Source organism: Alosa pseudoharengus, unplaced genomic scaffold, assembly GCF_046254945.1.
Source record: "Alosa pseudoharengus isolate Yale_2024_CS ecotype anadromous, Long Island Sound unplaced genomic scaffold, YU_APseudo_1.1 YU_APseudo_1.1_scf_12, whole genome shotgun sequence".
NCBI lineage: Eukaryota > Metazoa > Chordata > Actinopteri > Clupeiformes > Clupeidae > Alosa > Alosa pseudoharengus.
In genome coordinates this window covers 15,262,157-15,334,245 of record NW_027468587.1, presented here as the reverse complement: position 1 = coordinate 15,334,245, position 72,089 = coordinate 15,262,157, and the positions used below count along the sequence as shown (strand labels likewise).

General features: G+C 41.8%; 3 protein-coding genes across 3 annotated transcripts in view; 1 reads left to right on the top strand and 2 right to left on the bottom strand.

The window, feature by feature from the left end:
• sh3bp5b (SH3-domain binding protein 5b (BTK-associated)) overlaps positions 1-8,659 on the top strand; it is a 19,364-nt gene extending 10,705 nt beyond the window's left edge. Inside the window, exons 4-9 of the mRNA XM_076280224.1 lie at positions 2,796-2,960; positions 3,276-3,406; positions 4,605-4,647; positions 5,225-5,450; positions 6,945-7,268; positions 8,410-8,659. Of these exons, the coding sequence (XP_076136339.1) occupies positions 2,796-2,960; positions 3,276-3,406; positions 4,605-4,647; positions 5,225-5,450; positions 6,945-7,268; positions 8,410-8,627 (1,107 nt within the window). The 3' untranslated portion in view covers positions 8,628-8,659. The remainder of the gene's footprint in view (positions 1-2,795; positions 2,961-3,275; positions 3,407-4,604; positions 4,648-5,224; positions 5,451-6,944; positions 7,269-8,409) is intronic.
• Positions 8,660-12,117: 3,458 nt separating this feature from the next.
• capn7 (calpain 7) lies at positions 12,118-28,043 on the bottom strand. Its single transcript, XM_076280223.1, has 21 exons — positions 27,525-28,043; positions 27,265-27,373; positions 24,792-24,949; positions 24,040-24,107; positions 23,257-23,463; positions 22,672-22,758; positions 22,204-22,330; positions 21,991-22,076; positions 21,770-21,863; positions 20,338-20,484; positions 20,018-20,124; positions 19,542-19,662; positions 18,915-19,059; positions 18,685-18,784; positions 18,287-18,422; positions 17,734-17,809; positions 16,906-17,051; positions 15,834-15,896; positions 15,587-15,717; positions 14,638-14,730; positions 12,118-13,327 (listed from the first exon to the last, which is right to left on the bottom strand). The coding sequence occupies exons 1-21, from the start codon at positions 27,624-27,626 to the stop codon at positions 13,183-13,185; spliced, it is 2,448 nt and encodes an 815-aa protein (XP_076136338.1). The 5' UTR covers positions 27,627-28,043; the 3' UTR covers positions 12,118-13,182.
• A 353-nt stretch (positions 28,044-28,396) lies between these two features.
• On the bottom strand, positions 28,397-64,409 carry LOC143119015 (collagen alpha-1(VI) chain-like). The gene is made up of 36 exons (XM_076280222.1): positions 64,225-64,409; positions 63,866-63,978; positions 59,869-59,998; positions 56,701-56,907; positions 54,581-54,737; positions 54,124-54,237; positions 53,895-53,915; positions 53,228-53,248; positions 52,833-52,877; positions 50,684-50,737; positions 50,276-50,320; positions 50,045-50,071; positions 49,359-49,385; positions 49,188-49,232; positions 47,094-47,147; positions 46,064-46,126; positions 45,642-45,704; positions 45,465-45,518; positions 44,224-44,259; positions 42,698-42,760; positions 41,382-41,444; positions 40,963-41,025; positions 39,471-39,533; positions 38,535-38,585; positions 36,878-36,913; positions 35,279-35,341; positions 34,620-34,685; positions 33,694-33,729; positions 33,300-33,336; positions 32,677-32,685; positions 32,161-32,291; positions 31,324-31,430; positions 30,591-30,774; positions 30,113-30,284; positions 29,481-29,510; positions 28,397-29,304 (listed from the first exon to the last, which is right to left on the bottom strand). The coding sequence occupies exons 2-36, from the start codon at positions 63,948-63,950 to the stop codon at positions 28,700-28,702; spliced, it is 3,027 nt and encodes a 1,008-aa protein (XP_076136337.1). The 5' UTR covers positions 63,951-63,978; positions 64,225-64,409; the 3' UTR covers positions 28,397-28,699.
• Positions 64,410-72,089: the final 7,680 nt, after the last annotated feature.

The window sequence follows — 72,089 nt, the reverse complement described above, 5'->3', positions numbered from 1 at the left end:
TGTAATAAGTTAAGTGTTTCTGAACCTAAACCAACTAAAAGAGTAAAATAAGGCTAATGAACTTAGCAGCAAAGCCTTCGTTGTATGGGAAAAAAACACTGAAGAAGTAAGTAAACATAGACCTCTGAAGTTCGCCTACAAAAAGGAACCACAGCTGCCATGTTTGCTCATATAAGGAGATCCGGGTGTTAATTGAAGCTAACTACCTATGGCAAGTTGCATTGTAAGTTAACTCTGGGGTAGCAGAGATCTGTGTCTTTGGAAGAACTGTGAGAGCAAAACGTCTACATTTCTGATTTCTTTGTTCCCGCGAGAGTTTAACAGGTGTGATAATTCTAAATCCCCATGTTATTTTCCAATAGAAAAAATATAAAAATACCAGATCTCCTTATTTGAGCAAAGATTGTAGCTTTTTTGTAGGCGAACTTCAGAGGTCTATTGGCATATCAGGCAGGGTAATTTTGGCTATTTCTCTAAACAGTTTGTGAGTACTGTTTTAAACATGACCTTTTCTATCCTGAGTGGAACGACTGGATGTTTTCTTGTTTTGATGAACAGATAAATGCCAGACTCAAGGGCTCAGTCCCCGGTTCTCCTTCTAGGAAATGTGGTGTACCACTGATAGTACTGATAATATTCAGAGTATTGCATAGAAGTAGCTTTGGGCGTGACCCATTAGTGTGATGCTTATTTGGTTCAACAAGTGAGCTGGACGTCAGTCCCCAAACAGACACTTGACCCATTCTCTCACAAACAGAGCCATTGTACACATGCTCTGCGAACACAAACATATAGCAACACTCTGTCTGAGGCTGTCTGGGCATGTGCAGGTTGGGTCCGTGCGTGGTCTGTGTGTGTGTGTGTCTAGGAACACGGTGGTCAGGGGATCAAAACACGAGACGAGGTGTCTGTTTGGAGCATGTGCTGCATGAGCAGTTTCTGAGCCAGGGGAAAATCGAATCTGTGAGGGGGCCACGCGATCGCCGCTCAGCTGGACTGGGGACGGGCGGGCGGGCGGGGGGGGGGGGGGGGGGGGGGGGGCGGGTGGGCGGGGGTCAGGAGGCAGAGGTCTGCTCTCCAGGCTGAACCTGACACAACAGCTTCTCAGCATGCACTGGCCTGTTTGTGAGGGGGAAGCTGGTGGACATGAATAGGCCATTTACTGATATTCAGGTCACTTTTATCTAGGGAAGTGCTGTACATCTCTATTGTTCTGCGTTCTGTCTTCCCTCTCTCTGTCTGTCTGTCTCTTGCTCGCTCACTCTCTCTCTCTCTCTCACTCACTCACTCAGTCACTCACTCACACACACACACACACACACACACACACACACACACTCTACATTCCCTGCATTAAAAGAGTGACAAAAGGGAAGTAATAAAATGGTCATAATCTCCTAGAATCATGAATGTAAATAGTGAATAGGGTCAGGAGAGGGTTAAACATCCTTTCAGATGTGTGTCCAACTTGTTAAAAATATCTGTCCTGTCCCTTGGCTAGTCAAAAACATCATTTAAAGTCTCATCAGCCAGGGTGGGGGGTGTGGGAGAGTCATGTTGCGGACACTTCAAATGGCCATCCTGAGTGCATTTGCTGGGTTTTGTGCAAAGCTGTGGGAGTGGACAGGCCCCTGTGGGGTAAAGCTGGCTTAGGGCATTAGAGGTTTAGAGCAGTGTATCCGGGCAGGGGGGTAATAACTGACAGATTAGACAGGAAAGAGGGGGAAAGGAAAGGATTATAGCACTGAAACTCTTTCATGTGCTACTGCACGGGAGCTGCTTTGCCAGCATTAGGAGCTTTACATGTATGTTCACCACTACAGACTTCCCTTTCACCATTTTGCCGCACACAAATTATTGTCTTCTGTGTCAAATCACTTTGAAGACACAAAGTGATGTAAAACCATTACAAATTATATGCTCTCTGTATATTACTGTATATGTACTATAAAATATAGTAATAATACTAAATTATTCTACAGTACTGTATTAGTATCCATTACCATATGCCTTTGTCCTTTGTTGTTAAATTGTTAAAATCTTCTTTCAAATATGTGACAAATGAACAGTACCCAGAGTCCAAATTCCACCACAGTCACCCATAACCACCAGGTGCGGTATAAAGATAAAAAAAGGCTCTGGGAGGCTGAGTGGTCTGTTTCTGCACTGCACTGCACTGCAGTAATGCCTGTGATAAACCTGCAGTGTTGACGTGTAGCAGTGGGCCTGACTGAGCTGTTACAGCCTTTGCTTGTGTAATGACTTGCTCTGCACTCTCTCTTATGTATACATCTGTCAACACTGAGGCCATTATGTAAAGCCGCTAACATATTTTATAGAGTATAAGTAAAAGTGCAGTAGAGTCTAAAGCATACTGTTGAAAAAGACAGAGAGGAACTCTACAATTAGAGAAAAGTACTCTAATATTATCGCCCCCAGTTCCACGTCACTTCCAAAACTGACAGACAACCGATTCTTAGCTGCTCAGAAAAGGGGTCATATTTCAGACTGAGGGGCAGCTGTCACCAAGCTGTCATATTATAGCAACACTCCCAAACAGTTCTCTGTCTGACAGACAGATGCTGACAGATCAGGTGCAGCCTGTGTTGTGAGAGGGCCCTGAACACCTGGTCTTGTAAGCAGATGGTCCTCTCGCCACCAGGTGTTGTAAATATTGATTTCTGACCAGAAAACCTGTTTTCTTTTGTTTGTTTGTTTATTTGTGGGTGTGTCTGTCTATTTTGTGGTTGGTGCCCATGCATAGCTGATGAGCCTGGTTTCTCTTCGTTCCCCAGGCTCAGCTAGAAGCCCAGCGGGCCACCCAGGACTTCCAGAGGGCCACAGAGGTGCTGCGGGCCGCCAAAGAGACCATCGCTCTGGCCGAGCAGCGGCTCCTGGAGGACGACAAGCGCCAGTTTGACTCGGCTTGGCAGGAGATGCTCAACCATGCCACTCAGAGGGTGAGCGAGGTTTCACACGCCTACCATTACATACCCCTATATGACCCCTATATACAGACAAAGCTTTAAAAAGTAGTCTCTTCTTTTGTATTGCAGTAAACATGACACATATCAATTAGTCCTGTTTCAGTGTTCTGTTACTGTTATGGTCTTCATTTGAAATTTAAATATCTTGGGTACAAGATCTGAGGGAACAATATTTCCTGTTATGATCATGTATACATGAAGGAATGCTCTCACAGTAAATGCAGGATTAGTTAGCACCTCTTGTAAATCCCCTGTGGCCATACAGATATCTTGATGTTTCCATCGCAGGTCATGGAGGCAGAGCAGACAAAAACACGCAGTGAACTGGTGCACAAGGAGACGGCAGCCAAGTACACCACTGCCATGGGTCGCATGAAGCAGCTGGAGAAGAAGCTTAAACGCACCATCAACAAGTCAAAGTGAGTCAGTAAGCCTCTGCCGCCCTAACCGAGTTTTACTGAACAAACAAAAAGCTGCCCTGTTTTTATAACATTGAATAGGAATGCTAATTCCTTCCCCACTACTATGCAACCTTTGTTTAGCAGGCTAATATATGATTTGTATATTTATATGACATTATGGAAGGATACACTGTTCATATAGTTCATATGTTCATAACTCAATGAAAAACCTAATTACTGCTAATCTCTTCCTACCACCATGTAGTCCTAGTTTAGCAGAATATGGACTGGTTTCCTGCACATTGTTTAATCCCTAGTCCTGTATTCTCAATGGAGAACACGGATCAGTGATATCACTGCCAATAGTTATTCATATGATTATGAAAGAGGTTGGAGTCAATTAGGAGGTCTCAGACTAGAACAGTCCTAATTCCCCAAAGTGTCTTGTTAATGAGGTGGAGGAACTTCTGAGGTGTCCTCGAGGCTTATTCACTTTAATCACAGTACTGCTGCATTAACTATATATAAGTCTATTTTAATTACACTTCTACATACTTTTTATGAATGCGAGGGGATGATATAGTAGAAGCATGCTCAATAGTGTGATGAAGTTTAATTGACCTCTTATTTGTTTGTGCTTAGCTCTGTTAGCTACTCAGAATTTAACCTTTACGAGATCGTTCGGCTTTGCATGGAGTCCGCCAATGATGTGACCTTTAGTTATTACATTAAAATGTTATCTGTGAAGAGCCAGTTTAGAGACACTATTTAACATATTGCCAATAAAAGGTTTTGATATGGAAAACAGCCTACATGGGATCTTTTAGAGATCTTGCAAAGAACCATTTAGGAGGAATTAAGGTGCAGTGCCAGCAAGGCTGACTACTGAGGAGCTTGTGGGCGTGTGTTTCCTCTGTACTGTGTGTGGACAGACTGGATGCAAACATAATGAAAGATGTAGCAGTGCAGTGTGGAGGTTGGGATCCTGTGAAGCTCATCTCTGTGTTCTCTCTCTCTCTCTCTCTCTCTCTGAACCCCTCTCTAATCCTCCGACTCTGCCGACAGAATGTGGCAGCACTTTGTGAACGGTTGCCATAGCAATATGCAGAGTGCTATTCATAGATGATTTGGCGCTTCTAATCTCTCTCTCTCTCTCTCACTGTCACATTCTTTCTGCCTTTCTATCTCTGTCTCTCTCTCTTCTTTTTCCCCCTAGGCCTTACTTTGAACTCAAGGCGAAGTACTACCTGCAGCTTGAGGTTGGTGCTCTGTAAAAATGTTTCTTTATTTTTCCTTCCAAAATGGACCTTTTTTAAACCCTTTTTTATACCTTTTTGATGGTCAAATGTTTGACACAGTCCATTTGTCTTGTCATTTTGTAACCTGGGAACTTCCTGAACTGATTTAATTCAGATAAACATCTTTTGAATTCTCTACCTTGTAGACTAAACAAAGACCTTTAGGCATAAATCACTTTGGCCAACAGTACTGCGAGCTGCAGATTTCCTATTGTTCGCTATGGTTCTGTAGTCTAAACATTTCATGTAACTAATGAACGGGATATAACTTCTTTTGAATTATTATGGTTTGAACATATGAATTTTGCAGTTTGCCATGAAAGCCACAGCATTTAGACATTCTGCAGAGATAATCTTCACATTTATTTTATGTGTGTGTTATTGCTATATTCTTTTATCATGGAAATGAAAATAACACACATGTACTAATATATCAAAAATACCAGTTAGGGGTCCCTGAGTCATGCTGAAAATGTCTTTGTTTGGATAAGTATGAATACAGAATGGCTTCATGGACCACTGCTTCATTCATTTCCAGCAACTGAAGAAGAATGTGGATGACCTTCAAACCAAGCTTAGCCAGGCAAAGGGGGAGTACAAGACTGCCCTGAGGAACTTGGAGATGATCTCGGATGAGATCCACGAGCGCCGGCGGTCTTCAGTCATCGGCCCCCGAGAACGAGGAGTGGGTGCCGAGGGCGACTTCATCAGTGTCACCGGAGATGATGTCACCAGTTTCAAGCTGGAGTCGGATGGCATTTCCAGTGAGTGGACATTAGGATAAAAAAAGACACACCAATATTCTCCATTACACAACCCAACAATTGCTCCTGGCATGCTTCAGGGGTACAAATCCACTTTTTTGGTTTATTTACTCTAAATTTCAGTTGGCTAGAAGTAGAGGGTAAAATTAATTGTCCAGATGTGGGGAGATCCTTGACAAACTGATGTTTGTAATCAAGTGCACTTCTTCCTTCTCTCTTCATCACTGTTGAGCGTCTAAATCTAAACGCCTCCCTGAGTGCATTATTAACAGTAATTTAATGTCATTATCCTCCATTGGATCCTGTACTTTAACAACTGCTCGGCCCAATTGCATTAGCCCATAAGTGGCTTTCAATTCAAGGGGCTTCACTTACAGTGCATACAGGCTTCTTGCTATAAATTCAATACTAGTGTGCTGTATCCATGATTGGTTTGGATTGTATCAGAATAAATGGAGTTGTTTGTGTTCAATGATTCTGTTTGGGGTGAACATACACAACCACATTTTGTTTATTGTCAGTGTTCTTGCAGTTTGTTGACTGCCTTTAGAGATGGAATTTTGATGTGGGGTGGAGTTTGAGTGTGCAACAATGAAGTACAGTAGCAAGACTTCCTGTAAAGTTCATGTACTTGGAATTCAAGAGGACAGAGCGACTGGGTGTTCTAAGAACTGTTTTGACAACTTGGAACACAATCTCTTTCTCTATTAGTAAACACACAGTTTTATTTTATTTAAAATGGCAAGTGAAATCTCCTTTGGGAGTGATTTGTGATTAAGGAAGGTTCTATTTGTGAGCTACTGATTGAACCTTTAAAGAGCATAAATCATTTTAAATTAACTGAACCAGTGAGATCCATTGCACAATTCGTCTCCCAGCTTTTAGTCCTGCCTGAGACATTGCTACTTTGCAGTGTCAAGTCATTCCATGTACTTTGGTAGGTGAGGATTGCAAACAATAATGAAGAGCAGCATAGATATTATAAAGATTATGATTTCTGACAGATCATTTGCAAGGACCACAGGGTCAATAGGTCAGCAAGATAAGAGCTTGTATTTTTGCAACTTTTATGGGCACTGTAGTTATACAAGTACTTACAGGACCAATGCGAAACCTCAGCGTTGGGTGACCTTTGAGGCATAAAATTTACAGCATATTTACCAAGGTCAAGGCTTTTGCACATATACAGCAATGACGTTCAAAGCACAGACATCAACAGATGGTCACAACAACACAGCACTCAGATGTTAATTTGACATTTCATTATTTACTCTAACTGGTCAGTAATGTAACAGTACCGTTTTTTCCTATAATGTTTGTAGTATGTACAGTATGCTGTATTTGTGTGTTAGCATTAAGCATGTTGTATTGCTGCTCTGCATGAGAAGCATTACATATGAACAAAGATTGATTCATTTACCCTGATTCAGCCTGCAGCCTGTGATGCCAGTTAAGCTGTAGTCTTACAATAATGTCCACCTTGTCTGTCCACAGTGACCTCAGAGACCTTTGAGGACGAGAATAGGAGCACCTGCACCATGTCCGAGGAGGACTCGGAGACCCAGTCCACCTGCAGTTTGAGCTCAGGGCCCCACAGTCCGCTGGAGCTGCCCTGTCCCTTCAGCTCAGCCTCCCCGTCACCGTCCTCTTCCTCCTCCACTTCCTCGTCCTCTTCCTCCCCCACCCCTTCCACCCGGCCCTGCAGTCTGGACCTGCCCAGCACCGTGTCCCTATCGGACTTTGGCCTCATCTCCCCCATCCTGGGTCCTCGCAGCGAGTGCAGCGGTGCCTCGTCTCCAGAGTGTGACCTTGAGAGAGGTGAGCCTGACCTTGAGGGGGGGGGGGGGGGGGGGGGCAAAGGGGAGGCAAAACAACATCCAAAATACCTCTTATCTTGAATGTATTTTTGGTGTTGCTGTGAATGACGAAAACAAAAATGGAAAAATAAAATAAGAGCTAGTACATCAGCATAGAAAGGGGGTCACCAAGCTCTCTGCAACCATGTGCATAGCACTTGGACCTTTGGCCTCATATGTCAAAATAGAATTCAGAGAGGAGAGAAATGCTTATGTAACGTGTGTGTGAATATGCAAAAGAAACAGAGAAGGCAGAAGTGTGATGATGTAGCAGGTTTGTGTGTGTGTGTGTGTGTGAGTGTGTGAGTGTGTGTGTGTGTGTGTGTGTGTGTGTGTCTACGCACCTGCGCCAGCTTGGAGGGCACCTCTGGCCGATTAGTCATTCTGTCAGGTGGCTGGCTGCTTGCGTCAACGGACACTGGCAAAAACAGCCAAGCAGAACTGGACAAGAATAAATGACTACTTTTTGTCTGCCTGTGCATTTGGACGGTTTTGCAACTAGGACTGTAGAGAAATTTTAAGCAGCCTCTACTCCTATAAAATTTTAAGTATCTGCTAAAAATATATTTTGTGGTACACTCACCTGACTCCATTTTTTATGTGCTTTGTTATTGCACAGTTAAGTACATAAATAATAGAGGATTTGCATGTTACAACGGCTTTTGTACAGGCCTCATTTCATCTCGTTTCTTGCAAAATGTTGCACCATCCTCTGGTGTAGTAGTATCTTGGCTGTTTTTTGTGTGTGATTCTTCCAGCCCTGAGCACAGTAGTCATAGCCATATTACTGCATCTCTGTGCATTATATTCCATTATAACGAACGGCCATTGTCCTGTACATCAGGGGTTTTCAAGTGATTGTATCCCTGGGACTACCATTCTGACTAAGAAGCGATCTATCTGTGGACCACTTTTGTGGGGTGTGAGGTAAAAATAGCAGTTGCCATAGACGATTACGGTATAGCAATTACCATACCGTGAAACTACATTGTTGAGGTTGTGGGGGGATCACTGGCAGTCACCTCACGGTCCGGCAGTGGGCTGCAGACAAACTGGTCGAAAACCCCCCGACTTACATCGTCCTTTTTCTGTTTTGCCCTCAGGTGACCGAGCGGAAGGAGCAGAAGCCGAACTAGACAATGCCCTCAACAACAACAACAGCAGCAACAGCCTGGTCAAGAGGAGCTTTGGCCTGGAGACGCGCTTCCGCTTGCTGTCCCTGAGGCACAGCCGCACGGACAGCGGCAAGAACGCGGAGCGCCAGCGCGTCAGTCTGGCTCGCCAGCCCTCCCCCTCTGTGCTGGTGTTGAACGGGGTGTAGCGCCAACGTCATCCCCTCCGACCCCAAAATGATCCCCCCCCCCCCCACCCCCCACCTACTTTATCCTACTGTGTGCAAACAAGGAAACTAGCCCACCCCCACCCTCCATGTACCTCATGACATTCATTTCAAGACTTTCATGAGCGCCAAACGATGACTGAACTATATGGTGGTCTACAATATTCGGACATACTGCTTAAAGAGCTTCACTTGAAGGTCTACATGGATTGCACCAGCCAATCTTTGGCAGTAGACGAGGGTCATTGAAGTACTGAAAGTCTGATGGAGTTTCTCAGTGGGACTTTGAACATTTGATCCGTCAACAAAATGAAGATGGTGCATCTGATGAGAACTTACAGAATATCACCGTGGGGTGTTAAAGAAAGTTTTGTTAGATGATAAAGGCATTAAGAGCAAGTAAAGGATTTCCCATCTTAAGCTCAAAGATGTAGTGGAGGTGTGTGATCTGGCGAACACATATGGATGTGCCTTAGTGTATGGAATTGGCAGGGGTGGAAAAGTCCAGCTTCAGAAAGTAAAAGTCCAACCATGTATTGGATCTACCTGTGCACTTAACACAGCTGCTCTGCCTGGCTGAAGAGTTGTGCTAATTAGAATCAGTTGGTTTAAGTGACTAGCTGGCACAGATATGTGGTAGAACTTTTACTTTCTGAAGCTGGACTTTTTCACCTCTGGGAATTGGATAGTGGTGGCTCTGGCGAAGTTGAATGGGGTTAATGGTGAGGTATTTCTATTGAATGGCAAAACAGTTGACGAGGAATGCATGTGAACGGGATGAAGTAGTGGAAATCAGATGAGCAGTGTGCACAACCATAAGGAGACCATCTCGTCCATCCTTGGCCATGTAAATACTCCGCCTTTGCCTTCTGCAGTGCTGTTTAGACTGCCTGGCTGCCAGTATGCACAGTAGCGAGACTAACTAAAGACGTCGTAACTCCTCCTCCTTGGATCACGGCAGCTGATACTCAGCAGATACTCAGCTGTGCATGGACAAACACACGCATGCTTTTAATATGGAGCCTCTCTCTGTCAGCCAGAGCAAAGAAAAAGAAGCAATACGATCTGTCTGATGCTGACCCATTGTCAGCATTCTGGAACCTTAACCGTGACCTTGGAAGTGAAAGAGTCACTTGGACCCTCTTGTCAAATGGAGCTCAGAGGCTGTAGCAACAGACGCCTCTCTCTCTCTCTCTCTCTCTCCAGCTCCTCCAACTCCCTGTGCCCTGTCCGTCTCCACAGTGCTGTTGCAGATAAATGGGGCCTCCCATCACTGTTTGGCAGTGTGCATGCTCTCCCATCCATCTTCCCGACTCCCACCCTTCCCTATCCCACAGGTCACGTGCTACAGCAGCACTGCCGGATGATGTGTGTGCGAGACTATAATATTAAGATATGAAGCAATACTACTGTTTGTGATGATGTGTCTTGTGAGTCATATTCTACTACTGATGTCTTGACATGTGACACAGACAGATTGTGGTGATGGGGAGGTCTTGGATTTTGGTGGGGTAAAAACATCCATCTGACCTACTAACGTTTAGGAGAATGGACAAAGGGGTAAGCGTAATGCACTGTTAAGGAAATGACCACAAATAGAAGAGTAGAATGTTGTTTCACCATCAAGCTTTCTATTGTACTGCTGCCGCTGCTAGTCTTAGATGCCAATGGCCAATTTAGAGTGTCTAGACGAGCGACAGGCAGTGGACTGTGTGGTGTTTTCTGTGGCCTTGTTCCCAGACAGAAGCCGGCTTTAGAGCAGGCCGAGCCCTAATCAGGGTTCGGCCTCACTCCACGCCAGCTCCAGAACCAGCCAGAGTCTGGGCTCTGCTGACCCACAGTATGGTTTTGTATACTTCTGTGCACTTTGTGTCATTATCATGTCTACTGAATCTCTTTGCGTGTTACTTTGTGTGTAGTCAACATGGAGGGTTAAAAGAAAAGTACAAAATACAAAGAGGTAGAATCCCTCCTTCCAGTATTTTTTGTCAGTATTTTGTTTCTGCTAAGCTTTTTTTTTTTTTTTCACAAGCCTGTGTAAGCATTTTCTGATGGAAATAAAATAATAAATGTGAAGTTAAGAAGTACAAGTCCTGTCAACTGGTACTTCACTTGAGTGCACTGACCTCATCTTAGTTTAACAACCAGCTGATGGTATGAAGGAGTTGCAGTTGAACTTGGCGCCTTCATTATAAATTCCTTCAATGATTAATCAGATACAGCAGCTCGGGCTGCTGACGCATGGAACCATGGACAGTAGTGAGGTTTCACAGTAGTGGTGAATGATGGGTTAGAATATAAGCTAGGACGCCTGACGCTGCAAGACCCTCCTGTCAACGCCCCTCCTAGTATCATGCAGTAATACTCACATGATCCTCAACATTCCATAATGGTTTACATATTCACAGAGGCTGTAGGTCAATGTCTTATAGCACTTAAAAGTATTGTGGTAAAGAAATAATATTTGGACAAAACTTCAAAAGCAAAAAATGCTGTACCGAAGTATTCTTTTTGAGAGTTAATGCCATCATCTTTGCATTTCTCTCCTCATGACCAGGGAAGATTCCAGACATCTTAGCATTTTCATCTTCTCCATGGTTTAGGGTTTTTGTAATCCAATAATTCCTTGATCTCAAATATCAATCTGAAACCCTGTGAGCAACTACAAGCACCACTAATAGTGCTCAGATCAAGTACCTAGTCCAGTGAATGCTTGAAGTTGTTTCACGTACTGTACACAACAGAATGCTTGAGAGGTTGTTTAACCTACTGTACTGTACACAACAGAAGGTGTTTCTCTCTGCAACATGACGAGGCTCTGTTTTGATTCTGGGTCAACCAGCCTAGCTCTCTTTCCCTCTTTCTCTCTCTCACACACACACACACACCACTGCTGCCGTTGTTGTTGTTGAACTATGTCCTATGACTTTCATTAGGTTAGTGTGCTACTGACTTCTCTTAGTGTTTACCACAGTGAAGCCCACAGTAGTCTGGCCACACACACTTGTTAAGCGCTTTGAAAAGCAGCTGAAGCATGCTTTACAACACATTGGTATTCACCCCTACACCACACTATTCATGCTTGCACAAGAATATACACAAAATACACCCTTGTGCAAATTAAATTGATCACTTCTCCAAGATCTCTTTTAATGTGCGTCACTTGACCTCACTTTTTTTACTTTCCTAGAGAAAAAAATAGATCATCCCTGGGTGTTGTTTTCTGATTCTTGCTACAATTCCCTGTTTTTGAGAAATGGACCCAGTCATTCTTCTCAATTTGTTTCAAATAATTTGCACAAGGGTTTGTTTTTGACAATTCTCAATTTGTTTCAGATAATTTGCACAAGGCTTCATGTTTGGTGCAATCTTGAGCATCATAAACACCAACAGGACTATAAAACATCTTAACACTGTTTAGTAACTAATTAACACACTGCCATGAATAAATAAGGCAACACAGACAGAGGTGTATAATTGTATGTATATTTGCCTTGTGGAGTTAGACAAAAACAGCTTGTGATGTACAGTGTGCATTGCTGACTATGCTCATGGCTGAACCTTCACATAAAACAGCTGTCTTAAAAAGTCTTGATGTAGCAAAAAATGCAGCAGACACACACAGTACCATATGATATCATATAACCACTTTGTATGCAGTAAACTCATTTTGGCAATAGATTCCTCAGAAACCTTCATGGGAAAAGTGCGATGGGCTGTACTTGGAGACTTGTGCAGGACAACAATCTATCGGAATTGCAGCTTTTGACTGCATGATCTGAGTGTGTGGGTGGGTGGAACATGGATGCACGAGTACGTGGATGCCTTTTGAGGATGTGAGCAAGTGCCTCCCCTTCCCGTGTCAGAGAGCAGACGTGCGGCTGCCTCCTAGTGCAGTGCGGTAAGAGGAGACGAGTAGAGCCCTTAAGAGGAAGTGCACATCCTACCAGGCGGTCAGTCCAGCTCTCTTGTTCGCTGACGCGACTCTGGCCCGCGAGAAGACATCATCATTTTAAAGATTCGGTTAAGAGATCCCTGTCGGAGGGATGCAGTCTCCTGAGAATAAATATCGCCGTTGCTTAGGTTAAATGCTCAGCATTTCTCATACAGTTTCAGTCATATTCCCATGTCAGAATGTGTGTGTGTGTGTGTGTGTGTATTCCTGTGAGTGAGTGCACTGTGCAGCCACGACTGAATAAATAGTCTGTTGCAAGGTTGGGCAAAAGATGGCAAAGATCTCTCATCTGTTCATATAAACATACAGTACTTGCTGAGACAGGCGAGCCCATATCATAGTCACAATGAAAGAGGCAGCCACAGCCCACCAACCAAAATCACCAAAATCTCCTTCATGTCTCCCAAGTCCAGTCCGTAGAAATTAGTCAATGGCCATAAACCCTTTGTTAACAGTCACATGAGGAAGGGAAGACACCCGTTTTAAGTGACCGCTGGAGATGTCTTTACCCAGCCGTGGATCCTCTGGCCACCACGACCACAGCTTGGGCTGCTCGCTCGCCCGGCCTCGGCCTCGTCCTCCTCACTGCAGCTGGGAGACGCGGAGAGGCGCGGCGCTGCTGAAGTCCAGGAAGAAGGGGCCCTCCTGCTTGGGGAGGAAGGTGGTGGGGATGACGTTATAGATGCCGGCCGGGACGTGCTCCAGCTCCAGGTAACAGAAGCCACACCTGCACAGGTACGTGTGTGGAGATGGGGAAAACAAGGGAGGAGGGGGAAAACAAGGGAGATGGGGAAAACAAGGGAGGAGGGGGAAAACGTTAATGCTGATCATACAGTAAACCGGGACGTGGAATCTGATCCACTGTGTTGCTATTCTGAGGAGAAAAGTTTATCTAAAATAGTGCAAATGCCAAAGCTCAGCACAAATAGTGAGGTCTTAGGATTCATTTCTACAGAGCACACATACACTCCATATTTTCACTGTGCTGAAAATTGATTTAGATTAATTAAAAAAAAAACAGTATGAAATAGCCATCTGTTAGCTATTCGCTATCTCACAATGAATTACTTATTTTGTTCCTTGTTCGCTTCAATAGAATGATTAGACAAGCGTGCCACTGAAGCCTAAAATAAACTAAAACCAGAGCAGACAACAGCAGACTGTTGACTGTGAATACTATTATTACTGTGTGCTGAAATTACGTGCTAATGATTAAAAACATGCCCGCGACAGGCACTTCTGCAGCTGCAAACTTCAAAGTGGCCAATGTGTGTTGAATATCTGGCGCTGGCTGAGCTAAAGGGGTTTTGAGCTGCACACCCCAGGGTGTCTGTGTGTGTGTGTGTGTGTGTGTGTGTGTGTGTATGTATGTGTGTGTTCTGGGGCTTTGAGCTGCACACCCCAGTGTGTGTGTGTGTGTGTGTGTATGTGTGTGTGTTCTGGGGCTTTGAGCTGCACACCCCAGTGTGTGTGTGTGTGTGTGTGTGTGTGTGTGTGTGTGTGTGTTCTGGGGCTGGCTGAGCTAAACTTTATAGTTTTTATAGTTAAATAGCAGAATGAAAGCTGCAGCGCATGCCTTGACACAGTATGATGAAGAAGATGACTTGGCACTGCGGTGGTCTGGCTTGGCGAAAGTTAATGTCAAAAGGCATATTAATATTAACACACCACACACACACACACACACACATACACACACTCTTTGAGAGACATGATGTACACAAGCTAGCTGTTCCAGCAATCAGTAACACATTAGCCACATTGCTGAAAAACAGATGACACATACTGAAGTGATCCTACCACATTTCCACATACTAAAATGATCAACTGGACCAGTCGAAGACAACAAGAACAGGGAGCCATTAATAAAAGCAATCAAAGGCTTTTGCAGATTTTCACTTTGGGATTTCATCAGTATTTTCCATGTATTTTTCTGAACCAACATGATTACACTCCAGACCACTGTGCTGGCCTCTCCTTTCTACGGTCATTCCTGCCTGGACACACAGATGTTTAGATCAGAAGGGACGCCGTTACCGGTAGTCTCCGCTGCTCTTGCGCTGGAACCCCGCTGGTCCTGGCTCTCCGACAGTAGACACGGTCAGCATCTCAAAGCCCACGCTGTACTGCCTGCGGACAGATAGACCCGACACAATCAATCACACTTAAAGGGCTGTGAATCACTTAACTCCTCACCCCACCGAAACAGGGAGACAGTGAAACAGAGCACAGGGAACGCAGGGGAATAGAACCGAGGGTTCAAAAGAGAAGTGACATGCAGGGACTGCAGAGAACCCTCCACATGGAGAAGAGACAGAGGTGAACAAAGAGAGGGATGCTGCTGAAGGCATTGTGAGGCACAGGCTGAATCACCTCAGTATTTCAGGAGCAAACCTCTTTGGGCAATTTGTTTTTCTATTTTGCACCAACACATGCACCTGTGTGACTTGTGTCTGATTATACAGCAGACACACACACACACACACACACACACACAGCACAGAAAACAATTACACACATAGTACAGCTAAAAACGTTAAGTTGTCATACTCATACTATGTCAAGTCTGAAAACATAGTAACCTAACAATACAATGTAATCTAATCCACATTTCTGAGTAGCAGTGAATACACATCAGTCAGTAGACATGGTGCTATGTGGTGCACTTGGGTTGGTGCATTGCGACCAGTCTCCAGCTGGAAAGCACCAAATATCAAACCCAGACAATTGGTGCCCTCTCATGGCTAAGAGGCAATACTGCAATCAAGATTCTCATCTGGAGGGGAGTTGTGAAGAAAAGTGGCCACATCCACACCATGTTTGGGTTTAAGTTCCCACAGGGACCAGGATTCCATTCTGACCTGTGGTCATTTCCCAAATCCAACTCCCATCTCTTTATCCGACTAATTTCCTGTCAACCTCTACTGTCCTGTATGAATTAAAAATACAACAACGGATTAAATAAATAAAACGACTGGATTCTCACCTGGACCCTCTGAGCTCTATGAGCAGTGGTGCGGCCTTGTCCATGTTAATCTGGTAGATGGGGTTGTGCTTGTACGAGTCCTTGTAGTTCCCACAGCCCCCAGCGCTGACACCTTTCCACTGGCCGTTGATCTGAGGAGAATACCAGACCAGGCCAGACGCTCTTAGTTTAACACCAAACTTGGTGGGTGGGCCAAGAGTTCTCATGTAGCGGAAGAAAGTTTAATCAGAGAGACTTTCGGACTTACCCTTTTGGTGTGTGTGAAGGGTGTTGGGATTTTGGAGAAGTTAAACTTGCACACTGAGTACACCTGTGGAAGATTCGACATGTGATTACTTTGGGGACTGTAGGCTTATAGATGGCGATTTTTGGTAACTCGCACTACACATTTCGACTGGTTGCTATTGCTGTGTTCAACTGCCTACACTGCAAGCCAGAAATCCAATCTGATCAGATCAGAGCTCGAATGCTGTCACTAGTACGTCTTCTAATCAGGGATTGTGAGCCTGCTCAAACTGCAGGACTAATTTATCAGGTCTGACTGAATTGGGGCCAAAGTTAGATCATAATCGTTAGAGTGTCTGCCCGGCTTCACTATTTTAGCACACAAGATGCCCAATGATGACTCCTAGACAATATTATCGTCCCATAATGTTTCAGGGATGCCAAAGTATTCCTGGTGTTCCTGGATCTTTTCTGGATGAAACGAGATGGCCCACTCACAAGATGCCATAAGTGCTGCACATGTTTCAGAGATAGCAAAACATTCCTGGTGTTCCTGGAATGAGATGGCTCACAGAGCTGGTGCTAATTTACCAAGGCTCTGTCAAAACCGCCTACTCTCTTCCAGAGTATTTGCGTGTGAACATAATCACAGACAGACACAGACACACACACGCACGCACCCACCCACCCACCCACGAATGCACACATGTGCGCACGCACACACACACACACACACACAATTTCCCTCACGGGATCAAAAGAGTATATATACACACACACACACACACACACACACACACACACACACACACGGCTCTCTGTTACAGCACCAGGAGATCAATACGAGGTCAGATGTCCAGACAGGCACGTTTGATGTAATATTCATCACACCGTTGGGGTGGCGTCAGATGTAGTTTGGCATTTTCAGTAAACACGGCTCTCCTTTAAGTGGGGATTTGGGGTGGCACAGGGATCTGCAAGCTCCTCTGCAGTTCTTTCATCTCTCCATCAGCACTCTTTCATTTCATCCCCTCTCCTTTCCTCTGGCTCGCACGCACGCACGCACGCATGCATTCAAACCGAGGACCACTCACTCGTAGGGTGTAGTTGATAGTGTTCTGCTTCTCGTACTGGGAAACCACCAGTGTGAAGGTGTGAGTGCCAGCACTGGTCAGCTTCATCTTGGTCAGGTAGTGTGGGCTGTTGATGCGGATACCATCGATATAGGGAGGAGGGTCCGCTGCAAGGACACAGAGAACAGTACTCACAGCTTACTGCTCATCTCATACAAGAGAAAAGAAAAAGGGTAACTCGAGGAGTAAGGATAATACTCCAAAATGTAACAAATAAAACCACACAGAGAACAGTACGGGACCTCTGATTACTGCTAGCCTGGCTAACGCCACCACTTCTCAATGAGACGTGGTCTGGGAACCAAACGTTAATTTTCTCGTATTTGAAAAAAATGCCCAGATCCATTTATTGGGTGCCACGGATGTCTATCAAATGCGTCTGTGCATAGCTCATCATCGTCTTGCTTTCTCCCTTGTTCTGTGATTGGTCCCCTATCTCAGGCGAAAATTTGCTCCATGGTCTCCAGGCTGCCTTAGCAGCGTGAATCAAATCGCACGCAAGGCAGCATGGGAACACCCAGGCTAGATTACTGCTGTTGTAGGGACCATCACCTCATACAAGAGAAAATAATTTTACAAAATGAAAAAAAAAAAATATATATATATATTTTTTTAAATCTTCCCCATAAAAATCTGAGAGGGCCTTAACATTCTGGGTGCAAGTTAGAAACCTCTGTGCCATGGTCACATACACAATAAACATGAGATTGTGAATAGTCCAGCTAATGCCTGTTAGTTTAACACATCTGTTATCTCCAGGAAATCATCATCTTCAGTGCTCGTACTCACCAGGGTAATACACCTTCTTTCCATCTGTCTTGTAAACCACTAAGGTGATGAACTCCCGATTCTGTGCAAAGTCATCCTGAAGAGGGAGAAATGAAGCTCAGTAAAGTCAAAGCAGGCCAAAATACACGAAAAAGAAACACCAGGCCTATTTTCACCTTTCCTGTGAAAAATCATATCGCCTTTAATGGGCATTCCAGTGAAGATTTATGACGTACGTTCATGGAGACCATAAAATATATGGCTCTCATGCAGCCTTACATCCTTTGCTAAGGCACAACTGGTTCCAGTGCATGAAATGGGAACGTAATCCCTGACATTTCAGAGCTATCCCGAGATGGGGAACTTGGCATCAGAACGTTTTGGTTCTACCTGTGCACCTAAAACAATTGATTTCACTAATTAGCACATCTACCTGGCTGAAGAGTTGAGCTTGTAAGAATCAGCTGTTTTTTTTACTGAATACAGAGGAAATATGTGGTAGAACTTTTACTTTCTGAAGCCGGATTTCTCATCTCTGGCACTATCACAACTGACTAACTGCCCACTCACTGACCTTGTCTGTGATGTGTCTGGTGAGCAGCACCCACACTGCAGCGCCCCCTTGTGGACACTGCACCTCCAGTTTGTATTGCGGGTTGTTGGCTAGGCTGTAGGCATCCTTCACTGGACCCTGCTTTGCATCCCAACTACTGCAGAGAGAGAGACAAGCAAGCAGCTCTACATTACAGCTCACAGTTTACATGTACAAGATGAAAACTCCATCCTTACGGACAAGGATGTTGACACAAGAAATTAATTTATCTGCAATACATTCAAGCTAAAAAAAAGTACTTGTTAAAAAACTGCATGTGTTACCAAATGTAAAAACAACTTTTAAAATGGATCAAAGTTTTAAAACGTTACTAATGATTTTTTTTCATTTCAGAAATACAGTCATTGTGGATGACTTACCTGTGAATGCATGAAGACTCCTTAAACAGTGCAGGGCTCCAGCTTAGGTAGATGACATCATAGTACTGACACAGATCCTCCCATATAATCCAGAAGACACCTGTTGCATAGGTAGCGTATAGGTAGCGCGTTTATCAACATGCAGTATGTATGACGCACAGCAGATTGTTATGTCAGTTTGTGAGTGAAAGCAAGCTCTACGAGGCAAGCACACAGGCCGGTTTTCTTACCATTGTCAAACTTCTGTGCCATTTTGGGGTCAAAGTTGAGATACTTGAGGAGATCAGGGGTCCAGTTCTTCTCATCCCTTTCGCTGTAACGGCCTTTCCACCTGAGGTGGCTCCAAGGGTTCTTCAGTTGCAGGAACCGCTTTCCCTGCACCAGGAAAAAAAATGAATATACACAGTCACAGCGGGTCAAGGAAGATGGAGATGGAGAAAGCCAAGATATTTTTAGATCCGATTCCAGAAGCTTCTAACATGACTTTGCAAATCAGTGGACGACATAAAATAAACAAATGTGACACCAATACCCTGACATGACATTAGTAGGACAGGAGAGGTCTACAGAATTAAATTATCTACAGAGCACGGGAATGGCATGATTGGTCCATAATCAAATCAGGTTGAGGCTATGAGTGTTTACCTTTTAATTTCCTTTGTACTCCTTCAAACAATATTCATGTTTTCGCTGTTATTGATAACTTAAACCTCAGGAAATTCTTCGGGATGTTAACAATGCTTTGTTCTGCACATATGTTACTAATGCGTACCAAATGACCACTTTATGGTTTATGATCACTTTAGTGCCTCACAGTCAGAACTCTGACTAATTATCCTTTTTTGTATGTAGCTCACCTTGTGTTCCCTGATGTCTAAAACAGCGTAGGCGTGAGTTGGCACTAACCCCCACTTGTCCCCCTCTTCCTCAGTCATCACCCCAGTTGCCGTGGTGATGAGGACGTCACCTCTATGAAACCTGTCCAAGCGTTACAGGAAAATGGAAACAGTCGGAGAGAGAAAGGTCAGAGAGTTTATTTGGCTTTATTCTGCATTCAACACTTGAAATTTCAAGATTTAGCCCCCAAATTGTGCTGACATGCATGGGTGTTATGAGCACTTGTAAGTGTGTGAATGTCAGTCTGTGTGTGTTCTTGTGAGTCTGAATTTCAATACGCATGTCATGTTCTTGTGCCAGTGTGTATGAATGGATATGTTTGGACATGCAATGTGTGTATGTGTGTGTGTGTGTGTGTGTGTGTGTGTGTGTGTGTGTGTGCATGTCTGTGTGTGCATAGGTGTGTTTGTATGTGAGCCCAGTGCTGAAATCTCACCTCTGATACAGCATGCGAAATGTGTCGTCCTTGATGAAGGACTGATTGTCTGAGTGCATGGCAATACGCTCGGGAATCCAGCCGGTGAGCGCGTGCAGGTCAATGTTCTGGGGGACACAAGAAGGAGGCGGACCATGGCCCACCCATCAGCTCCACAAACTCCCAACACAGCACCGATGCTTTCAAAAGCACAGCGCTGGCCAAGAAAGAACACACAAGCAGCTCTTTCCATGGAACACGCTGTCCGCACTTATCATCAAAGAGGAATGTACTTGTAACAGTCTGGAAAAGAATGGACATTTTGAGGAATACACACTCACCGAGTTGGAGCCAGGGAAGTCGTATCCTCCCATGACCTTCATGTAGGCCTTCTCTATGAGCGACACCCAGAGCTCGTTCCTGTTGCTGGAGTAGGAGCAGAGGAGCTCCCCATTACGGTCCACGGGCAGGTAGTCATCGATGATCACCTAAGAAAAAAAAAAAACAACAACATTCATGTTGACAAGCAGACCGAAAGTATACTAATCTTAAGACACCTATTGTAGGCGCAATTGAACGTACTACACAAAAATAACTGCTGCCGGTCTTGAAAAAGATTCTTGCCAAGTCCGTTCACATTCTAATGGTATATCCAATCTACGATCATCACTAAGTTTGTTCAAGTTTATGCCTCAGAGACATTTGACCTCCACTGCGGATGACGCAGCTGGGAGAAGCCGAAGATAAGGCAGGCTGGATGAAGTTGGGTTTTGATGGGTGTGTCTCTGTCTCTACAGTGTTGGCAGTCAACCTCTTCTGTTCCAGTTGAATGTTTTTCACTTTAATCCACTCTGACACTAGCCCTGAGCTCCAAATCAGTTTTTTGGCTGTGCAAGCAGACTATAAAAGGAGGTAGATGAAGTGTGTGAATAGAGATGTAATGTGATGTGATGAAGATGAGCCTGGAATGTGGAGACCTAGCAGGCTGCACATTTCCGTCATGTCACATGGTACACTGTGATCTACACAATTTAGGCTATTTTGACCGTGATCAAAATAGGAAGGGTCTGTCTGCTATAGTGAGAAACGTGTAAGACTATGTACAGAAAGTATGGGGTCCTTACGTAAGCGTTCACTCAATTAAGATGTTTTACGAGACCTGCGAGTCAACTATGAATTGAAAGTGGACTGTGAGACTTTCCCCTTGTGTGCATTGTCCACATAAATATACTCCACACACAAAAATGATGCATGATACCACTCAACAACAGTTCAGTGATTTATTGAGTGGGAACTGTGTTGTTTACTAGTAGACTGTAAGGCACTGCATCGAATAGACAAGATGACATAGACTTTGAGAACCTCCATGTCCTCTGAGGGGCAATTTGTGGTAGCCCCTAAAACACAGAAAAATATAGGCTCATTAGAAGAACAGCCCAAGTGCCAACAGCGTCTACACCACAATCAGGTCCAAATGGCCACAGGGACATAGGTCTGAATCTAACCCAATAACGTTTCCCAATCGTTCTCTCCCTCACTCGCTTTCTGTTGATCTTTACTGTCCCTATCTAAATAAAAAGGCTAAAGGAATATACAGAAAAAAAGAACAGCACAAATAGTGCCACCACTGATGACGGACCTGTTTTTTTTAAATAAATAGGTCTGGTATAGGACCACGGTTGCTTGATGAACATAGATCTGGCAAAGGCCACAACATTACCCATATCTGACATCCTGTACATGAGCAGGTCCATGTTAATAAAGTAACCCTACCTTTCTAGGCACGCCATTTATGTGCAGCTTCACCATATACTTCCCACAAGGATTATACTCTGGCTCTCCTTTCCTGTTCTGAGGGTAGATGATGCTGCCAACATACAAAGACAGAGCAGGGTGGTTAGTAGTCTATAGTCTGACTGTCACAACATACAGAATATACATCAACTGTTATGCATTTATGGATCCCAGTGGCTCAGAGTCTTTGGCAGCTGTACCTTGTGATGAGTTTCTTGTTGAAGCGTCTTTCATATGCTGCGCTGATAGCCAATGAGGCCACAAATGAACAGTCAGACACGACCGTCTGGAGACAAAGAAAACAAAAACACATATTGAAAATGACAGTAGAAAAAATACCCGATACCATGCTAACATATGCTCATATGATATGCTCATTCTAACAGAGATCAGCCTCTCAATGGTAAACCAACCTGTTTGATGCTGAAACTGGACACAGTGAATATCATGGTAGGGTTGTTGCACATTTCATCTGGACGAACCCAGCGAGAAAAGATGGCAGATTGCTTGGGTGACAAAGCCAGTTTACCACGTTTGTCCCTATGACAGAGAGACAACAGGGGATATTTTCAGATTAACTTAATCTCATTTTGCTTTAATCTGACAGATCTTGAGTTACCGGAGTTTCTTAGTTATGACAACTATGCTGATAGAAATGACAAGTCAAGAGCATTGGCTAGATGAAAGCTGATTGGCATGAAAAAATGCTGATTGGTAATGATTTCGTTTTTTTGACACACGACTCAAAATCACATTTTGATTTTCAATTCTTGCAGTGCAAGAAATATGCTCTGAAAACTATCTCTTACTCTTGTGTTAAAAAGACACAAGAATGACCAACAAGTGTGAGGAAATCCAGGAATCAGAAGGAGCTGACTCACGTGAAAGGAACAGGAAAGGCAAAGCGTTCCCTCAAGTCCACACTCATAAATGGAACATATTCCATCCCGTTAATCTTGGAGGTGCTCCTGTTCAGACCAATGAAGAGGTGAAAAACAATACATGCTCCATAAACACTCCACCCTTTCCACACATAAGCCAGTGTTTAACTTTTGAAAAGACAAACACGAAGTACTGTCACAGTCACTTTGAGTCAAGTCATAGTTCGAGTCTGCCAGAAGATTATAGGCAGGCATATCCTGTGTATATGCAAATACAATTTCTGAATAAATTTGTGTTACCTTTATTGCCGTGTAGAGCAGAGCAGATAAAAAGTTATAGATAAAAAGTAACTTCTGATCAAAGTACATAAATGTAACTTGATAACTAGACATAAACATACTATGCCTCTATCCAGTGAATGAGAACTTTCACACGCACGTGCACACACACACACACACACACACACACACACACACACACACACACACACACACACACACACACACACACACACACACACACACACACACACACACACACACACACACACACACACACACACACACACAAACAAACAATCTCACCTCAGCACCTCTATCTCCTCTGTGGTGTAGCGCTGCCCTTGCGGGTCGCTGGACTGGGCTGCTCTTACCGGCTGTGCCCGGTCATGGAGGGAGAAGTCCGGGCCCAGGGGCAGGAACTGCCTCACCTGACCACTGGGTCTGGGGGCTGCTGAGGCTGCCCTCTCCTGGGCAGCAGCCTTGGTTACAACATTTTTCAGCCCCTCTGCTCTGTGGGGTCATGCAGCCAAAATCCCAAATCAGTTGATATGATGGTTCATCATGGTTTGTATATGATGGTATTTGTGTATTTAATTAGGCTATTAACCATTGATATTGCATTGACAGTTGTTGTTTATTATAGCTATTTTTTGCTTAATGTAGTCTTACCAATATTTTAAAACTGTTCACTGTTAATTTGTAACTATTGTATTGTTTTTATTTGTAAGTCGCTTTGGACAAAAGCGTCTGCTAAATCATATAACCATAACAATAACCAAGAGGTAAGAGAGAGAGAAGGGACTCTCCACCATATGTACTGGTGTAGCAGCAGATACTGTGGACACTGGTTATAGCAGTGCCAGCGGTCACAATGTAATTTGTGCAATGTAAAAAAAAGTTTAAACAGTTTACATATTTGGCTATGTAAATCACAGCAACAAACCTTGACCTTAGAAGCCTAAAATGTTATTCTTTGGTTTACATAACACAACACAACCTGGTTTTCAGTAGTGGATATGAAATCGAGTGGAGAGTGAGAGACAGAGACGGTTCAGAGTTGATGAGATAGCCACCTGCCTCCCTCACCTGTCAAGCGCCTGTCGAGCGAGCTGCTTCAGTTTGCCCTGTAGAGCCTGGTCAGATGTCTCATTTGACTGTGGGAGGAGGAGGAGGAGGAGGAGGAAGAGGAGGAGGAGGGAGAGAGCAGCAAGATCAGAGCATGCAGACGCACACATCTAGAGGACTGTCTCTAATTACAGAAACAGTCAATAAACCTGTCACGACATACAGGGCATGCATCTGAAGGTCAGGTTAAAACACCTGTCGACCAACCAAAGGTGTGGCTGCATGAGAAATTACCAAAATGCTTATAAGCTAATTCTACATATTTCAACACGACAGTTCGACTTAAAGATGATAGAAAGTGAGACATATCAAGAGGGCACCCTAAACAGTTCAGTGGACATGAAGGTTGAAGAGGCAATATTAAATTTGCAATTAAGGCTTGTCGTGGCATGAATAACCTGTCAAACATACTGTACAGATCACGCAATTTATAAGGAGGTTTGGGTTAAAAGAGCAAGCTGACTCGGTATCTTCTTGAGATAAAAAAAAAATAAATCCTCATCAGAATTCACTTAAACCAGCAGTCTGAACAACAGAGTGAAATTAGCTGTGTCCGGGGCTCATTGTGGCAGTATTTTCTCTAAACCAGAGGAAGTTTAGAGACACATAGGGAGCTACAGGAACTTTAGACACAAGTAGAGCTACAGGAACTTTAGACACAAGTAGAGCTACAGGAACTTTAGACACAAAGAGAGCTACAGTAGCACACCCACCGCTTGGATACAGAGCTCCACCGCCTGAGTGTAGAGCTCGATGGCCTCATCGCTGTTCTGCTTCTCATCCTCCTCGAAGGCCTGTGTAACCAGGAAGTAGGCCCGCTCTAGATCCAGCTGCTGCTTCGTCTTCAGCGGGTCACTGCTCTGGGCCTGGACTGCAAGGTGGATGTTCAGACAGAGATCAGAGGTGCATTCAAATTCGCAAACATAAGCAAACGTTTGCAAGCAGGTTTCTGTCTCCACCTGTTTGTTGGTTGTTTGGTTGGTTTGTTTGTTAGCAGGATTGTGCAAGGATTGCCCAGGATTACACACATTTTCATGAAAATTGATGATCCCATCAGATCCCACCTACAGGCTACCTGCATGAGTTAGTTTCACTTTCCAAAATTTGAATGGGTTCTTCCTTGATGGTAACCTAACGCCAAACCTCTTGATGAAGGATCTATTCAGTGAGCTTTGCTGTTTACAGTGGCATTCCAGTTTGCCTTATTTTTTGCACTCCCTTAGAGACCTATGGCCTTGGTTCAGCAGGTGCACAACAGAAGTGCACAACTTCAAATGCGTTCATTTGGCAAATGTTTATGGCAAGCATGTTTTCTCTGAAAAGGTAAATTTGTAGGGATGCACGATATATCGGCGGCCGATATATTATTGGCCGATAAGTGAAAAAATGAAAATATTATTATCGGTCCGATAACAGAATTCTGGCCGATAATTTGCGCCGATATTTTTTAAAGTCCTAATTTAGGCCTACGTAAGGTCCGTCTGGCTACACTGAGCTGAGCTTGGTTGGCTATACTTGTTCCTCAATATAATGTCAGCGGTGTGAATGTATTTCACCACTCTAACAAAATCTGTGGATATGCGTTCATTTGGGAATCTGTGCATCTCAAAATCGTCTCGTGAATGATCCGCCTATGATAACCATACCAGAGCGGAGCTCAGCCCTATCTAGAGTCGTCTTGTGCTGATATGTTTGCACTTTACCGCGCTGGTCGGGGAAACAAATAAACAAACTCGTTAGTGGGATGAGTAGGCTACATAAGTAGGCGTAGTTCTAAGTTGTGTTTTAGTATTTGCATTACTTTAGCTTGGGTTTTGTATTATTACCTAGAAATGCTAACCATTCCTGCTTCAGTTCCAGACAGGTCATCATAATAAGTTATTAAAACCTTCGGGGCTAACCCCTTTCATTTCTGCTGCAGCAGGTTGTGCGCAACAGAGTAGACGGACATAAGATACAGTCTGAGGAGTTGCAGCTTTATTCAGTTACCCGCAGTTACCCGCAACCTAAGTTTCTCTCACAAACTCTGATTTGGTCGCTATGCTGTAGCTTATTCCCAGCTGAGCCGTTTATGAGTGTTTAGTCCTAAATGAAAACTATTCATACTCTCTAGCCACTCACTCGCAATTCACTGACGTCAGGTTCACTTAAAGGAGCCACACATACTGTAGGGCTAGGCTACTGTTATGTTGACTGCTGTACTATTGAGGACTATTATGAGTTCTGTCCATCATTTGGTGGTAGGTAAAATTTCTGCAATAAAATTATGCTTATTAAATGCTTTCCCCAAATCACTTTTCACAATTTTTTTTCAAGAGTAATATTATCGGTTATCGTATCGGTATCGGCCACAACAAACCAATAAATATCGGTTATCGTTATCGGCCCTAAAATTCCATATCGGTGCATCTCTAATTACATGTTGTAGTATGATCTGAATGAGGATATGAGCTTTGACTCTAGTCTAGACACTGTTGTGTTGATTCCATATTTACCACTATGGGCAAAATATTCAGTGCATAAGAAAATGTTAAAAATATAATTCACACAGAAGTTTCAAAGCTACTGCATGTCTCCACTGTAATTGTGAAAACTGCTACCAAGATAATTTCACTTCATCCCATGCTTGTTTGTGTAAGCTGTTGCTGTGTCTATTGTGCTGTATGTATGCTGAATGAGAGAAGCTCAACAGGTTTCCATTATCCAACTTTCCCACTTCTCATATAACAGGTGGACAAAAAAGTGGAAGATGACCCCGTGGGTGGCGTACACACAGGATGACTTCCAAGTCACTACTCAAACTAGGCATCATACCATGGCCATTATGACCTAACAGGCCTTCTTTAGACCTTTGGCAAGTCATACCCACTCTCAAACTGTGGGCCTAGCTGTTGAGCTACTTACTGGAAGCAGTTTTGCAAGTCACGGAAACTATGACTTACAGGTGGGAGGTGGCCACCACCTCACTTTCCACTTTCATATTTAGTGCACATACAGTAGCCTAAGAATGCATCTAGTAACCTTTCTAGTATTCAGAATCTAGTACGCATAGGTCATGGGTGGATGTCACAGCATGTTGGCCAAGACAGTATGATTTATAACCACAGACATAGCCTAAATCATGACTATGACTGTAGGCTTTAGCATCATTAAAAGGCAAATTGACAGTGAAATAAATTGACTGACCTGCATTATGCAGAGCCTGCACTCTGTCCAGGTATTCGTTCACCTTGTCCTGTATGTTTTCCAGTTTAGATCCCGCCATGCCAGCGTAGATCAGTGCTTGCGCCGCTTCCTGAAAAATGACAGTAGGCTATAATTCACACTATACAGCACACACTTACATAACATGGGCGTATATTGATTAACAATATACAATTACTTAATTGTTGCTATAGCCGTAGGCATATTTAGCCATAACCCTCTCTGTGTAGTAAACGTCTTACCTTGTAATAGAACACTGCTTCATTATACTTTCCCTTCTGGTCGAACAAAACAGCAGATTTGGCGAATTTCACTGCATCAAGTTCCAGCGCCGCGCAGTCCATTTTCTCCAACGAGAAAGCAGGCTACCTTTCGATCTCAACTAAGTCGGAAATTGTTTCACGAATCCCCTGTCATTTGTAACAATCGGTTGTTACTGTATATGTCTTTATATGACACAGAATATCGAGAGATCATGGGTATGTTGACGTTGCGTGGCTGGCTGGCTGGCTGGCTGGCTAGCTAGCTAGTGTGCTAACAGTAACGTTACTTGAAATGCGATGGCAGGTTGAAGTTGACAGATGATCGTAAATCACACTATTTCAGAACAATTTCAGAGACGTAAAACAGAGAACACTCACAGTCATTACTAAATAAATATGTACGCGTTTCACCTCTCCGATGCATAAACTGTGTCAACACGTTACATCCTCAAAACGATATTCCTCCAACACTGACTAGCTGAGCAAGTTCAAAACAAATCCATATTCTGCTTCCGGGTAGGTGAGAGTCGACTTGTTCGTCATCCACCGCTTCGCCCTATTAAAAATGCTTTGACTTCTAGAGGCAAGTTTACATTTCTAATTACCCTTTTTTCTGTAAATATTCTCATTATGATGAAGAAAATATCAAATCCTTATCAATGTTTTACTTGTTTTGACAAGCTATACTGCAAATGAATTACAGATCGTTTTTTTTCACATCACATGTTTATTTTGTCTTAGGCCTAAGCCTAGGATACAGTGTAGGCTATTTTTTAGGCTACATCATCTCTCATAGGTAGGCCTAAGCCTACTCAATTAATCTATACATTGATTTCAAGAAAACAAACATACATTTTTCCATATATCTTTATTTAATGCAGTCTTCCAGTGTATTTTCACATAGGCCTATCATTATCTCTCATAGGTTACTCATATCTGTGATAATAATGTAATGCAGGCAAATGTATAGCCCACAAAATCCAGAAATTCTGGAGTGGTGCTTACATTTAACAACCACAAGCACACATCAATAAATTGTCTGCAGGCATAGTTATTCTTAAAAGGCAGCCTATGTCACAGAAATAACACTGTCAATATAATTCCAGTATGCTAGCTATTACAGTTATCAACATTGCCTGTACGATTTACAGCAATCAGGCTTTAGCCAATTTTTTGGCAAGGCTTTGCATGACCACCCGCCTGGTCAGGTCAGAGTAGTGAGCCAACCGGTGGACTCTGCGGTCCACAGCCTCATAACTGTAACCACTGGCTTGCCCAGTCACCAGCTGGCACACGCCCGTCTCGTCCACGATCTCTCCCACCGTCAGGGCAAACACCTGCATATTCTGCCCCAGAGCGGCTGCAGCAGCCTTGGGTATATCAGCGCGAGCAGTGGCCTCAGACCTCCCATCCGTGAAGATCACCACCTTCTGGGTAACCCCGCGCCGACCTTCCCTCTTAACGGTGGTGGTTAAGAAGCCCAGGGCGGCCGGGAGGTCCGTGGTGCTATCCATGTACCGCACGGCCTGGAGCCGGGTCAGCACGTCATCCACCTGACTGGTGAACGGGACCTCCACTCTATGCTGCTGGGCTCCGCTGTACTGCATGACCGAGACGCGCAGGAGTCCACTGTAGTCTGTAGACAGCAGCCGCTTGGCCATGTTTCCCACAAATGCTTGGGATTGCTCAAAGTTCCTCTGGCCCACACTGGAGGACCCGTCAAGCATGAAAACAATGTCAGTTGCCTCCTTGAAGACAGCTGGAAGAAGATGAGGGGATTATTTTTTTCAGTGTAATTGTTATAGCTGAGATAAATATTATGACTGCTACTTGGCACTGTTATACGTAGGGTATAACTGCCAGGATGTTTTGTAAGATATTTTTAGCTAGAGCTAGTGAGAATGAACACCGCCAATAGGCAAATGCATACTGTACCTCGACATGAGTAGTCTGGACACTTTTTGTCTGAAAAAAGAAAGGGAAGATATTAGACAGCTAGAAATACTAGTATCTAAACAGTAACAGCTGTGCCAAGTCAGAGAGGTTAGAGATGAGTGGTACTGTGTGCATGTAGAAAAAGGGCTTAATTGAATGAAGACTGAAGAAAGTAGAACCTTTCATTGTTCTAGAATAGAATATTTTGGCAGACACCTACAAGGATACAAGGATACAAGGAATCCTACTAAAAAGTGCAGTAGAAGAGGGGTTTAATAGATTAAGTGGCAAGGGCTGCATAAGAAAGGTGGGGGAGGATTGGGAGGGGGGGGGGGGGGCACCAACAAGGAGCACCCAAGAGCAACGTGTGCGATTTGTCAAGAAGTTTCAGCAGGCTCAGGATGATTGATTCAAAGACGTATAGCCTATATCACATTCCACCTCCAGTAAGATCGGATTGGATTTGTGGCATGTCAACATCTTTTGTTGGCTGGCAGCATGAGCAGTTTGAATGTACAGTCGGAGCACAGCAATCAGAACAGATTGAAACGTTTGTATGTTGTATGCAACTAAAAAGAAATCGTAATGTGGGAGTGCAGACCAGATGAGCAAGTAAAGATCTGTGGGGCTACCTTTACAGATATAGCTGGTGACATTTTCAAAGAAGGAATCTTCCAGAAGCTGAGAGTGGTCTGTGATTTTCAGGTAATGTCCTGGAGTGATTGACTCCAGGCAGCTGATTCTCCCCAGCATCGTTTCATGAGGAGCTCGGCGGAACACGTCGCCGATCCCTATTCCTAGCACCTGTAGGGTGGAGTGAGTTGCACTCAGCTTTCATTTTAAAGGGCACATACTGCATTTCCCCCTTTTTCACAATTTTAAATAGTTTCTTAAATAGTAAAAGCACCAAAAAGGTTTTTTTTCATAAAATGTGATCTTAATGAATTCAAAATGTTCTAAACCATGACTTAGACCTATTTGTGAGTTTGTGTGTGTATTTATTTGTTGATAGAATGAGCCATTTGAATCTACATTATAATGTTAAACAATGAGCATAATATAGCTATTTTGACAATTCTGTAAGTTGAAGACAGAGAACAGGTGGCTCACTCTGTTGTTGGGTATGCTGCACAGAGATGTCAGTGGCTTGGTGTCCCGTGGGTCAGACCTGCCATCTGTCAACACTATCACCACCTTGTGGTCAAGCTGGGAGGTGCGGAAGGCCTTGCTGGCAAAGTCCAGTGCTTCTCCTGTGTAGGTACCCCCAGCAATCCAGCGCATGTTCTTCACTGCACTAAAAGAAATCATATACAAGACTGACTCAATAAAAGAATGAATTCATTAAATCATATCCTCTTATCAAGAGGGATTTTAAAAATGTTAAAACTTGTTTCATATCCTATTAAAGCTGCAGTTGGCAAGATTTTTTTGATCATATTCACTGAAACCAACACAATGCTCTGACAGAACAACATAAATCAGCCAGTTTTAGAAAAAAACCCCGCACTTCCACCTCCACCTAGAGCCTGTTATTTGTTTTGCAAAATTCCTTCTGGTCCAATCAGAGCAGGGCTGTGTGAGATCTGACTGTCAATCACAGTCTGGTGCAGTCTGGTGCACACTGACGAGCACAAACTCGATGAGAGGCTGCTCGGTGGTATTGGGGGAGGGGCATGAGAGTTGCAAACATTCAATCTGTCAGACTTGCCAACTGCAGCTTTAAGGTGATGTGCTGAATATGTATGATTTCAGAGGATTCCACATGATGTTTTATAGACGATTTTCCCTGGTACTCCTGTAAGTGTGAGTATCCAGTGAGAGGGCCCAAGGGATCTCATCTCACCTTTTAAGTTGGGACAGTGAGGTGATTTTGGGGTCATCCATGGACACCAGCTCCTGAGTCCCTTCATGACTGTATTGGACCACGCCCACACGAGAGCCAGGCTCATTCTGCACACACAATTACCCATGAGGCACCCATAGGCCACTGACCTCATCTCCATTCAACGTTCAACACAGCACTGAACCCAGAGATATTAAGGAAAAAATGGCTATCATATTCTGCACACACTATCCTTAGAAGGCATGTTCTCAACACACGCTCCAAGGTGTAGTTTTCAGTTCCTGCTGCTGAAAGATTGCTTAACGTGAATTTAAACCAACAGTATTATGAAGGCAATTTTCCAGGCTATTTGGGCTGTGCATCGTGTACAGAATCTGTTCCGCTCTTCTAGAGACCTTAGATCATTTTAGTTTCTTTCTAGTATTTAATTTTTTCAGGTATTGACAAATGTATATACAGTACATAAAGATATGCCTAACCGTTGCCTAAAGAAGATTATAGCAAATTACTGTAAGTTTACTAGTATTTTTGGCAACAAGAAGGGCAACTGTACTCTGTACTCTGTACTCTGCACAATGTATCTAGGCTGTATATATGTGTGTGTATGTTTTGTGTATAGTTGAGTGTAAAGTAATTTGCTGAATAGTAAATATTTTTTTAGAAGAGTTGAAGTTACTTGATTGTATGATGAATTCACAAAAAGTGTGCTTAATACTTTTAAACCCTTTTTCCATGAGAATATCAGCACCAGTGCAATCTCGAGGACCCAGAGTGGGTAAAGGGGCAGGGGTGACTCTGATGTGCCCGTCTCCAAATCCTCTCCATGGTGTCACCCACCTCCTTGCTGAACTTTGTGATCTTGTTGATGATGCGGATGATGAACTCCTTCTCGAGGGTGAAGTTCTGAAGCCCGATGCTCTCTGAGCTGTCCAGCACAAAGAGGAGCTTCACCGGTCCACACTCACACTCTAGGGGTGCGTGCACACACACACACACACACACACACGCACATACACACACGCACATACACACATACAACACACACACACACACACACACACACACACACACACACACACACACACACACACACACACACACACACACACACGTGTACGCCACATATAACAACAAAGCAGAACGTGTTACAAGTGTGAGGAGAACAGAGGACAAGAAGGAGAATTCCACTCCTTCAATGGCTATGATGACTAATATGAATATGCTTTATGCATTTGCTAGACGTGAAAAGTGAATATGGACAATGATTGCAATATTTTGCCACTTTGAACATTAATCTTTAAATGGCAGTACACAGAGTTGAAAAATGTCATGTATACAGTAAAAATCACTTACCACAGCAAGCTGAAAAAGTAAAACAAATGGCATTATTTCACTTACATAAACACTGTTTCTCTCTTTTACCCCTTGTTCAGGGGTGTGTTCAAACATGACAGATTTAAAATTGTTTCGTCTGATTTGGTCTGGTCTCTTGTGGACCACAGATAGCCACAAACAAAAATGTACTTATATGGGTCTGTTTAGATGGTGAGAGGGTTTTGGCAATCTCTCCCTGTTTGATTGTATCCAGGTCCTCCACTCCATCCTATTCAAACACCTCTGTTAAAACTGAAAACATCACCTCACCTGGACATTTGCTATATACTGTATGTTTGTCCAGGAGGCATGTGTAAATATTTACTCTACCTTATCTTGCTGTGCTTTTCCTTTCTGGGGGCAATAAACCAGTTTTGGCCTCTCACTTTTAAACAAGTATATGTGTAATTATATGTTTTGGCAAATTGTTTGTGTCAGATATGTTGCTGACAACCTTCAGCAGAAGGAAGAGGTTGTGTTTAACGCTTTAATTGGTCTTTGTAGATTTAGTTAATTTACAAATGTAGTTAATTTATGTGGTGCAGGGCAGTTAGTCAAACCACAGGCCAAACACAATTGTGCAGCACATTTCCATCACTTACAGCATAGTTTTTGAATGACCTCCAGAATCTCACACTCCTGCAAAAAAAAGAACAAAAAAATGCATTTCTCTCTCTCTCGTTCTCTATCTCTCTCGCGCGCACGCACACACGCACACATACACACACGCGCACACATACACACACACACATACACACACACACACTCACTCACTCACTATTTACATTAACATATACAACTGGAGACACTTTAAGCACTGGCTTTGCAAATGCTGCTAGCATGTTAAAACAAACCATAAATCAATGCGATGGTAGAGTCACCACCCCGACGCAATTTCTCTTTTTTAGGCTCTCAGAACTGCACCCATGACAAGTCTTTAAACCACATTTGCACATCCTATCACATCGCATTCAGACACATTAGAGGGTGACTCACATCCGGCCCGGTGGGGCCCTCTGGTCCAGGAGTCCCCTGAAATGGAGAGCAGAGGTTTACAAGAAACATAATGCACATAACTTACATGGTGTGCTATCTTTAACCCTTATTACACGGCTCTTCATAATGCTGAGGAATGCTCCATTCACTTGAATGGGCCTTCCCAACGTTCGGTGGTCTGCTAATTCTCAATAACAGACCGTTGCTAAGTATAACAGACCGCTGTCAAGGAAAATGGGTTTTGTGCTTCTATTTCATGTGTTTCATACCACTACGCAAGGACTGGAACTTCATTCAAAAGTGAAAGCGGACGGTTGATCAGCTGTGTTCTAAAGAATGTTTGATTCAAGTTCAGCGTGTGCTGTTGCGAACTATTTGTTTCTCAGCAAAAGCCACGATAAAACGGTAACAAATAGGCTATAGCCTAGGCTATGTAGGCTAAAGAGTCATATCGTAGGGAGTTTATTGTTTCGGTTTGGCAAGTAGCCGTGTAATAAGCGGGATAATGTATAGAACGCCGGTCATTATTGGGAAAATAAGTCCCTTCAGGGCGGAACAAGACCCCTCCGCTGCGCGTCGGGGTCCGGTTCGCCTTGTCGGGACTTATTTTCCCAATAATGACCGACGTTCTATACATTATCCCTTACTTAAAGGAGTACCGTCACACCGGTGTGATGGGAATGTTGAGAAATGAACGTTCTAAAGAATATCTGGGTTCATTGAATTCAACATAGAATTTTAGAACCTTCAATTGTTGCGGAACTTAGAACGTTCAAAAACCTACACCTTTAAGGGTTAATGACATGTGTGGCTGAATGTGGAGCTATCTCATCAGCTCTAAATCAGTTTCTTAGAAAAGATAACACATTATGACTAATGTTTCCTTGATGCCTGGAAGTGTCTCGTAGCATTCTGGAGTTGCTTACTTGCTCTCCTGCCAAGCCAGGATAACCCTTTGGTCCTGCAGGCCCTTCTCGTCCTGGGAGGTTGTTCTGGTTAATGACACAAAAGAGAAAGATACAAAATCCTTACAATGTTTGAAAACCTTCAAGCTATTGGACAGGTTATGACAAGGTTCAAAGATCAGTTTTCAAGAAGCAGAGCAGTTCTATTGAAGTCAATTTGACTATAAGACCTGGAAGGAGTGATTGGATTTAATGTCTTCCTCTGCATAAACTTGCTCCCTACTATTATAAAAAAAAATGCAGCTGGCACATGTAACCTGGAATTTGGCCCATTAAAAACAGTGTTGGTGAAATGAGTTTTGGTGAAATTAAGTGGTGACACATCCCTTCATACAGAATACAAAGTGAGTAAGACTGCATTTACTCATATAAAGCATATGTTACAACAGAAAAACAGTGGAGTACTGTATGTACTGACCTACCCATATGAGTGCAATTCACCAAGCTGTCTTTAATGCTGATATGTAGATGTCTATAATGTCATGTAGACTTTCTTCCTTGTATGGCCCTTACAGGTCTTAGTTAGGATTTTTTTTTAAAGTGCAAAATAGCTGGACATTGTAAAATAATAAAATAATAATAATAATAAAACACAAGTTGCTGCATAGCAATTGGCTTACATCATCCCCGCGGTCTCCGGGTAACCCAATATCCCCCTTCATGCCTGGAAACCCTTGGACACCCTGCATCATGAACACATACAAGATAAAAGAACTGGATCTCAACCACAACTAAATCACACAGCAAAATAGGTTGCTTTCCAGATGACAGTGTTTTTCATCTGGGGCTCAGGTGGCGTAAAACTTCATAGCTATGGTCAGTTTCTCTATACTTTAGGTCATTCATTTGTTCTGCCGTTCCCTTGTGCAGCACATTTCCGACTCATTTACTGGAAAAAACCAATGACTGCAGCCATCTGAGAGCCATTGAGGGGAGGATCTTTGTGAAGAATGGCTTTGTGGAGTTAGAACTGGACTCTGAGCTAAACAAGACTCATTGTACGTATGCTTTTGGGTGGGAGGCGGACAACGGTCAACAGAACACGCACAGTTGCTTACACTTGCTGTCCGAGGCCTTGGGTGAACATCTGTATTATTTGCAGCGTCGAGGCAGCTGTTCAAGCTAGGACCAAGAGCAAGCCAACAGAGAGTGATCGTGCCAGTTTACAGACTACAGGCACAAGCTCTCTGAAGAAAAGCCATAGGAAATATACTGTGTTTTCTGAACAACAATTAACCAAACAATGGCCCCTGAGCAGTCTCCTCTCAACATCTGTTTCACTTCTGTCAGCTTCCCAGACTGCTTTTTCACACTCAACATGAATCGCATTTCCGAGGATAAAAGAAACCATTTTCGTCCCAACTCAAACACGGCCCATTGATGGATTTTTGAGAGGAGATCCCATGCTAGTCTCAAACCTTGGAGGTCTGTTCAGATGAGAACACAGATAGATCACATCCTGTGCATGTATAACCTCCACAAGGAAAGGTTCTAATTGATGGATGACTGAGGACACCCCACTGTCTTAGAAACACGTCCGCAACACTTTGTTAGAGCAGAGCCTGGGCTTGGCTTTTGAAAAGAAGCACACTTCTAAAAGTCCATTCCTTGCTGTATTCACTTGGGGCAGCCGTGGCCTACTGGTTAGCGCTTCGGACTTGTCACCGGAGGGTTGCCGACCAGTAGGCATGGCTGAAGCACCTAACCCCTCACTGCTCCCGAGCGCCGCTGTTGTTGCAGGCAGCTCACTGCGCCGTGTGTGCTTCACCTCACTGTGTGTTTCACTAATTCACGGATTGGGATAAATGCAGAGACCAAAAGAGTATATATACTATACTTATGTCCAGCATGTTTCAATGATCTACAACTAACAAGTAAACCATTATTTACAAATATATTTCCTATCTAAATGAAATTAATGTGGGAAATTGCCTGTAAATCAGTTTGCATTTCAGTAAAATGTGAAATCTTTGCCATTCTTTGGAGCTCAAGTGGGAACAAATAGGAAGGTGTGGGGCGACAATAGAAGGATGAGGAGGGATCATCTGATTGGAGTTCTATTGCTTCTGTTCTGACTTCTGCTTACTCATTAGTCCTCAGCAGACAAAAAGGCGTTTGAAGTTTTCAGTCTATTCCTGTGTGGCTGGCCACTGTGTCGGAACACTCGTGAAACGGAACCTGCTGATGAAGTTACACGTGATGGTGTGTTCCAAACATACCTTTGATCCAGCTGGTCCCCTTAGGCCAGGGAGTCCCTGAAAAACAGAAGAAAGCCAATTCATCCTTTCGAACAAGAGTTAATGAATGTTGCAGTAGGCTGCCTGTTATATACAACCTGATTGTTATAAAGATAGTGATAGATTACATTAGATTAACATTATGAGCTTACCTACAGCTTCTAGCTTAGTTGTTTGGTATTTTTGGTGTTGTAGCTTCATGCAGGAAATATTTTATTTGGTGAATCTAATGTAATTGATCTCAAGGTGTGACGGTATTATGGGGGCTCAGTAACTGAACTTGGCTGCAAGAAACTAAGCAGCCAAGCCACTCCAGAAATCTCACACTCTAGGACCTCACAACGCTAAAGATTTAAGACACGATTATTTGACAGTAAATCAGTGTCGCTGACATAAAAAAACTTCCTTTTCCGCTCCCCCTCTCACTGCATTGAAACTCTGAGTTGGTCAGCTAAATTGTTTATTTTCCAGTTTACCACTGTTTAGACTGGAAATCCCAAGGACACTCTCAATGAAGTGACCAGAGCAGAAACAGCACACAAAGTGCTTAATACAATGATTTATGCAACCTAATATCAATTCAATCTACACAGAGATGTCCTATTTAGAGTTGACCAGGTTAATATAGTAAGTATATGGTAATGTCTTCATATTAACTTAGGAGTTTTATACAGTGTTATATAATGAATATGGTAATAAACTTATTTAGTACAATATTATAGGGGGTATACATGAACGAAATCATTTCTGAATTCTGAAATCATTCATAACGAGGAGACATATTTACATATTTGTTAATCTGTTCCTGATACAATCTGCACAATTAACTACATTATGCTGTAAGATACATATATGTCACTTCAAAAACTAGAAAATGAAGCAGCTGTATAATACTGCTTCTCTGTTTTTTTTATTTCTACTTCTCAAGAAGTAGTCTGGAAAAAAACTATGACAGTTTGATCACTGACTCGCATTACATGTGTGTATACATAGCATGCCAGTTTAGCCAGTCTGCCAGTCTGCACCACCATGACAGTTTGCATCAAAAGTCCAATAAAGAGGGCCAAAATAATACAGAGGTGAAATCAACAAAAGATCAGTGTTGTTGTTTAAATTATCGGGTCCTGCTAAAAGAGTTAGGTGGAAAGTTAAACTGGAAATTGGTTTTCTTGACTAGACTTCAGCATCTGCTACTACTTACAGCACTGTAACCACAACAGTTACATGGAAGAGAATGATCCATCCATCAAGCACTCACCAGCCCAGAAAAGATGTTTTTGAAAGAAGTATCTATCGATCTATCTATCTATCTATCTATCTATCTATCTATCTATCTATCTATCTGACTGTGTTTCAACCCCCCCTCCCTCCTCTCTCTCTCTCTCTCTCTCTCTCTCTCTCTCTCTGCATGTGTGTCTGTGTTTGTCTTGGTGTGCATTTGGGACGCTAGGGATCCTTCTTATGAAAAGATCCAATTCAAATTGCTCTGCCAACAGAAATACAGTTCTCCAGAATTTTCCTACACTGGGGTACTCAAATGACTTCTGGAGAAAGAGCTGACATTGGCCCCATAACAAAGCCATGGAAGTGTAGAGGATAAATGGACTGAGGATAAAAGGAGAATGGTGTGAGGGGAAACCTGGAATCCTGCGTATCCTAGTTGCCCTTCACTCGGGAATCCATCTTCTCCCTGTTACATTCAAGGAAACAACAAGAAATGAACACCATTTAATCACTCAAGATGTCAGAGAGTTGTATAACACAGAGGCATTACAGTGAGACGCATTACATAAAGATAAATATCATGGCCTCTGAGTGAATGCTACAGGAGTAACTCCTCACTGCATGCAATGTTTTTGGCCGTTTCGACCCAGGCTTGCACAGTACACAGGCATTAACAACAGCTCCACCTGGACATGCAAAAATCAGGAAAATGTCCTGTTCATTTTCCTGGAAATATTCTTCATTCACAGAAATGTTTTGAATATTTCAAATAATATTTCCTGTTATATTAGGAACCTAATATATGAAGCAACGCACTTAGGGCTGAGCTACACCAGGCACGTAACTGAAGCGTTCCGTTCGCGTTGCGTCTGCTGCAACAATTAGCTTCCACTATAATCAATGGAAGTAGCTACACCAGACGTGATAGCGGCGCGTACGTTCGAAAAAAATAGACCATTCATCTAAAATGAATTTTACGCGTCGCAAACGGAACACTTCAGTAACGCGCCTGGTGTAGCTTCGCTGTCACACTTACTGATTTGCTGGTTTTAACTTAACTGGGTGCTGAATCCCTCATACATAATGATAATGTATAATGTAAGCAAGGACAGCACTCTCAGTTATCTTTCAAACTTTTAATCGGCAACATCCTTGTTGGTGATTAAAAGTTTGAAAGAGAACTGAGAGTGCTGTCCTTGCTTACCGGTACATTATATATTAAGGAACCTTCCATTAAGGGAGTGACATAATCATCTGTAAAAATATACACACACACAAAAAATGTACCAGTACATTTTTACAGGTTTCTTTTTTTTTGGGACAGAGTCAGGGCCAGGCTGTGGTGACTCACCCTCTCTCCTGTTGAGCCACGTTCTCCAGGGGGCCCAGGCAGGCCTCTGGTGCCCTTCACCCCCTAGGACACAATGCAGACACAGAAAGACATATTTACCTTTAGCAGATGTTTTTCTGCAAAGCCAAGTTACCATAATGGGAGAGTTCCATTTGGTATTTCCAATGCTTCCTGTGAATTCAAAACTTTACATGGCTAGAACTCCCGCAGAGGGCCCGTTCACACTGGAAACGATAACTATAACTCTAACAGCTATATTACTTTAGCTCAGGAAACGATAACTATAACTCTAACAACTATATTACTTTAGCTCAGGAAACGATAACTATAACTCTAACAACTATATTACTTTAGCTCAGGAAACGATAACTATAACTCTAACAACTATATTACTTTAGCTCAGGAAACGATAACTATAACTCTAACAACTATATTACTTTAGCTCAGGAAATGATAACTATAACTCTAACAACTATATTACTTTAGCTCAGGAGGACAGAAACATCCATATCATACACTATAACAATAATAATGTGCAGAACTAGATGTATCGCATGCCGCACAGTGCCGCATGAACTATCTGAGGAAAATAAATCATGCCTCTCAACTCATCTCTATCTCCTACCCTTGCTACTCCTTGTAAACCACAAGTCTTACATGCTCTTCCCTTGGTTCTTTGATTTTTTAAACTAAATGTATTGCTTATGTACTGTATATATGTACATTTCAGAAAACGTATATGTGTTCTAAACCAACACTCGTCCTCATTTTCTGTTCAAAAGCCACAAACATTTGTGCACTACCTCACTAACACAAATCTGCAACAACAGAGAAAGTATTCTTCGGTAAATAACACAACATCCAAATGAATGTCTTTATTGGCGCTACCAGTCCCGCCACTACCACCACGCGCACCGCACATTATGCATAGAGCACCAAGGAACAGAGGGGGCACCAAAACGTAGCCAATATATAGGACTAGCTTTACTACTATTTACAATGACAATGCAGTTAGAAGGTCCAGTCCAGTTCATAAGATCTGTACCGGTACATTTTACAGTGAGTTCCATAGTTCTACAGCTGCTCCATAGACAGGCTTGGAGCAGCTGTGAAATCAGTTACGAATGCTTTTCTGCATTTTGATGTTCGCTGGAAATTCTCAAGCAGATGTATTAACATTCACTGGAAATTCTCTGGAAAGTAGGATATTCAGTTAAGAACACAGCTCACCAGAAAAACTAAGGCCACACCAGTGGAAATGAAATGGAATGGGACAGCCAAAAATGACCACATTAATACACTCCAAGTGTGTTCATTTCACAATTGTAGTCAGAGACAGTTTGATCACTGACTGGCACTAAGTGTGTGCAGGCGTAGCAACACAAGGCCAGCTTTGCAACAACACATTAAATGGTCTGTGCCACTCAAAACACGGATAAAGTGAGCCAAAACTGAACTGAATAAAAAATAGTTTAACAAGGGGTGTTAATACCTCAGGACCCGTAGGGCCTGGTTCTCCTTTGTAGCCTTTTAGACCAGAAACTCCATTTGCACCCTGCATAACAAACACAGAGACAAACACACACACATACACACACATGCAGGGAGAGTGAGATAGAGAGAGAAACTTCAATGCAAGGCAACAGAAAATTCACAATGTGAAATGTCTGTGTAAACAAGACAAAGCTTCAAAATTTGAAGTTCATAGCATAGTCTTCTGCTGATTTAATTCTGAAACCAGATATGGGTTTCTGGCTGTGTCATATCACATTTTATCTTTTGAGCACACAGCAATTATCCATGTGAAGGACATACACCCAGTCACTGACTCACTAACTCATTCACAAGCGCACACGCACGCACACACATGTGCACACATACAGCCAATACATCACAGACGACATGGCTTACCACTGATCCTACTTCTCCCGATGGGCCCTCGTGTCCCTGGGCTCCTGGAGGCCCTAGGTCACCCTGGAGGGAAAGAGGTGACACTGATATCCCATTCGCACTTCGAGTGAAAAACATTAGGTGTTAAAAACCAAAACACATGGCATTCTTCAACACATTCAAGCCACGTCTGCACAAAAACGACAGTTATATTTTATCTTACCATCTTAACACCTTTAACGACCCGTTTGAAAAAGTTGTAAAAAGTGTAAACAGGGCACGCTATAGTGCATGTGCCAGCCAAGTAGATGTCGCTGTGGTGGTGCAGATGCTTCACGATTCACTATTTTATAGAATATATAACTCTATTTTATACAGTCTATACATTACCTGGGTAAGTGCTAGAGGTTGGGGTGGGCCAACTGACTACTGACAGTTTTCTTTTTCCTTTCACTCACTTTAACTATACATCTGTGATTCAAACAACTGTACGTGTGAGTGAAAGAAAAAAAAGAAAAAAAAACTGGAGTCAGATGACTGCAGTGCCGCCAAAGTGAGATCTCAAAAGTCTTTCATGTATCAAAGCCAAAACTTGGTAAGTGGACTGGTGGATTCATTCGGGTAGGGTACATTTTTGGGTCCATCTTGAAATATGACCGCCATCTTGTATTTTCTAGTGGCCAATCGGACAAATAGTTTTAGTATGCCCTAGAGAACAACTCTGCCAAATTTGGTGCTTACAGTATATCACTATTTGCATTCCACTGAAAAACTGCCCTTAGCCGCCCTACTAAAAGGTTGCGACGGAAGTTAGCCAGCTACGCTTTCTAGAAACACACCCCTGGGTGAGACCAAAGAGATTTTATGAGCAATTTTGGCAACCTTTAATTGGTTGTTCTGAGTAACAAATATCAAATGCAGAGCTTTGTGAATACTTCAAGCTCCATTTTTTTGTTAGATTTCAATTACAATTACAATGAAATTAGCACCATATATTGAAAAAATTATTTTCTTGTATTTGATGTTCACCACCAAGCTGCTAGCTATATATATTCCGCTGCCAGGCTATCACCACAGTGCATGTGTTATGTACAAAGAATTTGAATGAATCATGCTGCTTAATATACGTAGATCCAGATGACTGGGGTGATTTGAATAACAATACCAAAGCGCTCACATAAATTATTGTAGGAGCTGGCATCAAGTACTGGACTCATCTCAGCTGAGAGTACTGGACTCATTTCAGAACATAAGGATTACATCTGCGAGAATGACCAAATGCATTACTGTGCATCAGGTGAACATGTTTGGTGTCATGTCATGTGATGTAGGCCTACCTTCTCGCCTGGTCCGCCCCGGATCCCGGGAGGCCCCCTTAGTCCCTTCTCTCCTTTCCCACCCTACAGAGATTAGGCAAGAGATGCTTTTTACTATCACATATACTATTTTGCTATTCACTATTATATATGTTCACTATTCATGTTCACTAGTGTTACATGCTTCAAATGTAAAGCACTTGAGCTGCATTCTGTGTATGAAAGGTGCTATACAAATAAAGCTTATTATTATTATTATTATTATTATTATTATTATTATTATTATTATTATTACTAGTACTCATACTGGGTGAACTGTGTGCCCGGCCAATAACAGAGCGTCTTCCTCTAACAGAGTTTCAAGACATAACAGCTTTATGACTGCCTGTAATAGTACCAATTATGATCAAATACTCTTAAAATAATCTTTAAAACATCATTTTAAACAGCAGTTTAAACTGTAGTTAAAAACATGTTTGGTCTAAATGCTATTTCTGTTAAATTAGTTTACATTACATTAACAAACCAACCAACCTTAAATAAAATAAGATGATGATGCATAAGTGTTGGGACCCCTAAAGAAAGCTTGTGACAACATTCTACTTCAGATCTTAATTTGTCCACATTGTAAGTCCATCTTATTACTATTTTAGCTAAGATTGGACAGTAGCCTGAGGTATATGTAAAATAAGAGGTTTACTTGCTGTTCTTCACAGAGGCTCACCTAATCATTTAAAGTAGTGTGCTTAAAATAAGTCAATGTAGGCCCATTACATTGAATGGGATGAGGTGTAGTTTACCAGATGATATGATATGTTTGTGTGACGCTGTACAGTGAGTGGGACCTACTGAGACATGTCAGATTGAGTGGACGGAGCTGTAGCAAGGGGAAGGGCCAGAGAAGACCAAGTGATTTACCTTTTTTTTACAATACAAAAACTTTTTTATGAATTCTACAAGGGCTTCAACTGATAAGCATAAAGGAAGTTAAAGGGAAACTTGGCAGGATTTCCCCCTCTGCTGGAGAAATTGTGCATTATGCTATTTCAAACTGTGGAAAAAGGTAACGAAAGCACATGGATTTGTTTACAAGCTAGCAAAACGGTTAGCATAAGTTTGGCAGACAATGTGGATGTTACAAGATAAGAAACACAATTTAAAACTAGTTTCTTGTTTCTCACTTATCTTTTCGGGACGGTAGTCTCAATGTTGCAAGGTTGGTTTTCCGCCTGGGGACGCTAGGGGCAGCGGGAAAAGTCACCATTTTCACCGGAACAGGTCATTTAACCATCCAAATGATTTCTAAACGGGTTTATTATGTTGAAATAGTTGCCAAGTTCCCCTTTAAAAGAGTTAAAACTTTTGCATGTCTTCCTTATTGATCAAATGGCTGTTGATGTTTGTATGTCTGTTTCGCATTTTGTTTGTTTGTAAATGTTGTTTGTACATGTTTGTCATGTTATGCACGCACTATTCTATCATATTGCAAAAAAATTAAATTTGGTGGAATTATTTGCAGTTAGCAATTAGTCTGACATGACCAGTACCTCAGATCCAGAAGGCCCAGGAGCACCAAAATCACCCTGCAAAGAAATTCTGACATTAATATCACCATTACATTTTATGCAGTATATATTTGTGTATATAAGTGATTACACTTCTATAACCATCTTCATATACAAAAAACAACCAAACTACATGCAGTAAAGTTTTCTAAACGTTTGCATTGTATTTAGGCTTAACAGGTACAAATTCAATAGAATTTTAGAGTAAAACAAATAAATAAATAAGAAATACTGGGTAAAACAAATAAACGTATGATATTTCAGTTAAACTCACAGTTACATCATTATGCTACAGATTCTAAACAGCTCCTTTAACACAAAGTGAACCAGCCATGCAATTTGATAGCACTGCATATGCAGTACATGCACATATGACTAATGACACATTGAAAAGCCTTGTAAAACACCACCTGTTGATCTAATCCTCACAAATAAAAGACATATGCAGGGCTTAAAGCGAGGAAAATGTCTTGTTTTCAGAAACGTTCAAAGACATCAAATGTATATTTATTGTAAAATCTTTTAAGCGCACTGTTTCACGCCTATATTCAGGCACTGTTCCTGACAAATGTAAGTACATTGCAAAACATGATGGATATTTAAACCATATACATTGTATTTTTTATGTAAATAAACAAACCTTGAGGATAGTTTGTAAAACATTCTGGATTATAAATGGACAAATACAAGCACTAGCATCATAATAGTGATATTTTATACTTGATTGCACACCAAGCTGTCCCAACAGGAAACGACTCTGGAGTCCAGATGGCTATGGATTAGTAGCATTCTTTGTGGCTTTTTCTAATGTTGCACTCTTTGACATATGAGTGAACAGTCCACAAATCCACAAAAGTTAGAAAATGCTTTGTTGTGGACTCTGTAAGACATGCATGCTTTCCAGTCGTGCTCTACCAGAGGAAGGTAATCTGCTGCTGTTAAAACAGGCTTGTTATGGTTGTTAACTGTTGGCTGGCTTGAGACATGACACTACATAACAAGAACATATTTTCAAATAGTTTCAAATACCTTGCAAAGTTTTGCCATAGTAAAATGTATGTCATGTCTACGTCATTGGCACTGCCTTCAGAATACTGGTTTCTTGTAAGTAATGTACTGTACATCAAAGTAATGTGAGATGTGTGGAAATAATTTTTGAGACAGATTTCTGTGAGGCTTGAAAAAAAAAAAAAAAAAAAAAAACATCAGAAAAGAAAACTTACATCATCACCCCTGTCTCCCTTGTTGCCTCTTGTGCCAGAGGAGCCTGGATCACCCTTAAGCGATGAAATGGTGCAAGAAAAAAAGTTTAGTTTCGGCAGTTCCTCATAATTTACTAGTAATTACTGTATACTGTAATTGGGTGGATGGGAGGGGCTGTGGTGGGGGGGGGGGGTTACCTTTGGTCCACTGGGCCCAGGCACTCCAAGGAGTCCTGGAGATCCAACTGGTCCAGTTTCTCCCTTGACACACATGCTGAGATGAGTTATCAGGCAAGACCAATGAAGTACTGCATCAGGTGAATCACCTCTTGACCAGCTTATAAACACATTTCCATACAATGAAACGTATAAAAAAAAAAACCACAGTATATTATTTAATGTTCAAATTCTTACATGTTTCTCAGGGATTACTTAAAAAGACAAGAGATCTTCATGGAATGCTCTACAAAGAGATCTTCCTGAAACACTCACTATAGTCTTGATACTGCCCTAACTCTAACAATGGGATTATAAGTGTGTTCTACATCTGTTCATAATGGATTCACTGACCTGGAAACCAAAAGTAAAATGTGCAGACAAGATATTTTACAACGCTTTACCTTTTCACCCAGACCTCCAAATGACCCTGGATCTCCTCTTTGTCCAGGAGGACCTGGCTCCCCCTGTAGATACAGTACAGTGTGGACATTGATGGCAACTCTGAACTTTGAGAAGAAATGACCACACAGTTAGTCATGTCTTTTCAAATCTAACTGACCACAGGAATGAGGCTTGGTGAAAAGCAAAAGCAGCCCTCCAACTCCTGGGCAAATTAAGATGTTTAGAGACTAAGTTGTTGAAAAAATGCAATGATATACTTCATGATCTACAGCAGGCGAGCCACTCATGCTATTTATGCTATTTATGCTTGACTGAGAAGGCGCATTGCCAAGTTTGTTTGCAATAAAGTAGTCTAACAGCGGTCGAAGAGTGAGAGAGAGCATATCGCCAAACAAGGCTCTCTCGCCCAAGGCACGACTTTGAACACCCAAAAATGTTTTGGCTCGGACTGCAGCACACTTTGCCAGAGAAACAAACTAATCAGTGGACCATAACTTGACATCCCTGCAGCACTCAGAACTGAACATGGCGCCAGGAGTGATATATTGTACGAACAGCCTTTGGAGCTTTTGGTGTTCATTAAACTTTCATGTCCACGCGTGGAATGGGAGACAGGCCAACACTGAGCTAGAAAAAATGGTGTTACAGCTGTCTATTCTTAAGTGTGTGTGTGTGTATGTGTGTGTGTGTGTGTGTGTGTGTGTGTGTGTGTGTGTGTGTGTGTGCGTGTGTGTGTGTGTGAGAGAGAGAGAGAGAGATAGAGAGAGAAAGTGTATGAGAGAGAGAGAGTGTGTGCGTGTGTGTGTGTGTGTGTGTGTGCATGATAAAGCAGTTATGATAACAAAATGAATGTCTGAGGAAGGGTGCACTGAAGGTTCAGTTGGGATAAACAAGTGGGGGAGTGCATCTGAGAAATCCACCATGATGAATAAGCACAGGAGTGTGTGAGAGACATAGAGAGACAACGTTGGCAGAGAAAGTCTGTGAAACAGATCAAAGCACACACACATAAGGAAGAAAAAAACATACCTCCATGCCATCATCTCCTTTGCAACCTGACAGGCCAACCAGTCCGGGCTCCCCCTATACACATTATATAAAATGTTGTTAGTGTACGGTATTTGTGTGTTTTGTGTGGGCACCTGTGGTGATCATAGACAATTCCACAAAAAAAATGTCCATTATGTTCTTGCACTTGTGAAGTGTCACGGTAATGGCTATTGTCTAATTATCATAAGTGTACTGCTTATTACTATAAGGTATTGTCTACTAGGGTATTGTCTAATTACTATAATATCACCTAGCATGCACAAGAACTCTTGCTTCAAACTTCTGACAAAAAAACTACTTTTTCAATGTAATATCTCTTTCATTTTCTCTAGTAAATGGTTCATCCTGATCTCAATAAATCTGATGCACATTCACTCATTCGTTAATTTATTCATTCCTTTCATTCATTCATTCATTCTTTCTTTCTTTCTTTCTTTCTTTCCATCCTTCTTGGTCCCCTTTCTTCTTTTCCTCCCTTGTCCGGCTGAATTGATTTCATGGCCAGATAGAGCTGCATGACTAACACTAACTCATGTGCATAATGGTGTTTTAAATTCCCAACATCGTCTTCCAGGCAGCGCTGCATGGAAGGCACTAGGATTAGGCAAGGGTTAGGGTTAATGTTAGGGTTAGGTGCCTTGAAGTCGACGGTGGGGGCTTAAAACACCATCAAGCAACTCATGCACTCTTTGAGTAGAGCTTACTTGCTTGACTTTCAAAACTTTTCTACACACGTTGGACACAAAGACTGCTGAGATCCATTTAAAGCGTGATGGGAGTCGCCTTTCATGTCAAAAGGCCATTTGAGGAACTAATCAAGTCATGATTGCTCTAGAAGTAGCCACCAGGTGTTCCTATGGATCAATGTCAACAAAGCTAATTTCAGCCATTCAAGACACGTTTTCTGTAGCTGTTCTGCTTTTAACAGATAAAGGCCATTTGAACTATACAATTCTGCTTTCCTTAAGTGTCTGAGAAAACCATTAAAAATAGGGCACAATGGATAGTGTGCAGATGAGCTTGCAGTGGGATGTCCCTTGTGTTTGGACACAACACAAACAGTAAATCCAAGAGAAAAATGGTACCACATGTCTAATTTGTTCAACTTCTCAGCACATGACTTGTCTGCTCTCCTTGAAAAAACTCACAGGCCTTAGGCCTATAACATGCAGGCGACACATTTGGAAACATTTGGCAACATACACTTCAGAGCAAGAGCAAGCCCCATATGAATTCTAAAGGAACAGCCTTTTTTAATTCAGTGGTGTCTGGTTCTTTGGCCCAAAGCCAACAAAATTTTTACCTTGAGTGGTTATATAAACTCTTCTGGTAGGTTAGAGTATCCACATCAAGGACTAAATACAAAATGGGCGGTACAACATTGTGACTGTTAGTGTCTGGGATACTTCCTCCACATGTTACGCTAGTGTTGGGGGATGGTGGAGTAAGTACAATAAGGGGATGAGGTCTTTACAACTTTCAAATGTTATGGATTTATATCATTTTTGAAGAGATATTATTGCAATACTGGACTGAATCAAGAATGTTTTTTTACTATGAATACACAAGGGAATTTTCCAAACTTGGACGTTTTGTGAAAAATGTCTTGTGAAAACACTGTCATTATTCCAATTACAGCTGGTGATGTCATGTCATTAAATCACATTTCTCCCATCTCCCATTTCTGCTCTGCTCCCTTTGCTGTACATCCCTTTTAGTTAATAAATGATAACTATAAAAACTATAACTATAATCCCCTTTTGTCAATGTTAATAATTCCTCCACTCCCTCTATGCACTGTAATAACCAAACTCATCCTACTGTATGACTAGCTGGGCATCGCACAAGTTGCAGGTGTGTTGTGCATCCATTTACACCTAATGACTGCAAATTTAATGAAAGCACATAAGTATCATGTAAACATATATAATTGATGTAATTACACATGTTTATGAGCACTTCGCCGCAACATTGTCTTGTGTTCCCCATTTATATTCCAGACCTCTTGTTAAATGTGCAGAATGAAGGGCCACATGTGGCTCAGCCATGAAAAAAAAGACACAAGCAACCCACCATCAGTCCGTCTTTTCCATCCACACCATTCTGCCCTTTCTCTCCCTGTAAACGAGTGTTGAAACAAGAAAAACAAACACTGTTACACAAATGGAGAAACGGAGAGACGCTTAAATTAAGTAATTCAAAGTAAATATCCATAGTCATTTTTAAGGGCCAGTTAATACAGACCTTTTGTCCAGATGAGCCTCTTGGGCCCTGTGAGGTAAAAAGAAAAAAAATATTTTGAAAACACTGGAACTGGAAGACTCGGAAAGACACTTGAGAAGGTATGTCTTGTATATATATATCTATGGTATGTTCCCTACTGTATACAACTGAAAGGTCCCATATATACACTACTAAAGTTTGGAGACATTTGGAAATGTCCATTTCACTCTATTATAGACAAAATACTAGCTGAGATCAGTTGCATTGTTTTTTAATCAAGGCAGCAGTTTTTTAGATTACATTATGTGCTTACATAACTGCAAAAGGGTAACATCTACATTGCAGCATTATCAGCAACCATTCATCCAATGCTGCAAAGGCACATTATGTTTACTACTGTAATCTGATATAATTTTAAAAGGCTAACTGAGAAAACAGTGGAGAACCCTTTTGCAATTATGTAAGAACATAATGTAATCTGAAAACTGCTGCCCTGAGTAAAAAAACAATGCAAATGATCTCAGCTGGTATTCTGTCTATAATGGAGTGGAATGGAAATTTCTTGTCTCCAAACTTTTGACTGGTAGTGTATATCTATGGTATGTCCCGTATATCTATGGTATGTCCCCTGTATATGGTATGTCCCCTACTGTATACAGCTGATATTACATATTACAGGTTAGCACAATCAGCAATCAGAAACTTACTCTATCGCCAGCCGGTCCACTGTCACCCTAAAGATAAGAGACGAGAGACAGAGGTTAGAGATCATGAGATTAGAGGTCATGAGGTTAGAGGTTATGAGATCAGAGGGAACACATGGCTAATATAGGGACTTAGTAGAGAATAGGGACTTAGTAGAAACATTTTGATGTCTGGGGAAGTTACAGTGACAATGTAGATGTATACAAACATGTTCAATAAACTAAAATGGAGACCTTCTCTCCTCTGTGTCCTGGGGGTCCCTGGTCACCTGCTGAACCCTAGAAGGGGATCACAGGAAAACAATTAGTAAAAACAAAACAAGTAGTTTGCTAAGATAAGGAAATGCATCAATGCACACAGAGATCAACAAAACATGTAGTTTGCTAAGATATGGGTTACATTTTTTCAAAGGGGATAACATTTTGGTGTCTGCCCAAATGCAAAACCTAAACATTTTATATCCTCTCTGAAAAATGTTATCCCCTTTGAAAAAATGTAACCCATATCTTAGCAAAAAATATTTAATATTGTCAACACATATTCCCCACTACATACTCACCATCAGTGCTCAAGAATATGAAACTTTTCTTGTATGACAACTATATAAATACTTTTAGTCTGTCTGCCAAAACATTGCTGACCTTAGCTCCAAGACTACCAGGCTTCCCTGCAACACCTTGCCTTCCTGGAGTTCCCTGGAAACACAAAAGATTACAAGGACTTTTTTTAATTAAGGATCACTGTGTGTTAATCATCCCAGATGCCCCCTGTTCTCTGTAGCTCTGACAGATCTGTGCACTTAAATGGGCAGAACATCTGGCAGGCATGTTTGAAGTGCACTGACAGACTGTTGGCTCATTAAGCACCATGGCTTGAGAATGAAATATGTGAGGGCAATGATAAACACCCCAGGCACATCCCTCCCGATCTCTAATCTCCTCTTCCAGCTTTTGGTGGTTTAATTGTGATTGCTAGGGGATCCACCCCCATCGTTTTGTTTTTTTTACTTAGAGCGTTGTTTTGTTGATTTCCCTGCAGTGCACAGGGTATAAACTTCCAGCCTACTCGAAATGCCAGTTTTCACTGAAGATAGCGATTCAGTTTTCAGGTCAGTTTTCACTGAAGATACAGCGTAAAGTCTCGTCACATCGGTCCTTTTACTATATCAGGTTCCCTGACATGATAGTGCTATACAATCAAACTCAAGTGGTGCAGGTAATGTCAAAAATGAAAGTTTTATTTCAAACCTGATTTTCTGTGTCACACTAATTTAAATGAGTCAATCAGTTTCCATAAAATATGGCTGATATTTATTTGCTATGCCACAGACTAGCTGGTGTAAAATGGAATGACTCCCTACCCAACATGACTGCAGCAATAGGATGGCACCATCATTTAGGTCATTCCCACCTGTACGTACATACCATTACATTTCATTAAATGTTGCCTGGCTTGTAACTACAATATTTCGTTGGTATTACATTAAAACATATCATAATGTTGTATCAATAATTATTACAGCTGTAGCATGACATATAACAGACAGTAATTGGAGTAGAAATGTACTTGTCATGTATGGGTTTATAGCGAGCTGCCATTGTTTTATTTACATTAGCTGGGTGGTCGCTGGCCATCCACATTTGTTGTCAATAAAATTGTTTACTGCATGTATAGGTTAAGTGGAGGTGATATGCTTGCAAACTTTATGACAGCCATATTATGTGTAACTGTGCAAAACTATGCATGGTACCAATCACACACAAATACACACACACACACACTACAATGACCATACATGGTACAAATCACACACCCACACACTGTGTTGAATGACTGACTTGAATTTCCCCTGGGGATCAATAAAGTATCTATCTATCTATCTATCTATCTATCTATCTAAGACCATGCATGGTACCGATCACACAAACACACACACATGCACAAACAGAGAGAAAGAGAGAGAGAGAGAGAGACATTCTTTTACCCCATAGTAATGCATGAACGCTCAACTACACATACACAGTAAGTGTGCTCATACAAACATCCCCTATACAACATCAGACTAACCCCATGTACCCCCAGGCATTGTGGAGAGGTGAGCCTCATTCCAATGCCCTGAAACATGAGAAGTGAAAAGGGCCCCCTTCTATGTTTACAGAATACATTCAAAGATAGCCAGTGTTTGGACGTCTGTCAAACATGCCCTTAGAGAAACCCCCAAACACCTTCCATCAACTCCCAGCCACACCCTAGTGGCTGTCACTGCTGCCCTAAATACCTCTGGACAGTCAGTGAGACACACAGAGTAACCCACCAGAGAAGGAAGACCACTTTTCTCTTTTGTCTGCTGTGATTGTAATATATGGTTAATTTTGTGGTGTGGTCAACTGTAATGTGTTTAATTTAGTGCTGTCAAAATGAATGTGTTAATCATCATTATTATTTATTTTTTTAAATGTATAATGCTAAAAAATAATGCTAACTGATTGCAGGCGATTGAGACCGATTCACTTTCAGAGGCTGTGGGACGCTCAGTTCAACAGCTATACAATGGTATTAAACAAAACTAGACAACCTAACAGGCCTTTGATATCTGACATGCTAGCAAAAGGGAAAGAATCTAGCCAACAGTTTGGCGAGAGAAAAAACTGGTCATTTTCAAAAAGATAGATACGGTAGATAGATAGATAGATACTTTATTCATTCCGAGGGAAATCTATCTATCGATCTATCTATCTATCTGTTGCCTTTCATGGTGCCTTGTGATTGACAGAATAAAGAAGACATTACCACATCTCCTGCCTCTCCAGGTGGCCCGACCGATCCTCTAGGAGCCTGTGAATATGAGCAGATGTCAGTCAGAGCTGACATCACATCACTGCATGCCCAATACAGGCCCTTACAGAAGATATATATTCACCTCTATGACAATTATCACATCACATCGATCACATTCTTAGCTTATTGTAATTACACATACATATAGGTGGAAATCATCAATGAGTTTCATGACATCACTTTTAAAAACATGCTGGGAGCATATTCCAGAGAATGGGCTTGTTAAATTAAGTGTATTTAGTGCCACCTTTTGTGAGTATATAATAAAAACAGTAGATTAACTAATGACTGGTGTATGAGGGGTGAAAGGCACACTGTTAGAGAGCATGTCACACACTTGCACCCACCTTGCATTCATATGAACAGCACTGAAACAGAATTAAAAAGAAAAAAATCAAGGGTGATGTAATATAATTGTGCATAGCAATGTTTGAATGTTGGCCAGAGCTTGGCCTTTATATTTGGCATTTCACAGCAACACAGCATAACCATTTAAGCCCAGAGTTTCAGAGTGTTTCTCAGACAGTTAACTACAGTGTTTCCCAACCTGTTTTCTCTCATGGCACACTATTTAATATGAGAGGCACATTACCATGTTTATAAAGCATAGGAATCCCCCTAATAAGTTTGTTGCTGTTTATTGCCCCCGCTGCAAAAACACTGGTAATTTAAAAGCAGGGGTGGATCAAGTTCATGGCCAGGCATCCTTAGGTATTATTACAGTTTTTTCAATGCCTTTCAGCTATACAGCAGGACATACCGGACAACTTTGTACTGCTTCTGAATGCAGCTAAGCTATTTGGTATCAAGAAAGGTGGTTGAATATTAAATAAAGTTTGGTTTACAAGAAATTTCATGAAAAGTGATTACAATAGCCTACAATTTTGGGCAAATTGTTAATTATAATTCCCCCCTAACCCTCAGTCCACAGTCCTAACGACACACCAGTGTGCTGCAGTAAGTCTATGATAATGTTGTTTGTCTGGGTAAATCTGTCAGTGCTTTATGACTCACCAATGTTTCCGAGTCCTTGTACTGTGAAGTTAGATGAGAGTCAGACAGACAGACAGCAAGCGGGGAGAGATGGAGGGGAAAAGGAATGAAAGGCATGAGAGGAAGAGACAAAGCAGAACTTCACAAACTTAACAGACACAGATTTGATCAAGAGAATGGTTTTGTTTAGACAGAAATGGCCCTTCGAGTCTGGCACTTTAAAAGAGATTTGGTCAGCGTCCTCACTCACAATGGTGGAGACAATGGTGTTGATGGTGTTCCTCACCACCTCAGGGTTGTTGCTTGTGGCAGACAGGTTGTAACGGTACCTGTCTTCAGTTGCTATGGCACTTAGACGATTGTCCTGAATTAGAATTATATAGAGAATGAAATGACTTATCATCAAATTATCAATCATCAAAACCTGAAGGCACAATGAAGGCAGAAAAGCATTAAACCATATCTCAGAGATGTGGCATTTGTACTTGACTGTGTGCCAGAGAGATTTGCATTTAATAAGTACAAGGGCTGACAAATGTCTGATCAAATATTTTATATTTGGAAAGTGCATATACTTGCTGTGACTTGATTGCACCCGATTCAGAAGAAAAAACACCTAGGGCTAACCTAACCACAGCAATTCAAGACATGCAGCTTATCTCACACACACAACACAGAAAACAACTCTTTCTTGGACTCCTCATTACCAAGTGATCGGGGGTGATGGCAACCCCGAAGATCTTGATTTCCATGCCTCGGGCCTCAGAAACAGCATAGCTGATCCCCCCGCACGGCTCCTTGTAACCATCAAAAGGGTGGCCGTCTGTTACAACAACCATGTATTTGTTCCCATGGACAGGCGAGCTAAACAAATTCATGCAAAATTAGGTACTGTTACACTGTAATGACAAAACAATCTTGCAGATTTTGAGTCAAGGAGGGTTAATTGTGGAATGCCATATAGTTCAGTTTAGTGGAGCATGTTCCAACAACAATATGCAGCTTGGGTGGATATTGTATAACCATCTTTAACTTGGCTAATGTTTTACACTTGGAAAAAAACGCTTTTGCTTTTTTATTTCACTTTCATGTCCACTGTAGGATTCCACTGTGCTCCATTGTGTTTATCCTGAGATATTTAAGCAGATAAATATTTGCCTGAAGAATAAATACATCTTCCTGTGCAAAGCCTAATGGTTGTATAAAGTAAAATCCGTGATCTCATTTGAATTTGCTCTGCAGATCTGTCTAGCAATTCACAGCCATTTCCAAAATCACAGAAAACCCAAGAACCAATCAAAACCACTTATCCAGCTTCCAGCTTATCCTGCTTCCAATGGCTGCGCTGTTGGCATGGATTTGTCTCTTCTTTGGAATTGAGCAAACAACTGTATTAAACCTTTGTTTACAAGAAAGATGTGTTTGCCGTACTTAAGAAATTCTCACGATTTACGACTTAGGATTCAGTTTTCAAGTTTGATGTACCAATTTCAGTTTCATTTCACTGCTGGTTCTGCCTCTTGGAAATAGTACTGTAAGTGAACCAAGCCATTCCCAAACCAATTCTCTTTTGTGAGTCCGTCTGGTGATCGCCAGACTAAATGTGTCCCAGTCCAGCTCCAAGACTGGAGCTCTTTACTCCTGGAGTAAAGCCCTCCCGGGGCCCGTCGCTACCCCCGCCCTGCCTCCTTTTTTTTTAGAACTTTAGAATGTTAGAGCACTGAGAGTGAAGCGTCACTTTGACGATCTATCGGAAGATGAGCGCTTAACCGATGCAGAGAGATACTTCAAAGTGCAGGTATTTAATGCAACTCTGGACATCATAATCAGTCAGCTCTCCCAAAGATTTGCAAGTATGCGGGAAACTTGTCATGTGTTTGAGTCTTTACCTCCTATGACCCTTCAACTCGCAGGTGATTGCACCGACATTCCCAACACAACTCCTCTCATTCAGGTCTTGCTTTAAAGCAGAGATTTCACAGAAGTCATCTATTTTTCAACTTCCCAAAATGCTGGTGGTAGATTATGACAGTGTAACATCCACATTCGGGGAAGTGTGTACTCATGTTGTTTCTGACAATGCCTGTGACTGTGGCAACAGCTAAACGATCTTTTTCCAAACTCAAATTTATTAAGACCTATACCTAAGGAGCAGCATGGGGCAGGAGAGGCTCCGTGGGTTAGCTATCCTGTCCATTGAAAATACGAGAGCCAGAGCATTAAATATTGGGAACATCGTTGACGATTTTGCACAACGAAAGGCTCGTAAGATGGCTTTCTTCTAATGGCCTAATTCACGCATATTGGGGATTGTATGCATATGAATGATTTTATTTGGTTAAATAAGTTAGGTTACATTAAGTTTTGTTTCTGCGCAGTGCGAGTTTATAAGCAAGCAATTTACGCTTGCAGTTTCAGCAGAGGGTTGAAGAGGCGCATTGAGTGTTCCCATAATTCCATGCGAGTTGATGTTAATGCAGTAATATTAGATTACCCTGGCCTGCAGGCTGTTAATAAAATTATTTTTTAATGTTTTCACATGTAATGGATATGTAGTCGTGTGTTTCTTATTTGAAATTGTAATCTGTAACTACTAAACTACTTCGGTGCCTCAGGCCCTTTGCATAAACAATTGAAGTCACCCTTAATGTGTATTGCATGTATCAGAGCTAATTCATCCTGGGCCAAAGTTCGTCGATATGGGGCCCGCGTAGCGCTCTCGCACCTGGGCCTACTATTGGCTTGTTACGCCACTGTCGTTACTGGTACATGAAACTACGGCATATTACAGTGTCACTACAGCAGTCCAACCTATTGGTTGTCTTACCCGGTCATGAGTTGGCCCGTGGCAACTGAAATGGCACAGTCAGTGTGCGTGCCCTTGCCAATGTAGCGGATGTCCTGAATGGCTTTCTTCAGCTTGGGTTTGCCACCAGCCTCATGGACGCTAATGAGCTCACTCATTATCTTCACCTCATCACTGTAGTGTAGGATGCCTACACTCCAAGTCATGTTGCGGTCGCAGCGGTAGTACCTTTTGGTGGTAATGAGAAAGACAGACAGTGTGTGTGTGTGCGTGTGTGTGTGTTTATGTGTGTGTATGTGTGTGTGTGTGTGTGTGTGTGTGTGCGTGTGTGTGTGTTTATGTGTGTGTATGTGTGTGTGTGTGTGTGTGTGTGTGTGTGTGTGTGCATGTGTGTTCATCAAGTTCAATTAAGTGTCGTTATCATCATAAATCAAACCACAGCTAACTGCAGCACTACAAAATGTATTGCTTCTTTTATGTTCCTGTTTATCCTGTCATAGCATAAGGGCACAGTAAAACATCCATATGTAAATTAGTAGTTCTAAATCTAAGTCTAGGACATGTGTTAATTAGGTAAATATAGGGTTAAATGTACACATTAATGAAAATACCATTACCAGAATAGCTCTCGGAAACCACATTCCTAAAGTGTAAGTGTTGAAAGAAATGTGTGCTTTATTTAGCCTGAAGACATAAAAAAAGAGCAATTTGTCAATATGTCTCTTCAGAACAGACAAAGGGATGACACTTTGAAGACAGTGTGAGATAGGATTCTTGCTAGAGATTCTGGAATGTGCTTTTCTGCCTCTGAGGACATTTCTGAGGAAGTGATTTCAGTACCATGAAAGGCACAGTCATCCATCCTTGCATACATTCACTCAGCTTGTTCAAACATGTGGCAGAATTTGCCTTAACATGCATCCAATCATACAAAGAGATGGGAGGGGGATAGCAAACAGAATATGAGAGAAAGTTTCAGGTCTGGGGAGTGAGAATTGTATCCTGTTTCAGTATGTCTAGATACGTGTTGTCAGATGTAAAGTTGCCACTATTCAGGCATATTATAAACAATCCTCTTTAACACATGTGGATATTGTATAACCATCTTTAATTGGCTAATGTTTTACATTTGGAAAAAAAAAGCTTTTGCTTTTTTATTTCACTTTCATGTCCACTGTAGGATTCCACTGTGCTCCATCCACTGTGTTTATCCTGAGATATTTAAGCAGATAAATATTTGCCCGAAGAAATAAATACATCTTCCTGTGCAAAGCCTAATGGTTGTACAAAGTAATGGGCGAAGCTTTTAAAGTGTTCATAAACCGTTTCTCGAGGTCACCGAGTACTGTTGGTAAGGGGGGAAAAAACCCTGAAAACAATCTTCTACCTAGCTCAAGTTACTGCAGCCAACAGCTAAGCTTACAGGCAGCTACAGTGCAGCACTCTGGGGGCATGAACATGGGGGGTCATGAACATGTTCATGAACAGCACATGAACAGCCAACAGCTAGAGCTGTAAGGCGGCTACAGTGCTACACTTCATGAGCCCCCCTCCCCCCAGTTTTCATTTTTATTCGTACTCAGTGACCTTAAGAAACAGACATACAGTATGTGAAAAATTGCCGGAATTCTCCTTTAACACATTTGATGCCAAAGTGACATTTTACAAGAAATGTTTCTGACTCAGCCTGCAGATAAGGGGGGTAATTGTCCCAAGACCACTGTGGTTCTAAATCCGTCTATGTGGCAACCCAAAACTGCCAAGGGATGTTTCAAGATCTGAGAATCGTTTCTTCAATGTTCCTTTCCACTTCCACTCTCAACAATTTACAGAACTCTATGCCCAACACTCTAGCGCCACCAATGGGTCAAAACTGGACTTGCATTCACGCATGTGACCATTGAAGGGTGCGTCCAATTTTCTCAAATCAGGCACCGTTGGAATCCCTGGAACGACCTGAGTTCAATGACCCAATGAGATTACGTCACTTTCCGCCATATTGGATTTAGTCTGAACTCTGTGAAAAGTTTCAGCGGTCACAAATTTCATCGACCAGAACTTGGCCGCTCTCGGCCGCAGACTGAGCCGCACAAATGATACTTGCGAGATATTTCTATTTCAAAGTTTGTTTGCCTTAGCCTAGAAATCTAGACGCACCCTAGCAGCAGCAAATGTAATTTTCTGCCAGGGTAGTCTAGCAACTCTCCATTGGCTTGCGAGCTGGAAAAATTAAACTTCGATAAGGCCAATCACTTCGTGTATATCTTGATGTGGGTCTGGCTCGTCAGGCTATGTTTGCCTGTGACAGCCAATCAAATATAGTGATGATGCCGCCAAACAGGAAGTGGGCTTACATCTCAGCGACGCTTTGATGTATTAAGTCCAAACTTGGTACAGGGACTTAGTATCTGATTGTGAGGACACAGTAGGAAATTGGCATCATTTGACCTCTATAGGAGGCACTTCAATACAGGAAGTGAGCTCATATCTCAGCAACGCTTTGATGTATGAAGTCCAAACATGGTATAAGGACTTGGTACCGGATTGTGAGGACAAACTAGGAAATTGACATCATTTGGCTTCTATAGGGGGCCCTGCAATACAGGAAGTGGACTCGTATCTCAGCAACGCTTTGATGTACAAAGTCAAAACTTGGTACAGGGACTTGGTACCTGATTGTGATGACGCCCTAGGAAATTGGCATCATTTGTCCTCTACAGGGGTTGCTGCAATACAGGAAGTGAGCTTGAATGTCAGCAACACTTTGATGCACTAAAGCCAAACTTGGTACACAGACTCGGTACTTGATTGTGAAAACATGCCCAGAAATTGCCATAATTTGACCTCTAGGAGCACTGGAATAAAGTAAATTAGCTTATATCTCAGCCATTCTTTGTCCAATTGCCATCAAAGTTGCTGTGAGTGCTTGCTCATGCCATGGCAATGCCATTCCTGCTAGTACTGCTATGCCCCCACATTGCTGCTTGCAGCTGTATTTTTTAGATGCATTTTCAACCTGAGAAACATTTCTTCTCTGTCACTTTCCAAAAGGAAAGTGTGACGATGAAAATGAGCCTCGAAACATTTGTAAGTAAACAAACACACAGGCAGCAACTCAACAACGTACAATTTTAAAAACTTTGACAAATGTTTTTCGAATATCAATACTGGTTCAAAATAATTGCAAACCTCATATTTAGCTGGTCCACAAAGTCAAGTGCAAACTGCTTGATCTTGTCCACAAAGGAGCCGTAAGGCTTCGCCCTTAGGGCCACACTTTCAGACGTGTCCAAGACCATGTAGACATCCACTGCACAATCTAGGGGAACAGATATTTGCAACTTACCAGATGGAATCAGGTATACTTGTGACGTCTTTGATTTACAATCACTGATACATACAGTTTGTAGTATGTATTTTCAGTATTAGCTGACAAAATATGAAATTATACAAGCTGTCTCTTGGTGAGACAAAATAATAACATTTAGGAATGGGACATACAGTATCTGAGTCATGTTTTGGTACCACCTTCAACATGAACATGAATCAAACTAGCAGCTACATAGTTCTATGATCTGGGTTGGAGATCCTGCACAAAAAAAATTAAAATAAGGAAAGTTTTCACAACATGGCTTTAACAGTAACATCACTTTTAAATGTGGCAAATATGCTGTTCTTAGCAATGCCTCAAGGCATCTAGTTTGAGCAATCATGATCAGGCTCCTCTCTAAATGAATGAGAGATTTGTAATGCCACATGGAATGATCAACCATATTATATCAACCATGAATATTGTGAAAAAATCATTTTGTTTCTGTAATTTATTTATGTGAAACGTATATTAATGTACAAGTATATCCATTACACACAGTGAAATAGTGAAATATAGTGACATTTTTCAAGCATTTTTTTCCTGTTTAAATCTTGATGATTATGGCTTATAGCTTATGGAAATAACAAATCCAATATCGCAAAAAAAAAAAAATATAACAGAAATGTCGGTTTCCTGAGCCATTAATGTCTCAGTCTGGTTCAGTACACACAACCAGAATCATGGGAAAGACTGCAGACTTGACTGTTGTTCAGAAAACACTCACTGACACGCTCCAAAAGTAGGGTAGGCCACAGAGGGGCTGGTATGCTGTATCTGTAAAAATAACTTGACCATTGCTCAGAGGTCTAAAGTCCTCTTTTCAGCAGAAGATATATGTTGCATTTCATTTGGAAATCAAAGTGTCAAAATCAAACAACTCACTTGGTTTTTCTGCTCGCCGCCATCTTCAAGGAGTGAGTTGTCCAAAACCTTTCTAAACTATGTGTATACAAACAATGTTCTCAATGCTCGAGTTCATATGTAGAGACACTGATGATGCTTCGATCAAAGTTTCATGTTGTGTCGAGCCTTCTTAGTGTTTTAAAAATAGCGATTTTGACGCGATCATGTATCAAAATAGTAGTGCCCCTACGATTCCTATTCAAAAGGCCATTTGACCCGAAAACGACAACACAGACAAGCTTTAAAGTGGCGCTTCGGACATAATTATGCTTTTAAATGAAAGTTTGACTCGAGTACATTCACAAAAACACCCTAGGATGCATTTTGGCGAAAGTTATGCTTTAAGTGTTTTGACATTACGTCAAAAGTGTTGATGATATGTCATTTGTGGGTGTTTTGTACTAAAAAATGTCCTTTAAATTATATACCACCTTTAAATTAGACATTGCTAGACTTGCACCTTGCCCAGCATACTGGGCCCTTATGTCTGAGACAGATTAATGCAATGAGGTAAAACCACCCCATGATTACAGCTTCAATCTCTTCAAGATGTTTTGACAGAGTTTGCTTCTGTGAACAGTTGTTGTGTCGTAAACAGAAGACATTAGGAGAGGACAGCACAAAGATGAGGACAGGCCTACATTTCAATTCATTAAGTCAAATAAAAATTTGAACTGATAATGATTTAATAAATAAATTAATTTAAACAGTTGTGTCCAAAGTAAGTGATATACAGTACAGTTTGATATTTTGATCAATATCCTATGTGTTTTGGGGGACAGTTGGCGCAAGCATCAGCATCAACCGCATAAGCGTCCAAGTGTCCACAGGAACCCCTGTTTGATTCTGACCGATATACGATATTTCCCGACCCCACCCCCATCTATCTCTCCCTCTCATTTCCTGTCACTCTCTATCCAATCTGACAAAAAAGCCCCCTATAGAGTTACTTGAAAAATATATTGTCTGTGTTTTGAAAACTATGACCTTGGAGGTCATACAGCTTACAACTTGTTACACCCACTGAGTTGTACAGAAACACATGTTACTAATGTCTCTACTAATGCAACACATTTTCAGTTCCTCCCCTTTTTGAATTCCAGCATGAAAGGGAATTCAATAATTCTGCACTGCACACCACTGCCTCAGTGTTCAGCTCCTCCACTACAGTGTAGACCATAGTTCTAGTAATGCCAGACATCCCAACCTGCAAAAAGTCATTTCAGGGAGGTATCACGAAGCCCCCCCCCCCCCCCCCCCCACACACACAAAAAAATAAAATAAATAAAATAATATATATATAAAAAATAAAAAAAACATAAAATAAATAAATAAAATAAATAAATAACAATACTAAAAACAACTTTAGCCTACTTATACTGAAATAGAGATTCATATTTTTGTTCAATAATGTCTAGTCAGTACACCAAATAAGGAAGGCCTATAGATAGTAGCCTAATTGTGAAAATAAAATATGTACATCTTGGTGGTCTTTTCATGTAGCCTTGGCAACTAAGCCATCTAGTATAGGCCTGAATAATATGCACATGAATTGACACTAGTTAAACTCACCTCAACATGTTTTTGCAATCATTTAACCCACCATGGGCAATGCTAACACTGTTACAAACAGTGCAGCATGCAAGATTAGGCCTATCATTATTTTTTACTCTTATAAACAAGGGTACACTTTAAATGGGTCTTACATATTCCTTTTTTGGGGGCACTGACTCTGTCGTGACTCTCCTGTTCCTAGATACACTGAACTGATCAGGATGCTCTCTGTCTTGGATGCGCTCAGACACACGCACCACCACCCCTCTCTCTCTCCCCTGTCGTGTGCGCGCTACACTCAGATGCACACGCGATTTTAGGTCTCCCTCTCGCATGCGCGCTCTTGATCGCTCGCTCTAGATTCCGGGAGATTTTATCTAATTTGCGGGCGTCAGGGAGCCGCTATCAATATGCGGGAGACTCCCGGAACTTCCGGGAGACTTGGGATGTCTGTAATGCACAAAGGCAGGCAGGCACAGTTATGCTTCTTGATGAGGGCACACAACATGACAACCCTGAATAGTGTGAAATAGACATACGTTTTGCTGAGCTATTAGAGATTTAGGCCAAGAGCAGCCAAAGGCTTGAAGAAGGAAATGCCTCCATAGAGCAAAGTGATATCAGCTGGAGAGGCAGCAAGTATAGTGAAACAAACAAGTATGTGGTTTAAACTTCAGAAAGATTTACAGCATTCATCTGTTCTGCATTCTTTGTCATATGGTTATAAGATAAGATATATCTTTATAAAATCATGAATTGGCTGAGAGCTGTGCACAAATTTAGTGCTGAAATTCAATGGAGTAGCATTTTAAGTAAGTGTGGTTCTTCTATTAAAACCTGTCCACATTTTTAGCACAGCCAATGACCACGACAAGAGTGAGGTGCTGATGGCAACTGTTTTGTGAGACAACACTGTATATTCTTCAGTCCAAGGGCCTGTGTTTCTCTATTATTGCTATTGGGGAATGGGTGGTGCTAGCATCTACACACTCTGCGACCAGTCTCTTGGAAGTCTATATTTTATAATCATGAACAGTGCCAAATACGACCATTTACGGCAACAGATCCACATAGCACGATCATTAAAAAGCTGTTACACACAGCTGTGTTCATTATCTCATTATGCTATGATGTTTGTTTGAGGTAATGCCCAGAACATGCCTGTTCGAACAATAATACGAATGTCTGGCAAAAGAACAAAGTCAAAGGATTAGGTGCTGTATGCTATAACCTACATCGTCCATTGTCCTAATTGTAACAGTATCACCAATTACAGTGGAAAATAGTTTAACATACCCCATCGCCCTGACATAAGTCACAGCAAAAAGGAAATATTACTACATTATTGGTTCTTACCATAGAACAGTCCAACATCATTTTGACGAAAGGAACATGCAATGGTCATCCATGACAGTAAAACCGAAATGCCGACAATATTCATGCTGATTTTGGAGATGCAACTTCAACACCTGGAACACAAATGAAATAGAAATAGTCATAAAAAGCGTGGCGTTCGAGCACGCTATTTTTTTAACACTCTTGGTGTCCACTACATGGCCACTTTTCAATTTCTAGTTAGTAGGCTGTGTTTTAATTTCATTTAATTAATTTCACTGTGATAAATATGCATGTTGTTATGGAAGCAGCAGGTCGCATGTAACTGAATGTATCATGGCATGAATTTGTCGTGGCATGCTAAAACAAATTAAACTCACCTTGACTGTAGACTGTAGTACAGGACATCAGCAATCAACAAAACCCATGCAGTTGAAAGGAGGGATATGAAGACAGGCCGAAAACAATACGGATAAGAATATCATCTCATTTTGAATTGATTGAAAACGCGAAACCCTTTCGGACCACGTGATGCACCGCTGAGTTATACCTGACAGGTTTTTACACTGCCGTGAAACGGGGTGTGCACCTGATGCAGGATCCTCCCATATTGTCCTTACAAATACAGACGTGTTTTGGGCATCAGCACTGAGCGTACTCATTTCTATCACCTGCGTGTAAATGGCAAAATGTCCATCAGGCCAAACCAAAGCATAGGATTTCTATGTTTTCACTTTTCAGCTATGAGATCTGATTGAGACGATCCTCAGGCCTTGAATTTGTCATCCCTCATCTCTCTAAAGAGGTCAATGATTGTAGCTCTCCACACGTGTAGACCTATATCCCGTGCATCAGCCATCTCAATTTCTCACTCATATATGGGTAGAAAAATCGGCTCACAACTTTTTTAGTGGGCAACAATTTCAGAGAACATTATGCTGCTGACTATATGCTGACTTCTTAACCATTAATACCATGTCACCAAAACAATGAGCCATAACTGAAGTAGTAGGCCTACCAAACATTAAACTCACTAAGCACTGTACTGCAGGCTCTTTCAATAAACAATTAATATTCTTAATATTCTCATTGTGTAACTGTACCGCAGAGCGGTACAAAATATGACCGCTGCCCAGTCCAGTACATTTTTTCCACAAAAATAAGTCACGCTGAAAGGCATATATGATTCTCTCACTGAATTGCATTATGCACACTCAATTCTCACTAATATCTGCTAGACAACAAGTACCAAAACATGATTAGTTCATAGATTTCACATAGATTTTATACAACCCCACCCCCATCTTGCCTGTTCATAATTCTGAGAAATTCTTGAATTGTGTGCATGTGTGCATGTACATGTTTATGTTTATGTGTGTGTGTGTGTGTGGGTGGGTGGGAGGGGGTGTGTGTGTGTGTGCATGTGCGTGCATGTGCATGCATGCATACATATGTCTACTGTGTGAGTATGTGTCATACGTATGATTACTGTGAATGTATGTATGTGCGTGTGTATCTGTTTATGCACATGTATGCATATGGAATGGGTTAACATGACCTCTGGAGGCAAACATACGCAAAAAATTGGTCATCCTAGGCCCTACGGTTCTCGAGATATTCACAGAAACTGTGTCTGCCCTACCCTCCTTTCGGGGGGTCCAGTCAAGCGGGGGTGCTACAGATCAAAACGAAAAACGATGGTTCCATGCTATCCATGTGGGACTACATGCCCACCAATCCTTGACGGAAAATTGGCCATGTGAAAATTGGCCATGCTTCGCTGTGCGGCGGTCATAATAATATGAATGTAGAATGTATTGGAATGTAGAATTTAAAACAACGAAAAAATGTATGACTGACTCTATCCTGGTCTTCCTCCCCTTCTCCTCCAGCTCATCTAATCCTAAGACTAATGTAGCAATGGCTGCAGTGTAGGCATGTAAATACATGTGTGTCTCTCTTCCCAAGCCCCTCTATTCATCATTTTCCTCTTTTGTACTCAGACAATGTCTACAGCTCCTGCCAGTCTTAACACGCAGTCAGGGCATTCTAACCCACTTGACCAGAAGAGAGGACATCTATCTACAAACATCTACTTGTTGACACACATGCATGATCCCCTTAGAGAAAAAAAAAACCTGAAACAATATCCTCCCTTTCCCCTCCTGTCAGTCACAGAGAAAGGAATGCACTGGGGTCACCAAGGAAACAAGGCTGTCACCATAGGAGCTGTGCCAGAGATGACCGTGTTCTCCAAAGACCATGCATGAATCACCATGTAAGAGCTAGAAAAACCGCAGAAGGTGCTTTTTCAAACATGAGGTTAATCTTTACTCGTGAATTATCTAAGGTGATGAAAGTATCATATGTGGCAGACATCTCAGTATCTTTGAATTTACTATCACTTTAAAATATGTGACAAGAACTTTGTATCTCTATCTATTGCCAGTGTTCATCAGGGGCAGACGGACACTATCTATCTATCTATCTATCTATCTATCTATCTATCTATATATCTATATATCTTATCTTATCTTATCTTATCTATGTATCTATCCATATCTAAAGCAAGAAAGAGAAAACATGTTACTGTAGGCTCCTCAGACAGACAATACAGTATGTCTGTCACAGATAACTTTAGCATTCAGTTTAACTACAGTATGATAGAATACCACGACTTGAGACATCAGCACCTGTGACATCCTCTCAGTACTTATAGTCTTTGCATTTGAAGCATGTTTTGTCTGGTTCAACTGGATGCATTATCAAAATAACGTCAAACATGCATTTAAACATGCATTTATAACTGGCATCCTACAGGCAACATCTGTACTGTAATTAGCCCCTCGAAAACGAGCCCATCACAAATACAACCCCAAAGCCATGCTCTCTTTGTGCATTTTTACAGCAGCAGTCTACAGTGTTTTCTACCTTCACTTTGACACTATTCCCTTTGTTTAGAAATGGGAGACTGAGATGTAAGATGGTGGATTAAGAGCTGTGTGAGAGAAACTCTTGTGGAGTCTTTCTCTACAAACTCTGGAGCGGGCTGTGACTTGTTAAGATCACCAGGAGGTGTGGGCTGTGTGCATGCAGATGTGTGTGTGTGTGTGTGTGTGTGTGTGTGTGTGTGTGTGTGTGTGTGTGTGTGTGTGTGTGTGTGTGTGTGTGTGTATGTGTGTGTATCTCTCTCTCTCTCTCTGTGTGTGTGTGTGTGTGCGCGCACCCATGGTGATATGAGGGAACACTCCTATCTCCACTCTTCATTCGTGTGTGTGTGTGTGTGTGTGTGTGTATGTGTGTGTATCTCTCTTTCTCTCTCTCTCTCTCTCTGTGTGTGTGTGTGTGTCTCTCTCTCTCTCTCTCTCTCTCTCTCTCTCTCTCTCTCTCTGTGTGTGTGTGTGTGTGCACCCATGGGGATATGAGGAAAGACTATCTTCACTCTTCGTTCATTGCTCCTTTACAGGAGTATGAAAGCACCCAGCTGTGCCCTGAGGATTACACATACTTGTAGTTAAAGCAAATACCATGCAGCAGTTGAGATACTTTAGGTGATATTTCTTTCAGGTGTAGTAACACTTGGACACAAAGAAGAAGAATTAAGTGTTGATCCTACATTTCTAACAGTGCAACAGTGCAACTGGGAAAAATTGTGAAACTGACTGCTTCAGGGTTTTATCACCAGATTTATGGCATGAAGGGAGACATCTCTTTTTCTTTCTCTCTCTCTCTCTCTCTCTCTCTCTCTCTCTCTCTCTCTCTCTCCCTTAATGGATGATGTCTCACTTATGACCAGTGTTTGGAATAACGCCGTTTAAAAGAACGGCGTTAGGTAACGACCAAGGTTGGGTCAGATTACTTTGAAATGTAATCCATTACTGACTACAAATTACATGGCAATTTTTGTAATCAGTAACGTAATCAGTTGGATTACCAAAAACATGTTACATAATCTGATTACTTAAGATTACTTTTAGATTACTTCAATAAATATGCCCATTAAGTAAAAGACACCACCACAGAATTGATGAAAGAATTCTCATTCTATTTTTCTCCGCTCTTCTCCAAACAACTCAGCTTAACCTTTATAAGGGCACACCTGGACAAAGAATTTAGCTTTCGCTGGATTTTTTTGACCCAGGGACATGGCCTGAGATTGGCATAAAAAAGGGAAGCATTAAACCCAAATTTCAATTGTGGGGGTGAGAAAATTATTATTTTGAGATGTTTTTCAACCAGGGGGACCTGGTGACTTTCTCAAAGTAAACGGTAACACTAAAACAAGAGGCTAGGAGGAAAAGATCAGGCAGTGTGCCGAGAGAGTATCTTTTGATCCCGTGAGGGACATTTGGTCTCTGCATTTCTCCCATGCCGTCAATTAGTGAAGTCGAACCGGCAAGCCCAAAGGCCGAAGCCCTAACCAGTAGGCCATGGCTGCCCCAAAAGGTAGCATTTGAACATTAAACCACACAATGATCCAAAACATACAGCCAAACAAGGCAAGAAATGGTTAACAGAGAACAATATCAACATTTTAGAATGGACCTCAATCCGTCAAAAAAGTGAGCACAAGCCAAATTGATGGCAAATAATCGTTCCTGCCTCAAAAAGCTGTGGTGGTAAATAAAGATGTTTCCAGTGATTGTTTAAAAAGGGTATGAATAATTTTGAACACACAATTTTTAATAAAAATGTTAAAAAAGATAAAAACACTTGTTTTTGATTCCATGTTTTTACCACATTGTCTTGCAACGTTTTGGCATGTGCAAGTGCCATTTTAATTAAGAACAAACATATTGGTCAAGAGAAAATCAATATTTGCCAGGGGTATGAATAATTTTGTTCTTAACTATATCTTAAAAAAGTCTAAAGAGTGAACATCTGAATGAATTAAAAGATAGGCTAAAATGTAACCAGGTTGTCACTCCCCGATGTGAGTCGCTACCAGATGTGAGTCGCGCATGTGTCACTTTGCTACTTTGCGAATACCAGTGCTGTTAGCCACAGAATAATGACATTAACCTACACAGCAGTAATGTATTATTTAGCGTAAGGCATCACATTTTCACGGCATGATCTCTAATGTCAGTTCTAGATTAGAGGCTGAAGTAGCCTGCTAGCGAGAGACTTCTGTAATATCAATAAAAATGTACATAATGAAGTTTGTTCACTGCTGGCAAGTAAGCAAGTAGCTGCTAGGCTAAGTAAGCAATCAAGCACAACAAAGGCTGTCACTTGAATGATGTTTGCTAACGTTAGCAATCAAACAATCTTGGATAGCTAAAACGTTTTTTTAAACAAAAAAGTGAATTATTTTATAGATTTCAGTCGGATCCCTTGGCGTTATGCCGTAAAACCTATCAATCTGAGCATGCGTGACTCCAGGGCCTAGTCACCCCCCAATATTCAGATGTGACCAAAATGTCCCCCCCAATATTCGGACATACAAAAAAATAAAGAAAAAAACGCTATAGGCTACTACAGGAAACCAAGAAGTCCCGCCATCTGAAATGCAATCAAACGTAAATAACACACAAATTAGTGACCTATTCATGGTTTCAGAGAGTAGGCCTACACTGTGAGTGGTTTGTCCTGGAGGTTTTGCGTTTATCGTTTGAGGCGTGCGCTATCAAAATCTTCCTGCACCCTACTGCGGTGCAGGCTGCAATATCGCAAAAGATACCGGTACAATTCTCACAAAACTTGTTGGAAAGGTGTAGCACTGTCTAAGGAAACCCCATTCATTTTTGAAGCTGATCAGACTCAAAGGTAACTTTGAAGCATTTTCCATATTGTAGCCTATTTTCTCGCAATGATAGCGAAAGTGAAACGTAGTGTCCTTTCATTTGAATTTGTGCGTGCCTGTGTCATTCATTTCTTTCATATGTCTTACAACATAAATAATGCATTCATGCTAGTAGTAATGTCAGAAATGAACCGGTTTATACGCCTCTTAGAAATGGCTGTTGCATCTTGCATGTTACATTTAGATGCGCACTCAATCGCGCATCCATGCAGGCAAAACGTAGCACTCAAATGTGGCGACGGCACAAAAGTTGGAAAAACTTTTACAATGGCGGTGATAGCCTACAGTTAATGTGAATCGCGGACATTAACCAAAGAAAGGAATTTCCACCTCCATTCACCAAATAAAGACTGTGTTTCTACATTTTAACACAAAACGTAATTTCTCTCAGAAACCAGCCTATAATGCATAGGGTATCTTGAGGTCAGACAGAAGAGGGGCCTGTCTTAGTAGCCTATATTGAATCCCATCCCTTTCAAACAACCTTAAAATTGTGTGATTAGCCGCCAGAATAATAAAATCAAAATACAAAATATGATTGGGCTAGGTCCAAACCTATGAGTAAGCATTCAGTGTAATATAGAGGTTATCAAAGATACTCTAGTTTGTATTTTCTTTTAAAATATACATTTTGGAGACAAATGGAGTCATACCACAGGTCTATATCCAGGGATGGATTATTGAATGGGCCTACTGGGCCCAAGAGCTCAGGGGGCCCTGAAGCCTAAGACTGTGTGAAGTTGCTTCTCCGCCCTTCTCTTCTATTTCCACAAAACTCACAAGTCGTCATAATATAAAGGGTCGTTTTTTTTTTTTAAGTCTTCCGGGGAAGTATGTCCCCGGGCCCCCCTATCTTAACAGGGGAGGTTTTTTTTGCATCTATGCCCAGGGGTTCATAATCCATCCGTGCCTATGTCCGTCAAAAGTTTGGTATATCCTAATTGACTGACTTAACTAATGACTTGTTTGTGATTTTAATCATATTTTTGCATGGCAGGAAATGTATTGAAATTCTGTTATTGAAATTCACACCGCACCACAGATTTGGTCCCCCCCAATGTTGACATCATGGCTACGGCCTTGCGTAGGTAACGACTCACATCGGGGAGTGACAAGGTAATTCCCAACAATGTAACTGTAATCTGATTACACAATGTTTTATTGTAATCTGGGCTGATTATAGTTACTTGATTTTTGTAATCTGATTACGTAATCCAGATTACATGTAATCCGTTACTACCCAACCCTGGTTATTTTTTCACTAAAGGGGTAATCTAACTAATTACTTTTCCCGTTGTTACAACGCCGTTAACGTTACTGGACGTTAAATGCGGTGCGTTACTATGCATTGATTGAATAAACTGTGTAATCTGAACGCACCCTGGCTCACAGCTAGTGAGGAGGTGGGTTAATAACGACGTAAGCGATTATGATTGGCTAAGGCAGAGTCATGTTTCATGATAGCCAATCAGAGCCAGTGTTTTTACACACTTGCCAGCACACTTGCCTAGCGTTCATGGGCTTCGTAAAAACCTTTCTCCGAGTGAAAACATTATCATTCCGCGTCATTCACGTCACTTAATGTGTGAGTCAGAGGTCGGAAACTGGGGCTAGATTTTGCTAACAGAGTTGCCCAGTTAGGGGCTCGTCATCACTTTTGTCGTCACGTTGTAGTTCGTTTGTAGTCCATGTGGCCTTTCATGTCCAACAGTTTTAATGTGAACTTGGGAAATTGCCCTTTTTATCACTTGAAAGCTGCATATCTTTCTTTCACGAGCATCTTACACTATAGTTTAAGCAAATACAGTTGTTTGTTTAGGATTAGTGAGTGTATGTTTTAACCAAAGATTGTTAAGGCGGAGCAAGATACTTCGTCGTAGTTCATGTCTATGGGCGCGAAATGGGGATCGAATCCTGTCTGCATAAAGAGGCGTGTCGATGACGTATTGATGAGCGTACGTTGCAAACCCCCAAATAACCGGCGCACACCTGATATAAAGTCGATTTTCTCCAGACTGGAATGCTCAAGAATGCTACAAATGTACCTGAAATGTTCACAAGGGTTTGAGGATCATGAAAACGTGCCCGAAATGCACATCCCTAACTCTATAGAACTAAGACCTTAGCATATGTGGTACAATTCTGAGCTATGCCCATAGACTTCAATGGAGCAGTCGCTGCCTCTGCTCTGCATAAAGGGGGATTTTGAGCCCCCCCTCGTGCGATCCGGGTTCCCGGAAGTGGCTCCTGATGAAGTATCTTGCTCCGCCTTAACAATCTTTGTTTTAACCTTTGCTGTGGCATCCATGTTTGTCACACATTCCGTTGGCAAAGCACATGAACACTTGCTGTCGGAAAAACAAACTAGCCATGGGGGCGGTCCTTGTCATTCCGAGGTGCTCTGAATGCACCCTTGCTACACACACACGCAACCGCTAA

Coding starts and splice junctions, on each gene's coding strand:
- capn7 (XM_076280223.1), bottom strand. CDS start 27,626: ATGGACTGCGCGGCGCTGGAACTTGATGCAGTGAAATTCGCCAAATCT. Junction 19,663..20,017: donor TTTCGCATGCTGTATCAGAG/GTGAGATTTCAG, acceptor ACGCTTGGACAG/GTTTCATAGAGGTGACGTCC. Junction 13,328..14,637: donor AAGAGCAGCGGAGACTACCG/GTAACGGCGTCC, acceptor GTACCTGTGCAG/GTGTGGCTTCTGTTACCTGG.
- LOC143119015 (XM_076280222.1), bottom strand. CDS start 63,950: ATGAATATTGTCGGCATTTCGGTTTTACTGTCATGGATGACCATTGCA. Junction 45,705..46,063: donor TTGGAGGTCTGGGTGAAAAG/GTAAAGCGTTGT, acceptor ATGTGTGTCAAG/GGAGAAACTGGACCAGTTGG. Junction 30,285..30,590: donor GCAGCATACCCAACAACAGA/GTGAGCCACCTG, acceptor TCCACCCTACAG/GTGCTAGGAATAGGGATCGG.